General features: G+C 39.6%; 2 protein-coding genes across 2 annotated transcripts; one reads left to right on the top strand and one right to left on the bottom strand.

The window, feature by feature from the left end:
• Positions 1 to 38,402: 38,402 nt before the first annotated feature.
• Positions 38,403 to 49,445, bottom strand: LOC142163805 (uncharacterized). Its single transcript, XM_075220950.1, has 6 exons — positions 49,442 to 49,445; positions 41,086 to 41,784; positions 40,823 to 40,945; positions 39,754 to 39,826; positions 38,883 to 38,966; positions 38,403 to 38,472 (listed from the first exon to the last, which is right to left on the bottom strand). Exons 1-6 carry the CDS (start codon positions 49,443 to 49,445, stop codon positions 38,403 to 38,405), a joined length of 1,053 nt encoding a protein of 350 aa, XP_075077051.1.
• Positions 49,446 to 55,615: 6,170 nt separating this feature from the next.
• On the top strand, positions 55,616 to 56,029 carry LOC142163804 (uncharacterized). Its single transcript, XM_075220949.1, has one exon. The coding sequence runs from the start codon at positions 55,616 to 55,618 to the stop codon at positions 56,027 to 56,029; it is 414 nt and encodes a 137-aa protein (XP_075077050.1).
• Positions 56,030 to 72,089: the final 16,060 nt, after the last annotated feature.

Below are 72,089 nucleotides of genomic sequence, written 5' to 3'. Positions count from 1 at the left end.
CCCATTTCCACTCAGGCATCTCTAACCTCTGAAGTAAACCACCAGGTATCTGATGCTCATACTTTACTTGCTAGCAATTTAGGCACCGAGCTACATATGCAGCTATGTATTTCTTCATCCTCCTCCACCAATAATGCTGCCGCAAGTCCTGATACATCTTGGCGGCGCCCGAATGAATAGAATACCGGGAACTGTGGGCCTCCTCAATAATCAACTCACGAAGTCCAGCCATATTAGGCACACAAATACGACCCTGCATCCTCAAAACTCCGTCATCTCCAACACTAACCTGCTTGGCACCACCGTGCCACACTATGTCTCTAAGGACAAGAAAATGAGGATCATCATACTGTCGATCTCTGATGCACTCAAACAAAGAAGACCGAGCAACTATACAAGCTAGAACACGGCTGGGCTCAGAAACATCCAACCTTACAAACTGGTTTGCCAGGGCCTGAACATCCAATGCAAGCGGTCTCTCTCCAACTAAAATATAAGCAAGGCTACCCATACTAGCTGACTTTCTACTCAAAGCATCAGCCACCACATTGGCCTTCCCGGGATGATACAATATGGTGATATCATATTCTTTCAACAGCTCCAACCACCTCCTCTGCCTCAAATTGAGTTCCTTCTGCTTGAACAAATACTGCAAGCTCTGATGATCCGTGAATACCTCACATGGCATACCGTAAAGATAATGCCTCCAAATTTTCAACGCGTGAACAATGGATGCCAACTCTAGATCATGAACATGGTAATTTTTCTCGTGAACCTTCAGCTGCTGCGAAGCATATGCAATAAACTTGCTACCCTGCATCAATACCACACCCAGACCAATACGAGATGCGTCACAATATACTGTATAAGATCCTGAACCTGTAGGTAACACCAATACCGGTGCCGTATTCAAAGCTGTCTTGAGCTTTTGGAAGCTAACCTCACACTCGTCTGACCACCTGAACGGGGCACCTTTCTGGGTCAACCTGGTCAACGAGGCTACTATGGATGAAAACCCCTCCACAAAACGACGGTAATAACATGCTAATCCCAAGAAACTATGGATCTCTATAGCTGACGTGGGTCTAGGCCAGTTCTGAACTGCCTCAATCTTTTTAGGATCCACTTGAATACACTCTGTTGATACAACTTGACCCAAGAAAGCAACTGAACTCAACCGAAACTCACATTTTGATAACTTAGCATATAACTGGCTGTCTCTCAGAGTTTGAAGAACGATCCGAAAGTGCTGCTCATGCTCCTCTCAGCTGTGGGAGTAGATCAAGATATCATCAATAAACACAATCACAAAGGAATCCAAGTAGGGCTTGAACACCCGATTCATCAAATCCATGAATGTTGCTGGGGTATTTGTCAGCCCAAATGATACCACTAGAAACTCATAATGCCCATACCGAGTCCGAAAACTATCTTAGGGACATCGGATGCCCTAATCATCAACTGATGGTCTCAAATCAATCTTTGAACACATCTTGGCACCCTGAAGCTGATCAAATAAATCATCAATCCTCGGTAATGGATACTTGTTCTTGATGGTGACTTTGTTAAACTGCCGATAATCTATACACATCCTCATCGATCCATCTTTCTTCTTCACAAATAACACAGGTGCACCCCAGGGGGAGACACTAGGTCTAATGAAGCCCTTATCAAGAAAATCTTGTAACTGTTCTTTCAATTCTTTCAACTCTGGCGGGGCCATGCGGTATGGCGAAATGGAAATGGGCTAAGTGCTCGGAGCCAAATCAATGCAGAAATCAATATCCCTGTCGGGTAGCATCCCTGGCAGGTATGCAGGAAACACCTATAGAAACTCATGAACGACCGGCACTTAATCCATGGAAGAAACCTCCGCACTAGAATCTCAGACATAAGCCAAGTAAGCTAGACACCCCTTCTCGACCATATACCGAGCCTTCACATAAGAGATAACCTTCTCCACTCTAATTGAGGCAACCCATTCAAGGCTAAGGTCACCGTCTTGGCGTGACAATCTAATCTAGCATGATAAGGTGACGGCCAATCCATACCCAGTATGACATCAAAATCAACCATATCGAGAAGTAGAAGATCTACACGAGTCTCAAGACTCCCGATGGTGACCGCACACGAACGATAAACACGATCTACAAAATAGCATCTCCCACTGGTATGGACACATACACAGGAGCACTCAAAGAATCACGGGGCATAACCAAATATGAAGCAAAATAGGATGACACATAGGAGTAAGTAGATCCCGGATCAAATAGAACTGAAGCATCTCTACTGAAAACTGAAACAGTACCTGTGATAACAGCGTCAGATGACTCCGCTTCAGGCTAGGCTGGGAAAGCATAACACCGGGGCTGGGCCCCACCACTCTGAACTACGTCCCTGGGACGGCCTTTAATTGGCTGGTCTCCACCTTTAACGACTTGACATCCACCTCTATCAGTCTGGCCTCTACCTCTGGCTGCCTGACCTTTGCCTCTAGCTGCCTGACCCTTGCCTCTGGCTGGCTGAGCAGGTGGTGCAACAACTAGTGCCAGAACCATGGCACGAGAATCCTGATGTTGTGAGCTGTCTGATGTCCGAGGGAAAAATCTAGCAATGTGCCTCGAATCACCACAAGTATAACATAACCTCGGCTGCTATGCCTGCTGACCCTAAAAATGACCCTGTCGACCTGAGTAACCACCCTGGTAACTATGGAGTGGAGATGCACTAATAGGACCTGGTTGTGCACTGTAAGCTAGCTGGTCGGAATAAGGCATATGAGGACCACGACCACCTGAGGCACCGTGGGATGCCTGGAGTGATAAATGAAATGGCCTGGGAGGATGGCCCTTACCAAAAGTACCCCTGCCTCTAGATGAGGCACCACTGAACTCACCAGAATGACAGTGTCTCTTGTCAGACCCCTAACCTCCCTGAGCAAGAACCATCTCGACTCGTCTGGCTACATTAGCAGCCGCCTGAAAAGAAATCTCACTCCTAGTCTCCTTAGCCATCTGCAATCTGATAGGCTGAGTAAGTCCATCAATAAACCTCCTCAACCTCTCTCTCTCGGTGGGAAGCAGAAGAATAGCATGATGGGCCAAATTCACAAAATGAGTCTCATACTGAGTAACAGTGATACTGCCCTGCTGGAGTCGCTCAAACTGACGGCGACACTCCTCTCTCAATGTGATAGGCAGAAACTTCTCTATGAAGAGCTGAGAGAACTGGTCCCAAGTAAGAGGAGGCGACCCAGCTGGGCTGGTCAACAAATAATCTCTCCACCATTTCTTGGCGGAACCAGTTATCTAAAATACAGCAAAATCGACCCCATTGGTTTCCACTATACCCATGTTTTGTAGAACCTCGTGACAGCTCTCGAGATACTCCTAGGGATCCTCTGAAGGAGCACCACTGAAATGAACTGGGAAGAGCTTGGTAAACCTGTCCAATCTCCATAAAGCCTCAGAAGACATAACTGACCCATCACCGGTCTGCGCCGCAATAGCCGGTTGAACTACTCCGACTGGCTGAGCTGCTGGAGCCTGATACTGGGGAGCTATCTGCTCTGGAGCGGGAGTAGTGGGAGTCTGGGCTCCTCATCTAGCCTGAGAGACAGTTGGTGCCATGGGGAATGCGCCCGTCTGGGCCACGCTCTCCATAAGGCCCACCAAACGGACCAAAGCGTCCTGAAGTACTGGGGTGGCAATGAACCCCTCCGGAACCTGAGTTGGCCCGACAGGAACAGTCTGGCCTGGAACCTCCTCGTCAAGCTCTATGTGAGGCTCCACTTCTGGGGCTGCTGCTCGAGCTCTGGGCTGATCCCTGCCCCTGCCTCGGCCCCTGGCACGTCCTCGACCTCGACCTCTGCCCCTCGTAGGAGCTGCCACTGGAGGCTTTGGCTGTTGCTCAGCTGAGAAAGCGGTACGTGTCCTCGCCATCTGCCATAGAATAAGAGTAGAAGAGTTCAATCAGTATTGAGAAAACAAAATCGCACGACAGAGAACAATAGAAGTGAAATTTGTTCCTAAACTTCATAGCCTCTAGAAGAATCACATGCGTCTCCGTACCAATCCTCCATACTCTACTAAGCTTGATCGTGAATCGTGAGACCTAAGCAACCTAGTGCTCTGATACCAATTTGTCACGACCCGGAATTCCCACCACCGGGACCGTGATAGAGCCTAACATGTCACTTGCTAGACAAGCCAACGTTAGAAAATCATTAAACCAAATCCTTAATTCCATTCAGTAAATAACAATACTTAGCTAAGATGAAATATAATAAGTGCGGAATAATATAAAAACTATATTAATTACTACCACCCGGATCTGGAGTCACAATTCACGAGCATTCTAGAATTTACTACAAGTAATAGTCTGAAAGAAATACAACTATTTAAATGAAAGAAACAGTAAAACAGAAGGATAGACGGGGACTTCAAGGTCTGTAAATGCTGACAGATCTACCTTGAGTTTCCGTATAGCGGGTCCAACAGCTAAAATCTTGATCAACCAGAGCCGGTATCAAAATCTGCACAGAAAGTGCAGAGTGCAGTATCAGTGCAACCGATCTCATGTACTGGTAAGTGTCGAGCCTAACCTCGACGAAGTAGTGACGAGGCTAAGGCAAGGCACCTACAAATCAACCTGTACAATTTAACAGTGTATATACAAATAAAATAAATGAGAGCTAGATAAGAATTATCGGGAGGGGGAAATATGTTGGGGGAAATACGGAATAAAGAGCTACAACAGAATGATAACTGGAACAACCAATATACTATGAATCAACAGGAACAACGAATACAGTAAAGGAAAAATGCACGACATCACCCTTCGTGCTTTTACTCTCAATCTCACCATAAAATCAATAGAAATGACACGGCATCACCCTTCGTGCATTAACTCTCATATCATGGCACGACATCACCCTTCGTGCTTTTACACTCACAATATGGAACGACATCACCCTTCGTGCATTAACACTCACAATATGGCACGACATCACCCTTCGTTCATTAACACTCACAATACGGCACAACATCACTCTTCGTGCATTAACACTCTCCCTTACCATAATGTAATGCATAAATAACAACAGGGAGATAGAATAACAAGTACAAGCCTTACTTCAACATTTGGTTCCACAATAATAATCTCACCTTTGAAATAAATACTTAATTATCATCAGAGAATCCGTAAACATGATAAGAACGATCAATTTAACAACAATAGTCTAAACACGTAACAATTAGGCATAGGAAAGAGACAATGCAAGAAAAATGAGAGAAAACAGGTAAAACAGGTCAAACAGGTAAATTGGCGATGCATAAGTACTCGTCACCTCACATATAAGCCGCTCATATGCATTTCACATTGCAAATAATCTGAGGTTCCTAATTCCCTCAAGTCAGGGTTAGACACAATACTTACCTCTCTCCGAAGGCTACTTAATACTCAATCATAGCTTTTCCTCTAGAATTCACCTCCAAACCACTCGTATCTATTCAAAAACGACTCAAAATATCAAACATTGCTAAAGGAATTAATTACATTTCATAAATTTAGATTTCCCAAATTTTCCTCCAAAAAGTTAAAAATCGACCCCGGGCCCGTTTGATCACAACCCAAGGTTCGGACCAAAATCCACTTGCCCATTTACCCCCGAGCCCGGATATATAATTAGTTTTGGGATCCGACCTCAAATTGAGGTCTAAATCCCCATTTTCTTTGTTCAGCAATGCCTTCACACGATCAAAATATTCATGCCCATGTTCGAGATGCATAATAGACTCTTTGGTTGCAGAAACTTTCCACTAAGAACAATAGGCGATATAGTGGAAGATGTTTCTCATAGAATTTCATTTGTTTGCAACACCATAGCTGATTATGGTGGTGACCCAAACATGCAAACCATTGTGCCGCCGATTTGTATTTAGAGATTAATTGAATAACAATGTCCATATCACTATCTAGGATAAGAATGGTTGAGATTATTTTCAATGTTAGAATGTATATCACACTTCATCATTCTTATTTATGGATTGGGGGAGGAGGGGGAATAGTTCTTATGGACTCAGATCTAAGGCGGAAAAATATGAAATAGAAATACTGGTCTACTGGACAATCAATGACTACATATTTTCTTATATTTATCTAGGATTTATCTTTAGGGCCAACCTACTGGTACACATATCTCTTCATGTGCTCTTACGACGCACGCAATTAAAGAATCTACAGGAGAAAGTGTTTCTTGGACTACCTCCCAAATAAAAGATTATTTTGATTTATCCGGGCGGGTAAGCGACCAATTTCGTAGCTTTGTTATCTATTTTTTGATTCGGATATGAGTTGGATTCGACATGATTGAAATCAGATAAAAGGAATTGAAGCATTCTTTTTCTTTTCCTTGCACTAAACTTTGCTGCTTTCGTTATACCATATTGGTATACCATTTTTTTCCCCGCACCATTCTTTTGCTGCAAATACTCAACAAAGAATTGTTTGCATTTTATGTGCTATTTTCCGTCAGTTGGTGTGCTCTTTTTATTTGTTCATTTTTTTAATTTCTTGCTAATTGATGTCATATTGTTTGACTTGACAGGTACAATTTTCCCGACTTGATTGATCATTTCAATAATAGAGGTCTGTAAGGTTTGTTGTAGTTGTAGTAGTAGTAGTTGTTGTTGTTGTTGCAGCAATTATTGTGTATATTAATTTTTTGTGATGACCCAAAAGGTCATCTTATGTTTTAGAACTCGAATCCGTTCTCTTAAGCCTTAAAAATCTTATTTTTACCCTCTTCGATTTGCGTGCAGAATCCGGGCAGGTTTTCGGAAAGCTTTTTATGTTGAAAACTAATGAAAATAAGATGTTTTCCTTAAAAAATGATTTTACTTGACTTCGGTCAATATTTTTGGGAAACATACCTGGATCCGTGTTTTGACGGTCCCGGTAGGTCCGTATCGAATTATGGGACCTGGGCGTATGCCCAGAATTGAATTCGGAGGTCCCTAGCTTGAGTTATGAATTTTTGATGAAAATTAAAAGTCTGAAAATTATTTATTTATAAGGATTTATTGATATTTGGCATTGTTAGTATCGGGTCCGTATTTTGGTTTCGGAGCCCGGTACAGGTTCATTATGATATTTAAGACTTGTCTGTGAAATTTGGTGAGAGACAGAGTTGATTTGACGTGATTCAGACGTCCAGTTGAGAAAATAGAAATTTTAAAGCGTTCTTGAGAATTTTATTTGATTTGGTACTAAATTCATAGTTGTAGGTGTTATTTTGGCGATTTGATCGCGCGAGCAAGTTCGTATGATATTTTTAGAGTTGTGTGTATGTTTGGTTTGGAGCCCCGAGGGCTCGGGGTGAGTTTTGGATAGGCTACAGAGTGAGTTGGACTTAGAAAAAGTAGCTGGTGTATCGCAATTGCGAACTTTCTTCGCATTTGCGAAGGGAATCTGGGAGGGGTATGGATCGCAAATGCGATATTTTGTCCGCATTTGCGAGGTCAGTGATTGCAATTGCGACACTTTCCTCGCATTTGCGAAGGGCAGCAGGATTGTGAAGGCTTAGCAATTGTGATAGCCCCTTCGCAATTGCGAGCTTCGCATTTGCGAAGCTCAGGTCGCAAATGTGACGTCTGCAGCTGAACAAAATGACTTTTGAACGGGAATTTTCATTCATTTCCCAAATTTTCAAGACCTAAAACACAAGAGGCGATTTTCCAAAGACCATCTCTTCCCCAAATCATAGGTAAGTGATTCTAAACTGGTTTCTTTCAATCTTTCACTACACTTTACAAGATTTTAACCAAAAATCTAAGGTTTTCATGGTAGAATTAGGGGTTTTGGGTAGAAACTAGGGATTTCGGAAATTTGGGGATTTAAACCTCAATTTGAGGTCGGATTCCAAAACCAATTATATATTCAGGCGCTGGGGGTGAATGGGTAAATGGAATTTGGTCCAAACCTCGGATTTTGACCAAGCGGGCCCGAGGTCGATTTTTGACTTTTTGGAGAAAAAATTAGGAAATCTAAATTTATGCAATGTAATTGATTCCTTTAGCAAAATTTGATATTATTGAGTCATTTTTGAATAGATACGAGTGGTTTGGAGGTGAATTCCAAAGAAAAAGCTGTGATTGAGAATTAAGTGGCCTTCGGAGCAAGGTAAGTGTTGTGTCTAACCCTGACATAAGGGAATTAGGAACCTTAGATTACTTGCTAAGTGGAATTCATGTGAGCGGTGTTTATGTGAGGTGACGAGTACTTAAGCGCCACCAATTTACCTATTTTCTATGTTTCTCAGTTTTTCTTATATTGTCTCAATCCTATGCCTAATTGTGATGTGTTATACTAGTGTTGTTCAATTTATCATTTTTATCATGTTTACGGATTTTAGGTGATAATCGAATTTTTATTTCAAAGTTAAGATTGATGTTATGGAACCAAATGTTGAGGTAAGGTTTGTACTTGCCATTCTATCTCCCTGTTGATATTTATGCATTGCATTATGGTAAGGGAGAGTGTTAATATACGAAGGGTGATGCCGTGCCATATTGTGAGTATTAATGTACGAAGGGTGATGTTGTGCCATATTGTGAGTTTTAATGCACGAAGGGTGATGCCGTGCCATATTGTGAGTGTTTGTCGGGCGATATTGTGAGAGTTAATGCACGAAGGGTGATGCCGTGCCATATTGTGAGAGTTAATGCATGAAGGGTGATGCCGTGCCGTTTCTATTGATTTTTATGGTGAGATTGAGAGTAAAAGCACGAAGGGTGATGCCGTGCATTTGTTTCCTTACTGTATCCACTATTCCTGTTGATTCATGATATATTGACTGCTCCGGTGATCATTCTGTTGTAGTTCTTTATCTTGTATTCCCCTCAGTATGTTCCCATCCCGACATTTCCTGTTTAGTTCTTCATTTCTGTTATTTGTATATACACTGTTAAATTGTACAGGTTACTTTGTAGGTGCCTTGCCTTAGCCTCGTCACTAATTCGTCGAGGTTAGGCTCGACGCTTACCAGTACATGGGGTCGGTTGTACTGATACTGCACTCTGCACTTTCTGTGCAGATTTTGATACCGGCTCGGATTGATCGAGATTCTGCTATTGGTCCGCTGTCCGGAGACTCAAGGTAGATCTGTCGGTGTTCATAGACCTTGAAGTCTCCGTCTATCTTTTCTGTTCTACGGTTTCTTTCATTCAGACAGTTGTATATCTTTCTCACGATTACTTGTAGCAAATTCTAGAATGCTCGTGAATTGTGACTCCAGATCCGGGTGGTAGTAGTTAATATAAATTTATGATATTCCGTACTTATTATATTTCATCTTAGTTAATTATTGTTGATTACTGAATGGAAATAAGAAATTGGTTAATGATTCTCTAACGTTGGCTTGCCTAGCAAGTGAAATGTTAGGCGCCATCACGGTCCCATCGGTGGAAAATTTTGGGTCGTGACAGTTGGTATCAGAGCACTAGGTTTCCTAGGTCTCACAATTCGCGAGCAAGCTTAGTAGAGTTTGGAGGATCGGTATGGAGACATCTGTGCTTATCTTCCAGAGGCTATGAAGTTAGGAACAAGTTCACTTCTTTTCTTCTATGTCATGCGATTTTGCTTCCTCAATACTGATTGAACTCTTCTACTCTTATTCTCTCGCAGATGGCAAGAACACGTACCGCTTCCTCAGTTGAGCAGCAACCAGAGCCTCTAGTGACAGCTCCTACACGGGGCAAAGGTCGAGGCCGTGCTAGAGGCAGAGGCATGGACAAGGCTCAGCCTAGAGCCCGAGCAACAGCCCCAGCAGTGGAGCCTCAGATAGAGCTTGACGAGGAGGTTCCAGCCAGACTGCTCCTGCCGGACCAGCTCAGGTTCCAAAGGGGTTCATTGCTACCCTAGTACTTCAGGACGCTTTGGTCCGTTTGGTGGGCTTTATGGAGAGTATGGCCCATACTAGCGCATTTCCCATGGCACCAACAATCTCTTAGGCTGGAGGAGGAGCCCAGACTCCTACCACTCCCACTCCGGAGCAGATAGCTCCCCAATATCAGGCTCCAGCAACTCAGCCAGTCGGATTAGTCAGCCGGTTATTGCGGCACAGGTCGGAAATGGGCCAGCCATATCTTCTGAGGCTTTATGGAGATTGGACAGGTTTACCAAGCTCTTTCCTGTTCACTTCAGTGGTGCTCCTTCAAAGGACCCCTAGGAGTATCTTGACAGCTGTCACGAGGTTCTACGAAACATGGGTATAGTGGAGACCAATAGAGTCGATTTTGCTGCATTTCAGATGACTGGTTCCGCTAAGAAATGGTGGAGAGATTACTTGTTGACCAGACCAGCTGGGTCGCCTGCTCTTACTTGGGACCAGTTCTCTCAGCTCTTCATAGAGAAGTTTTTGCCTATCACATTGAGAGAGGAGCGTCGCCGTCAGTTTGAGCATCTCCAGCAGGGAAGTATGACTATTACTCAGTGTGAGACCCGTTTTGTGGATTTGGCCCGTCATGCCATTCTTCTGCTTCCCACCGAGAGAGAGAGAGAGAGAGAGAGAGAGAGAGAGAGAGAGAGAGAGAGAGAGAGAGAGAGGAGGTTTATTAATGGACTTGCCCATCCTATCAGATTGCAGATGGTTAAGGAGAAAAGGAGTGAGATTTCTTTTCAGGCGGCTGCTAATGTCGCCAGACGGGTCGAAATGGTTCTTACTCAGGGAGGTCAGGGGTATGACAAGAGGTCTCGTCATTCTGGTGAGTTCAGCGGTGCCTCATCTAGAGGCAGGAGTACTTTTGGTAGAGGCCATCCTCCCAGGCCATTTCATTCAGCGCTCCAAGCATCCCACGGTGCCTCAGGTAGTCGTGGCCCTCAGATGCATTATTCCGACCAGCTAGCCTACAGTGCACCACCAACTCCTATTAGTGCACCTCCACTCCATAGTTATCAGGGTGGTTATTCAGGTCGACAGGGTCAGTTTCAGGGTCAGCAGTCACAAAAGCCGAGGTTATGTTATACTTGTGGTGATCCGAGGCACACTGCTAGATTTTGCCCTCAGGCAACGGGCAACTCACAACATCAGATTTCTCGTGCCATGGTTCCGGCACCGGTCGCTGCACCACCTGCTCAGCCAGCTAGAAGCAGGGGTCAGGCAGCCAGAGTTAGGGGCCAGACCGTTAGAGGTGGAGGTCAGGCTGTTAGAGGTGGAGACCAGCCAGCTAGAGGCCGTTCTAGGGACGTAGTTTAGGATGGTGGGGCCCAGCCCCGGTGTTATGCTTTCCCAGCCAGGCCTGAGGCTGAATCATCTGACGCTGTTTTCACAGGTACTGTTTCAGTTTGCAGTAGAGATGCTTCAGTTCTATTTGATCCGGGATCTACTTACTCCTATATGTCATCCTATTTTGCTTCCTATTTGGTTGTGCACCGTGTTTCTTTGAGTGCTCCTGTGTATGTGTCCACCAGTGGGAGATGCTATTGTTGTAGATCGTGTTTATCGTTCGTGTATGGTCACCATTGGGAGTCTTGAGACTCGTGTAGATCTTCTACTTCTTGACATGGTTGATTTTGATGTCATACTGGGTATGGATTGGCTGTCACCTTATCATGCTATATTAGATTGTCACGCCAAGACGGTGACCTTAGCCATTTTGCCAGCAGGGTTATCTCCTATGTGAAGGCTCGACATATGGCCGAGAAGGGGTTTCTAGCTTATTTGGCTTATGTTTGCAATTCTAGTGCGGAGGTTCCTTCCGTAGATTCAGTGCCGGTTGTTTGTGAGTTTCCAGAGGTTTTTCCTGCAGACTTGCCGGGGATGCCACCCGACAAGGATATTTATTTCTGCATTGATTTGGCTCCGAGCACTCAGCCTATTTCCATTCCGCCATATCGCATGGCCCTGCCAGAGTTGAAAGAATTGAAGGAGCAGTTGCAAGATTTTCTTGATAAGGGCTTCATTAGACCTAGTGTCTCGCCCTAGGGTGCACCGATGTTGTTTGTGAAGAAGACAGATGGATCGATGAGGATGTGTATAGATTATCGGTAGTTGAACAAAGTCACCATCAAGAACAAATATCCATTGCAGAGGATTGATGATTTATTTGATCAGCGTCAGGGTGCCAAGGTGTTTTCAAAGATTGATTTGAGATCTGGCTACCATCAGTTGAGGATTAGGGCATCCGATGTTCCTAAGACAGCTTTTCAGACTCGGTATGGGTATTATGAGTTTCTAGTTATGTCATTTGGGCTGACAAATACTCCAGCAGCATTCATGGATTTGATGAACCAGGTGTTCAAACCCTACTTGGATTTCTTTGTGATTGTGTTTATTGATGATATCTTGATCTACTCCCGCAGTCGAGAGGATCATGAGCAGCACCTTTGGATCGTTCTTCAGACTCTGAAAGATAGCCAGTTATATGCTAAATTCTCAAAATGCGAGTTTTGGTTGAGCTCAGTTGCTTTCTTGGGTCATGTTGTATCAGCAGAGGGTATTCAGGTGGATCCTAAGAATATTGAGGCAGTCCAGAACTGGCCTAGACCCACATCAGCTACAGAGATCCATAGTTTCCTGGGTTTGGCGGGCTATTACCGTCGATTTGTGGAGAGGTTTTCATCCATAGCAACCCCGTTGACCAGATTGACCTAGAATGGTTCCCCATTCAGGTGGTCAGGTGAGTGTGAAGCGAGCTTTCAGAAGCTCAAGATAGCTTTGACTACGACACCGGTATTAGTGTTACCCACATGTTCAGGATCTTTTACAGTATATTGTGACGCATCTCGTATTGGTCTAAGTACGGTGTTGATGCAGGGTGGCAAGGGAATTGCATATGTTTCTTGGAAGCTGAAGGTTCACGAAAAGAATTACCATGTTCATGATCTAGAGCTAGCAGCCATTGTTCACGCGCTGAAAATTTGGAGGCACTATCTTTACGGCGTGTCATGTGAGGTATTCACTGATCATCGGAGTTTGAAGTATTTTTTCAAGCAGAAGGAACTCAATTTGAGGCAGAGGAGGTGGCTGGAGCTATTGAAAGACTATGATATCACCATATTGTATCATCCCGGGAAGGCCAATGTGGTGGCCGATGCTTTGAGTAGAAAGTTAGTCAGTATGGGTAGCCTTGCATATATTCCAGTTGGTGAGAGACCTCTTGCATTAGATGTTCAGGCCTTGGCCAACCAGTTCGTGAGGTTAGATGTTTCTGAGCCCAGCCGTGTTCTAGCTTGTACAGTTGCTCGGTCTTATTTATTTGAGCGCATCAGAGATTGGCAGGATGACGATCCTCATTTACTTGTCCTTAGAGACACAGTGCGGCACGGTGGTGCCAAACAGGTTACCGTTGGAGATGATGGAGGTTTGAGGATGAAGGGTCGTATTTGTGTGCCAAATGTGGATGGGTTTCGTGAGTTTATCCTTGTGGAGGGTTCACAGTTCTCGGTATTCTATTCACCGGGGCGCTGCCAAGATGTACCAGGACCTGCGGCAGTATTATTGGTGGAGGAGGATGAAGAAAGATATAGTTTCTTACGTAGCTCGGTGCCTAAATTGTCAGCAGGTAAAATATGAGCATCAGAGACTCGGTGGTTTGCTTCATCAGATGGAGATTCCTGAGTGGAAATGGGAGCGTATCACTATGGACTTTGTTGTTGGAATCCCACGGACTCAGAGGAAGTTCGACGCCGTATGGGTTATTGTGGACAGGCTGACTATGTCAGCGCATTTCATTCCAGTGGCAGTTACCTATTCCTCGGAGCGGTTGGCAAAGATTTATATTCGTGAGATCGTCCGTCTTCACGGTGTGCCCGTGTCTATCATTTCTGATCGAGGTACGCAGTTTACCTCGCACTTTTGGAGGGCAGTTCATCGTGAGTTGGGTATGCGTGTTGAGTTGAGTACAACATTTCATCCTCAGACAGATGAGCAGTCCGAGCGTACTATTCAGATCTTGGAGGATATGCTCCGCGCCTGTGTTATTGACTTCGGAGTTTCTTGAGATCAGTTTTTGCCGTTAGCGGAGTTTGCCTACAATAATAGCTACCAGTCAAGCATTCAGATAGCTCCCTATGAGGCATTATATGGTAGACGATGTAGGTCGCCAGTTGGGTGGTTTGAGCCGGGGGAGGCTCGGTTATTGGGTACAGATTTAATACAGGATGCCTTGGATAAGGTCAAGATTATTCAGGATCGACTTCGCACAACTCAATCCAGGCAGAAGAGTTATGCCGACCGTAGAGTTTGTGATGTTGCACTCATGGTCAGAGAGAGAGTGTTACTTCGGGTATCACCCATGAATGGTGTAATGAGATTCGAAAAGAAGGGCAAGTTGAGCCCTAGGTATATCAGACCTTTTGAGATTTTGGAGAGAGTGGGATATGTGGCTTATAGGCTTGCGTTACTACCTAGTTTAGTAGTTGTTCATCCGGTATTCCATGTGTCCATGCTTCGAAAGTATTACGGTGTTTCGTCCCATGTGTTAGATTTCAGCTCTGTCCAGTTGGACAAGGATTTGACTTACGAGGAGGAGCCGATGGCAATTCTAGCCCGGCAAGTTCGTCAGTTAAGATCAAAGAGTTACCCTTCAGTTCGAGTGCAGTGGAGAGGTCAGCCTATTGAGGCAGCTACTTGGGAGTCTGAATCCGATATGCGGAGTAGATATCCCCACCTTTTCACCAGCCCAGGTACTTTTCTATATCCATTCGAGGACGAACGGTTGTTTTAGAGATGGAAATTGTGATGATCCAAAAGGTCATCTTATGTTTTAGAACTCAAATCTGTGCTCTTAAGCCTTAAAATCTCATTTTTACCCTCCTCGATTTGCGTGCACAGTCCAGGCAGGTTTCCGAAAAGCTTTTATGTTGAAAACTAATGAAAATAAGAATTTTTGCCTTAAAAGTTAATTTTAGTTGACTTCGGTCAACATTTTTGGTAAACGGGCCCGGATCTATGTTTTGATGATCCCGGTAGGTCCGTATCAAATTATGGGACCTGGGCATATGCCCGGAATTGAATTTGGAGGTTCCTAGCTTGAGTTATGAATTTTTGATGAAAATTAAAAGTTTGAAAATTATTTATTTTTAAGAATTTATTGATATTTGGCATTGTTAGTATCGGGTCCGTATTTTGGTTCCGGAGCACGGTATAGGTTCATTATGATATTTAAGACTTGTCTGTGAAATTTGGTGAGAAACGGAGTTGATTTGACGTGATTCGGACGTCCAGTTGAGAAAATAGAAATTTTAAAGTGTTCTTGAGAATTTTATTTGATTTGGTACTAAATTCGTAGTTCTAGGTGTTATTTTGGCGATTTGATCGCGCGAGCAAGTCCGTATGATGTTTTTATACTTGTGTGCATGTTTGGTTTGGAGCCCCGAGGGCTCGGGGTGAGTTTTGGATAGGCTACTGAGTGATTTGGACTTAGAAAAAATAGCTGGTGTGCTTCAGCTGTGTTGCAGGCCTCAGACCTCGCAAATGCGAAGTCATGGTTGGCATTTGCAATCATTGTTGAGGTCATATTTGCGAACTTCTCATCGCAAATGCGAAGAGAAGCTGGGCCAGCCTATGTTCGCAATTGCGAACTTTCTTCGCATTTGCGAAGGGAGTCTGGGAGGGGTATGGATCGCAAAAGCGATCTTTTGTCCGCATTTGCGAGGTCAGTGATCGCAATTGCGACACTTTCCTCGCATTTGAGAAAGGCAGCAGGATTGTGAAGGCTTCGCAATTGCGATAGCCCTTTCGCAATTGCGAACTTCGCATTTGCGAAGCTCAGGTCGCAAATGCGACGTCTGCAGCTTAACAAAATGACTTTTGGACGGCAATTTTCATTCATTTCCCAAATTTTCAAGACCTAAAACACTAGAGGCTCTTTTTCAAAGACCATCTCTTCCCCAAATCATAGGTAAGTGATTCTAAACTGTTTTCTTTCAATCTTTCACTACTTTTTACAAGATTTCAACCAAAAATCTAAGGTTTTCATGGTAGAATTAGGGGTTTTGGGTAGAAAGTAGGGATTTCGAAAATTTGGGAATTTAGACCTCAATTTGAGGTCGGATTCCAAAACCAATTATATATTCGGGCTCGAGGGTGAATGGGTAAATAGAATTTGGTCCGAACCTCTGGTTTTGACCAAGCGGGCCCGGGGTCGATTTTTGACTTTTTGGAGAAAAATTTAGGAAATCTAAATTTATGCAATGTAATTGATTCCTTTAGCAAAATTTGATATTATTGAGTTATTTGTGAAAAGATACGAGTGGTTTGGAGGTGAATTCCAAAGGAAAAGCTGTGATTGAGAATTAAGTGGCCTTCGGAGTAAGGTAAGTGTTGTGTCTAACCCTGACTTAAGGAAATTAGGAACCTTAGATTACTTGCTAAGTGGAATTCATGTGAGCGGTATTTATGTGAGGTGACGAGTACTTAAGCGCCGCCAATTTACCTATTTTCTATGTTTCTCAGTTTTTCTTATATTGTCTCAATCCTATGCCTAATTGTGATGTGTTATACTAGCATTTGTTCAATTTATCGTTCTTATCATGTTTACAGATTTTTGGTGATAATCGAGTTTTTATTTCAAAGTTGAGATTGATGTTATGGAACCAAATGTTGATGTAAGGTTTGTACTTTCCATTCTATCTCCCTGTTGATATTTATGCATTGCATTATGGTAAGGGAGAGTGTTAATGCATAAAGGGTGATGCCGTACCATATTGTGAGTGTTAATGCACGAAGGGTGATGCCGTGCCATATTATGAGTGTTAATGCACGGAGGGTGATGTTGTGCCATATTGTGAGAGTTAATACACGAAGGGTGATGCCGTACCGTCTCTATTGATTTTTATGGTGAGATTGAGAGTAAAAGCATGAAGGGTGATGCCGTGCATTTGTTTCCTTACTGTATCCATTATTTCTGTTGATTCATGGTATATTGATTGCTCCGGTGATCATTCTGTTGTAGTTCTTTATCTTGTATTCCCCTCAGTATGTTCCCCTCCCGACATTTCCTGTTTAGTTTTTCATTTATGTTATTTGTATATACATTGTTAAATTGTACAGGTTCATTTGTAGGTGCCTTGCCTTAGCCTCGTCACTACTTCGTCGAGGTTAGGCTCGACACTTACCAGTACATGGGGTCGGTTGTATTGATACTGCACTCTGCACTTTCTATGCAGATTTTGATACCGACTCGGGTTGATCGAGATTCTGCTATTGGTCCGCTGTCCGGAGACTCAAGGTAAATCTGTCGGCGTTCACAGACCTTGAAGTCCCCGTCTATCTTTTATGTTCTACTGTTTCTTTCATTCAGACAGTTGTATTTCTTTCTGACTATTACTTGTAGTAAATTCTAGAATGCTCGTGAATTGTGACTCCAGATCCAGGTGGTAGTAGTTAATACAAATTTATGATATTCCGCACTTATTATATTTCATCTTAGTTAATTATTGTTGATTACTGCATGAAAATAAGGAATTGGTTAATGATTCTCTAACGTTGGCTTGCCTAGGAAGTGAAATGTTAGGCGCCATCACGGTCCCGTCGGTGGAAAATTTCGGGTCGTGACATTGCTTTTACCTATTATCTGATTCCTACATTAGTAACACTTAGCAGATGCTTCATCGTTTTTATTGTACACACTACATGGTGTAGCGGCTGAATATCTTTTGATCTTTATCTTGTCAAGAATTGTATTGGAAAATTTTAAAATTGCAAAGGTCACACGGGCTACATTCGTCTAGTAATTAAATATAAGAAACAAACAGATTCTTAAGATGTAGAGGATGTTGCCTTAAAACACCTTCTTTCACCTTTCAAGCAGGTTGCGATCTACATAATCTTGTTCCAAATAGAACTCATATGAAGCATGACTTATTTCACTGGAGTCTTATTATGGTCTTTATTCTGCATGTAGTATTTTTGTCCTTCCTTTGTGTCAAGAATTATAGGTTGTTCGTTTTGTAGTTAGTACATAACTTAATCAAACATAGTTTTCTAGCATTAAATTCTTCAAACTAACTGGAAAGTTAGCTTTTCAATATGCAGATTCTCAAACTTCTATGGTATGTCCTCTTGGAAGTGGGAGAAAGAAAGCCTTGACATAATGATATTCTGTCACACTTGTGTCCTTTTTGCTTAATTTTCATCTCTTTCCTGTCTGGATCATATGGCTAATCTTGTCCAGCAAGGAGAACATCCTTGCATAAGCGAGCACAATGTCAAGAAGTGGCTTTTTTCTTGCGACCCCACGATCTATAGCCACCTTACCAATATCGCCAAGCGCCTTCCTATTTCTCCCTTTTGCTGCCACATTCTTTTTCTGCTTTGCTGCCCCAGGGACTGCCTCACCTGAACAATATAAAAGTCTATCTATATTAGGAGTATCAAATAAAATACCATTAACATTCAATACATAGTATAATATTTATAGAGTTGATTATTAGCATCATATACTGAACAATCTATCATCAACATTTTAAGAGGTTCACCCAATAACAATGGACGGTGCACAAAGTCTATCTACTTAGTATCAAACAAAATACCACAAATATTCAATAATATATAGAGAGTGATTATATGTAACATCATTTAACATGATAGATGGTTCACCCTATAAGAAATGTTTATGTCCCTGAAAATTTACTGAGAGACCTATTCAAAAATAATAGGCCACCGCTTCTTTCACCAGTTTAATTTTAACACAACCATTCCATTTTTTTTGTTAAAAGGTAAAGAAAAAACATATAATGATTGAATGTGCATCATTTACTGAAAAACTATATCACAAATAGCCAAATAGGTCGATTGGTTCACATAGGTATCCAACAAACAGAGAAAATATGGAAGGAAATCAAATACCTAAGACTGTAAGAGCTAAAATAAATAAGTAAACATATCATAATTTATGTAGTCCTTGAAGTATTTAAAACCTGTGTCAAGGCTATTCTTGTTCACTGATTGATCATGATCAACAACTGATTATGATCATGTTATGGATTTTAGAAAAAATATGCAAGCAGCAAGAAGGTTGAAAATATGATTGGAAAACTGTCTCTAAAATTTTATTAATCATAGGGCTTTAAATAGACAAATAAATAAAGTAGTAGACTCTTCCTACAACTAAATTACTAAACTCTTACTATAATTAAAATTCTGAATCTTCTAGTAGACTCCTCCTAAAACTAAACAACTAATTATTCTAGAAAACAGTAGCAGTAACAGATGCAAAATCCAACACTCCTCCTTGCTTCTGTTGCTGCAGTCTAAAGAAGGTCATCCTCAATTCCTTCTTCTGCTATTAGTACTTGTGCATGAGCATCTTTGAACTCGCACACTTTTGTAACATGACCTTTTTGTTTGCAATTTTCACATAATGCATCAGGTCTCCACCAACAAAATTATTCTAAGTGTGTTTTCTTTTTGCAATATTTGCAATAAGGATAATCGACTTTTTCTTTTTGGTGTTTCGCATAAAAAATATCCTCAGTAACTTTGTCTTGTCTGAAGGCCCTTTTTTCTGTTGTGCTTGTAGAGTACTTATTAATTATGCAACAGAGATGGTAGAAAGATCTTTAGACTCTTCCAGAGAGGAAATTTTGGATTCAAATCTCTCGGGAATTGTCACAAGAATTTTTTTCAACTATCCTGTCATCTTTGAAATCCTCGCCAAGTAACCTGATTTTATTGACAATTAAAGAAATTCGGTCAGAATACTTAGCGATGGTCTCATCATCTTGCATTCTAAGAGATTCAAAATCTCTTTTCAAATTTAAAATCTGATTTTGTCTGCCTCGTTCACTTCCTTGATACTCATGTTTGAGTGTTTCCCAAGATTCTTTTGCTGTCTCACATGCAATGATTTTAGAGAAGATTGAATCTGCAACTGAATTTTGAATTATAGTTTTGGCTTTGTATTTTTTGGTTTTCTCATCTGAATGAGCTTTGATTTGGGCAAAGGTAGGATTTGCAGGAAGTGGTTGTATAAGTTTGTCTTCCATTACAACTTCTCATAGATCATAAGCTTCAAGATAAGATTTCATCTTCACTGACCAAATCTGATAGTTTTCACCAGTGAAAGTTTGTGGGGTATTCAAAGATATACCGCTTGTCACGACCCAAAAATCCTAACCTGTCGTGATGGCACCTATCTCAGTACTAGGCAAGCCGACAACATCAATAACCCACGATTTCCTATAAATTTAAAAATGTAACGTTTAATACAATACCAAAAATCTAGCAATTTCCGATACAACACTCCCAAAACCTAGTGTGACTGAGTACATGGGCATCTAATATGAATACAAGTCTAAAAAGTATAGTCTGAGACTAAATACAGTGAACAAAGAGATAGAGAAGGAGAGACAAGGTCTGCGGAACACTGCAGCTACCTCAAAATCTCCTGAAAATCAACCGCGTGAAAGGATCAACACCCGCTATGTCCGGAAATACCTGAATCTACACACGAAGTGCAGGGTGTAGTATGAGTACAACCAACTCAGCAAGTAACAATAACAAATAAGGAACCGGAGATAGTAACGAGCTACACAGTTATGGTTTATTTCCAGTAATTCCAGTAAAAGAATAGACATGCGATCAAATCTGGCAGTTTAATGTCAAATCAATTTTTATACAGTTCTTGTTCATGTAATTCGTATATCAACAATCTTTCAGAGATTTCACAACAATGACAGATAGCAACTAAGTGCAACAATAAATGGAAATCAAGTACAACCTCTTAGGACAACAATCACTCACTGGGCTCCCAACCCCCATCACTCCCTGGGCTCCCAGCCCTCATCACTCACTGGGCTCCCATCCCTCATCACTCTCTGGGCTTCCAGCCCTCATCACTCACTCTCAATCGGTACCCGCGCTCATTGGGGGTGTACAGACTCATGAGGGGCTCCTACAGCCCAAGCGCTATAAGCACAGACAACTCACGTGCTGCACGGATAACTCACGTGCTATAATATAAATGTATGGATCCGCCCGGCCAACTCACGTACTGCACGGCCAACTCACGTGCAATAATAATATAAGGATCCGCACGGCCAACTCACGTGTAATAATAAGCCAATAAGGTCTGCTGCAGGCGGGCAACCCCGATCCATAAAATATCCTCACAATCAGGCCCTCGGCCTCCCTCAGTCATAAATCTCTCCAGTCTCTCGGGCTCTCAATAATCATGAAATCAGCCCAAACAACAATGATATGATGTATCAATAATAATAACAGAGACTGAGATAAAATGTACAAGTAAAAATTGAGACTGAATAAATATAGCATTTAGCAGGCAATTCAACATGTACACAACCTCTGTGGGTCCCAACAGTACCATCACATAGCCTAAGCATGATTTCTAACATGATTTACAGTTAAATTTTATCAACACATAGAGGGCATATACCTAACAACAAATTATTCAACTTTACAATTTTCCGGGATGGAACAAGTCACAATCCCCTCGGTGCACGCCCACACGCTCGTCACCTAGCATGTGTGTCACCTCCAAAATAATCACATGATACCAAAATTCGGGGTTTAATACCCTCAGGACCAGATTTAAAACTGTTACTTACCTCAAACCGTGTAATTCCTTATTCCGCTATGCCATTTCCACGAGAATTGGTCTCTGAAAGCCTCGTATCTAGCCACAATTAATTCGATTAAGTCAATACCCATTATTGTAATTAATTCCATAAGGAGATACTAAGTTTTCCAATAAAATCCGAAATTAACTCAAAAATTTTCCGTGGACCCCACGTATTGGAACCCGATAAAAGTTACAGAATATGAACGCTTATCCAACCACGAGTCCAACCATACAAATTTTACCAAAATCCGACACCAACTCGACCCTCAAATCTTCAATTAAAGTTTATGAAGATTTCTACCATTTTCAACCCAATCCTTACCCATTTGAACTTAACAATCTTTCCACAACCTTATTGGTATGTATATATGATACTCTACACCCAAGAATCATACTATTAATCACCCATCTTTACTTCAAATCCGAAATTGCAGAATTAGGGAAAGAAATTCTTACCTCTTTGAAGCCCTAGCAAGATCCCTGTAAAATCTTCAAACCTTGAACAAGAATTGATGGATAAATCACTAAGTTTTCACTTTTTCTCTCTAAAATGCTCTCACCTCTATCTAAAATATCAGATTTTTGGCTCAAAAATGAGCTTCAAGGGCTATAAATCGAATTTGGGTCGAGTCAAAAATTAGAAAGAATGGAAGCTCCGACGCAGTTATGCGGTCGCATATGCGATCGCATAATAGGTATGCGGTTCGCATACCGGCCGCATAATTTGGTCTCCAAACCTGGGTGTTACAGACATATTTTGCGGTCATTATGCGGTCCGCATACTTATTCTGCGGTCGCATAATGCACCGCAAAACAGGTCTGCGGTCGCATAGTGCGCCGCAGAGTTTTCTCAAATCTTGCCCTCCTCCTGTTCTACTTTGTGACCATTATGCGGTCCGCAGAGTGATTCTGCGATCGCATAGTGGTCGCAGAAATGATAATTTTTCGATAAAAGTTTCCTTTACACTTTGGTGCATTGTTCAACCCAAAAAGTCCGAGCCACAGCTCGCAAGCTCGCCGCGAGAAATTTCTATAATCTTTGTACTAACTGATTTACCTCGGCACCACCAAACCTTAATTTTCTTAGCAAAATTTCTGCAGGGTCGTTACACATAAGTCAACATCTGGTGAACCTTTTCAACTTAAACTTCCATCATGAAATTTATTCTTCCAAGATAACTCCGAAATACCTTAAAACCAAAACCGACAATTCACACAAGTCATAATACTTCGTAGAAAGTTATTCAAGACTTCAAATAGTTGAAAGGAGCGTAAATGCTCAAAACGACCGGTCGGGTCGTTACACCGCTGCTTGCCATTGTTAAAAAATTGATTAAAAATCGGTATGGGTAAAAATGCGTATGGTTTAAAAGGGGTTGAAATTGGTTGTTTTTCAGCGAATTCAGAAATCCGTCAAGATTAATGGAGGCTCTGATACCACTGTTAAGTATTTTAGAAAATATATGCGAGCAGCAAGAAGGTTGAAAATATGACTGAAAAACTGTCTCTAAAATTTTATTAATCATAGGGTTTTAAATAGCCAAATAAATAAAGTAGTAGACTCCTCCTACAACTAAATTACTAAACTCTTACTATAATTAAAATTCTTAATCTTCTAGCAGACTCCTCCTAAAACTAAACAACTAATTATTCTAGAAAACAGTAGCAGTAACAGATGCAAAATCCAAGAGATCGTTCCCATTCAAGGCTTTGCCATATAATGATACATTCTTCAAAGCACCATTTTGCTTTTCATGCATTGTGAATGACTTACCATTGCTAAAAAATTGGTGTAAAAAAAGACTGTAATACTTTTTAAGCTATCATGGTGCAAACGTCTTATGCTGTAAATGACTTACCATTGCTACAAATGGATTGTCTTATCTATATGAATAGGAAAACTGTAATAACAGAAAGAACCATGAAAAGCTTCAAATATCTTGTCCATAAGTATTGAAATTTGCAAACTAAGTAAAACGGAAAAGTTAAATAGTAGAAAAAACTTGAAATGATATTGTTCATAACTAATAAGACAACTAATAAGACTACTAAAGTAACTAATCAGATAGTTCTTGGTTTCTCTAAGTGTTACGTTTGCAAACGCCTTATATATATGTTATTTTCTTCTTCTTAAATACTCTCTTGATTTTATTTTCTGACAATTGTGCATTCGGATCTTCTTCAACCACTATTTCGTCATTAGTTATACCAATCTTGGCAGGTGTATTTGCAATATCGATTAACTCGTTATCTTCAGTGGACTCCTGCATATAAAAAGCACAAAAAATTGAGAAAACCAGTAGTGAACTTTTAGTTCAGGTAACTTTATTAATTTATACCCTGCAAATACTTTAATTAAAAGAATCAATTACCTAAAAAAAATGTTGATAGGGAGTTCGTAGCATCCTATAGAATAAACAAAATGAACATTCAAAACTTTTAAAGTTATAAAAAAACCTCCAGATCGGAAAATTTATTCAGAAAGATACCCTTCCAGATATATAAGTATCTTTAATGTTAAAGGACAAATTAAAAGTCATCGATGTATTTACCTCACATTTCTTTTCTCCATCTAAGCCTTGATTAGTATTGAAGTCAGGGTCCTACCAAACATTAATAAATAAATGAGTTTGAAATTATACTACAAAATCTGCAATTTAACAGAAATTCTCAATTTAAATGCGTTATGAAGTTTGTGAGCGAAGATCACATACAGTGAAGGCATGTGAATGTGGAACATAATCATACTTTTTTTTTAGCAGTTGCTCCTCATCTGTAAGCTTCACAACACTTTAAACTTCAGCTTGCAACTGAATGTTCGAGCTCTTGACAATAACCTTAAACATGAATTTTCTTTGAAGAATATTGTTCAACTCTACCGGATAGGAATACTCATCAACATCGCCAGTATTCTAGAATTAAATTTTGCTTTAGAATTTTTCAAATACCAAATGTGAATTTAATTACTTGATATACCTCAATTAATCCTTCTTTCAATTCATTTGCAGACTTGCCTATGAGAAACATGGCTTCGCGGTCCAGAGCAACAGGGAAACATATCCAGTAGTATCCAGTACCCTAACCTGAAGCTTGTACCTAAAGCACGTTTTATTTGAGATATAAATGTACATTTTGATGGATTAAGGAAATAGAGCTTCTGTTATTACCTATTCACCGTTGAGTAATCTTTTTTTTTACATTTTGGGTTAGGGTAAAGATAAATGCTTCTCACTTTATCCACCTTCTTTTGACACTTCTTACCGCTTACATATGACTACCCTTTTTCAAGTTCAAAATTTTCAATACTTGCTACAATCCGACAGGGGACCTTCCTGTTGAATAAAATGATAAACAGTAGATAGTGAAGTTGAGAGAGAGCATATATGTGCAAATCATGAATGATATAAGTTAGGCATACTTTATATTAGAAATATGACGGTTGTCATCCATTAGTAACCAAAATGCCATCCAAGATGTGAACATATGAAGCATGATTCGTGGTAAAACATATGTTTACATATAACTTCCTTATTACAGAGATTAAAGATAGGTTAATTTTGCATGACTATAAGATTTGGTGTTTAAAGATAGTGTTGCCGTACTAAATTACTAACTGGCTCAAAATCAAGAGGAACTTATGTAAAAAAAGTGTTAAGTGTGCAGTAGAATATTGATATGATTGGAGTTTTTCTTATATTTTCCTTTTGTGCATTCTACTGAGCATAAAAAAGGCATTAGCCCCCAAAGATTTCACTTGCTAAACAGAGCTGTCATCTTTTCCATACCAAATTATATTAGTCAAACTAAAGATTTATATGCAAATTGAGTCAATGTAATATAAAAACTTATCATATGCTAAATGCTGAACCACTTTTAAAATCAGGCGAACAAACAGTAAACTTGAGACCTCAATTTTAAGGCACTTTATATCACCGAAAATTGCATCACTATTTATTTAAGCCTACACCTATCTATGTGACGCAGTTTACATGGTAAAGCTACTTCCTATAGAATATGACTGAACAGCAGAAAATTTAAAAACAAAAGTGTGTTACATACATATAAGAGTCATTGTGATAGTTTTTATCAACTTAATAATCAAACATGCGAAACACCAATAAGCTGCAAAATCACTTTTAAAGGATAACTTTCTTGGTGACAATTGTATATTCATTGTAAAAGATGGTCTTTCAGAATATCAACGTAAGAAGATTAACATTACACTGTAATGTTTATAGCTTCTTTATTCAATTTTGTCACACAGCTACTTACACTATACATTGTAAAAGTTGTGCATAGAACAACTATTAACATTAAAGACCGTTTGAACTAATACTACACAAGATAGTTTACTCACTTGCATGGACTCCACTAATTGGCCAATTGTTTTAACTTGAACAATGCCCTTCTCTAACTCATCCGAAACAAAGTAACTTTGTTGAGAGATAGCCTCTCAGTGTAATTATCCCGAACATAAAATAATCTGTATTTATGAATGAGTAAGACAGTTAGATGTATACTTGAAAAATATATTTGAGGATAGATGCAATGAAAAAAACCATATATTGCATCGTATTTTAAACTCTTCAGATTGAGAAAAATTTGGATTAATCCACAGCTTTGATGCATTCCAAGTATTGGCACAGAATATGAATCCAAAATAACATACGTTTAAGATATAATGAATAACTTTCACAAAAAATGTGAAATTGAATAACTGCATTTTACCTTGAAATTTATGGGATTTTATGAGTTGCAGAACAACAATAACATGCTGGTTGTTAGAACTTAGCAGGTGAGGTACAATTTCATCAACAAATTCGCCCCATAATGTAGCAGACAACTTCTTCATCCTGCCAAATAGAAATAGATATGCAATTTTAAGCATATGTAATCATCAAATCCATCCTTAATCAGTAGATGACTGTTTATTCTTACTCATCATCTTCTAGTTGGATATCCATAAACTTCCTAGAAATTCCACCCCGTTTGTGCATTTTTACCTCACTAAAACTAACGATTTCTCCGATCACATCTAAATAAAAATATGTTAAAAGAAATAGGAGAAAAGTTCATAATTAAAAATTTAAGGTAAAAATTATTTTTACCGAATATAAAGAAATTTTTGTCAGGGAGTGTAGAGCTGTAAAAAGCCAAATGAAAGAAATTCATAACTAAGTTCAAAAGAATATCCGTATAAATTTAGAAAGAATATGGACTTGAACTTTGTATATATTATAGCTCCATAAGTCATCTTTCCAACGGCACAAGCGGATCGTGGTTTCAGCGTGCCTGTAGAGAGATATAATTTTTTTATTCAGAACGCGCAAAGCTGTGAAAAGCAGAATACCTGAAATATTAACTGAATTCAAAAGCATATCTGTACAATATACGAAATACTTGACCTAATTTTTGTTTATAATGTAGTTTCAGAAGTCCTCTTTCTAACGGCACAAGCATATCATGATTTTGATGTGCCTATATAGAGATAAAATACTTTTAGTCAGGGCGTGCAAAGCTGTAAAAAATCTATCACGACTCGAAATTCCCACCTGTCACGACTCGAAATTCCCACCTTCAGACCGTGATGGCGCCTAACATTTCACTTGCTAGGAAAGCCAATGTTAGAATAATATTATTCATTTTTAAAATAATTTTTTTGAATTTATTAATAACAAAGAATAAATGTGGAAGTAAAGTCTGAAATGTAGTGAATAATCCTTAAAAACAACGGTGTCTAAATACCATCCCAGAATTGGTGTCACAAGTGCACGAGTTTCTAGAATAATATAAATAAAGGCCTGAATAAAATAAAGCTGCCTGGAAACAAACACACAGCTAGAGTAAAGTATACGGGACTTCAGAACTGCGAACGCCGTGCAGTTATACCTCAAGTCTCCTCTTAGTAGCTAAAATCCGAGCAAGTCTATGGTACGCCGCTGGGACCAACTCCGAAATCTGCACAAGAAGTGTAGAGTGTAGTATCAGTACAACCGACCCCATGTACTGGTAAGTGCTGAGCCTAACCTCGATGAAGTAGTGACGAGGCTAAGGCGGTTCACTTACATTAACCTGTACGCAATATTAGTAACAACAACAATATAATAGAAATAAATCAGGTAACTCATTTATAATAATTGAAGCCAATTCAGCAGTCATAACTAATTATCATTTCCATAAATTATGTTGCAGCGTGCAACCCGCTCTCACAATATATTCACATTCAATTCTGTTGCAGCGTGCAACCCGCTCTCCCAATATATTCCTTTTAATCAAGTCCGTCATATATTTATTTCAATCAAGTATATATAGACTTTTAAATAAGTCTGTTGCGGCGTGCAATCTGATCCCCCAATATTGACTTTTAAATAAGTCTATTGTGGCGTGCAATCCGATCCCCCAATATTGACTTTTAAATAAGTCTATTGCGGCGTGCAATCCGATCCCCCAATATTAATATATAAGGCTGTTGCGGTGTGCAATTCGATCCCCCAAATATTGACTTTTAATAAGTCTGTTGCGGCGTGCAACCCGATCCTCCAATATGGACTTTTAATAAGTCTGTTGCAGCATGCAACTCGATCCTCCAATATGGACTTTTTTAATAAGTATGTTGCGGCGTGCAACCCGATCCTCCAATATGGACGTTATAATAAGTTTATTGCGGCGTACAACCCGATCCTCCAATATGGACTTTTCAATAAGTCTGTTGCAGCGTGCAACCCGATCCTCCAATATATTCATTTACCAATTCTTATAGAAGAAATTTTCTCAATAAATACAATAATTAATATAAAACTATAAGACAACAAGCATACAATAATTATGATTTAATTATGAAACAAATAATGACAAATAACAAGTTATTATGGACATCCGAGAGAAAATAGGCAGTTTAATATTTAATATGCTAAATGTCAAATAACAATTAAGACACATAATTCAAATAGCATGTAACAATTAATGCAAGAATTCAAGGATTAATATTTGACGAAGAATAGGAGAGAAATAATTATTATAATAATTAATTCATGATTTAAAATAATTTATGATTTTTTAAGTAATTAGGCAAACAATTAATTTGACGACGTATAGACACTCGTCACCTCGCCTATACGTCGTTCACATGCATTTCACATAACAAATAATTTAAGGGTTCTATTCCCTCAAGTCAAGGTTAACCACGACACTTACCTCGCTTTGCAGTTTCCAATTTCCAATTTCCAATCAATTACTCGACCACAGTTTTTTCTTTTAAATTTATCTCCAAAAGCTTCAAATCTATTCACAAACAATTCGATATACTCAATACGAATCATAGGAATTAATTCCATATGAATTTACTAATTTTCCGGAAAAAACCAAAATTCATTTAAATATTCGACAGTGGGACGCACGTCTCAAATCCCAAAAAAACTCGCGAAATCCGAATATCCGTTCCGCTACGAGTTCAACCATACAAAAATTATCCAATTCCGATATCAAATGGACCTTCAAATCTTAAATTTTCGTTTTTGAAAGATTTTATAAAAATCTGATTTTTCTTCCCTAAATTCACGGATTCATGATGTAAATGAGTATGAAATTATGAAATATAATCAATATAAGATAAGGAACACTTACCCCAAGAATCATACTCTTAATCACCCATCATTACCCAAACTCGAAATTGAAGATTAGGGGTTAGAACCTTACCTCTTTGATGAAGAACTTGAGGGATTTCTTGTTGGATTTCAAGGCTTGGAAAAGAATTTGATTAACAAGATACTTTATCTACTTCCTCTCTCTAGAACACTTTCACTTCTCTCTAAAATTATCAGATAATTTCCCCAAAATATGCCCCAAAATCTATTTATCAAAATAGGGTCGGGTTATAAAAATAGAAAAATTACCCCTCCGAAAACAGGTATGCAATCGCACAATGCACCGCCAAATAGGTATACGGGTCGCACAATGGATTGCAAAACTGATGCCCAGAAGTGGTATGCGCTGGGCAGATCGGCGACCATTTTGCGGGTAGCAAACCTGTTTTGCGGCTTGCATAATTGATTTGCGGTCGCACAATTTGCCGCATAATCATATTTTTTTCAGCTTTTGGTAATTTGGTCATAACTTCTTGTAGGAATGTCCAAATGACGAACGGTTTGAAACGTTAGAAACTAGACTCAAAGAATTAGATAGGTAATATACCATATAAAACTTCGTATCATGAGAGTTATGCTCATTTGAAGTTAGGTCTTATGCGAACTCACTTGAAACTTTAGTCTTCTGAAATTTCAAACCTCTACATTCGATGCCGAAACCTATCGAATCAAGTCCGGTTGACCTCAAATTTTACACACAAGTCATAAATGATATAACAGAGCTATAAAAATTTTCGGAACTGAATTACGACTCCGATATCAAAAAGTCAACCCCGTGGTCAAACTTGAAAATCTTTAGCATTAAAATTACTAGTTTCCGTTAAATGGTCATAACTTGAGCTAGGGACCTCCAAATTAAATTCCGGGCATACACCCAAGTCCCAAATTATGATATGGACCTAACGAAACTTTCAAAATATTGATCCGGGTCTGTTTGCTCAAAATATTGACCAAAGTCAACTTAGTTGAGTTTTAAGATTTTAGTTCACATTTTAATCCATTTTTCACATAAAAACATTCTGAAAAATTTTACGGACTTCTCACGCAAATTGAGGAGTGACAAATAGTGCTTTTCAAGGTCTTAGAATACATAATTAATTATTAGATTTAAAGATCATATTTTGGGTCATCACACCACATTCGGTACCGTGATGGCGCCTAACATTTCACTTGCTAGGCAAGCCAACGTTAGAATAATTTAAACTATTTTTTTTAAAAAAATTTAGATTTATTAATAACAAAGAAACAAGTGCGGAAATAAAGTTTGAAATAAAGTGAATAATTCATAATAATAGCGATGTCTAAATACCATCCCAGAACTGGAGTCACAAGTGCACGAGTTTCTAGAATAATACAAACAGGGGTATGAATAAAAAAACTGTTTGAAAGAAAGCATACAGCTAAAATAAAGTAGAAGGGGACTTCAGCACTGCGGACGCTGTGCAGTTATACCTCAAGTCTCCTCTGGGTAGCTGAAATCCGAGCAAATCTATGGTACGCCGCTGGGACCAACTCCAAAACCTGCACAAGAAGTGCAGAGTGTAGTATGAGTACAACCCACCCCATGTACTCTATAAGTGCCGAGCCTAACCTCTACGAAGTAGTGACGAGGCTAAGGCAGGTCACTTACATTAACCTGTACGCAATAATAATAATAACAACAATAATAGAAATAAAACATGTAACTCATTTCAACAGTTAAAACCAACTCGACAGTCATAACCAATTATAATTTCAATCACTTTCCGTTGCGGCGTGCAACCCGCTCCAATAATATAATTCTTCAATAAATTTTTGCTGCGTCGTACAACCCGCTCCAACAATATAAACTTAAAATATAATCCGTTGCGGCGTGCAACCCGATTCCCCAATATATTCCTTTTCATTTTCGTTGCGACGTGCAACCCGCTCCAACAATAAAATTTAACAACTCTTAAATATAATAAAAATAATCCCATAAACACCACATTCAGTAAGAAAGTATTTGGCAACAATGCACACATTATTTATAAATTATTTAGGAAACAAGTAATGAAAAGTAGCAATTAATTGTGGAAATGAGATAGTAAATAGGCAATTTCATATTTAATATGCTAAATGTCAAGTAGCAATTAAGACACGTAAATTAAATAAGCATGTAACAATTATTGCACGAATTCAAGAATTAATATTTGACAAGGAGTATGAGAGGAACAATTATTATAACAATTAATTCGTGTCTTAAAACAATTTTTGATGTTTAAATAATTATGCAAACAGTTAATTTGACGACGTATAGACACTCGTCACCTCGCCTATACGTCGTTCACATGAATTTCATATAACAAACCATTCAAGGATTCTATTCCCTCAAGTCAAGGTTAACTACGACACTTACCTCGCTTTGCAACCAAATTCAAGATTCCAATAAACCTTTGCCTCGCGAATTCGTGTCCAAAATCCTCAAATCTAGTTATAAACAATTCAATATACTCAATAAAAATTATAGGAATTAATCCCATATGAATTTACTAATTTTTCGGATTAAAATTCGAAATTCATTTTAATAATTAACTGTGGGACCCACGTTTTGAATCCAGGAAAAACTCAATAAATATGAACACCCGTTCCGATACGAGTTCAACCATATAAAAATTATCGAATTCCAACATCGGATTGACCTTCAAATCTTCATTTTACATTTTTTGAAGATTTTCTAAAAATCTGATTTTTCTTCCATAAATTCACGGATTCATGGTGTAAATGAGTATGGAATCATGAAATATAATAAATATAGGATAAGGAACACTTACCCCAACGTTTTTCCATAAAAATCGCCCAAAATTCGTCTTACTCGAGCTCAAAATCGAAAATGGTAGAAAATGGGGCGAAATCCCATTTATAGAATTTAAGTTATGTTTGCCCAGGTTTTTACCCTATGCGATCGCGGACAATGCTTCGCGATCCCGAAGCACATTTTTAGGTTGCCCAGTTTTTGCTCTACGCGAGCACGGCAGTGCTCTCACGAACACGAAGCACATCTTCTCAGCCTTCCGCGATCGTAGACTACCTTGTGCGATCGCGTAGCACAAATTTTGTGCTTCACCTTCTGCCTCATTCCTTCTTCGCGAACGCAGCTTGGCCCTCACGTTCGTGGTGACTTAGTTGCTTCAACTATGCGATTGCAGACCTCACTATGCGAAAGCATAGTACAAATTTCATCCTTGACCATTAAGTCTTCACGATCGCGGACACAGTCAAGCGATCGCATAGAAGGAAACCCGTAGCAGCAGGTTCAACAGTTTCATGGTTCCGAAATGCGCCGATCATGATCCGAATTACACCCGGGCCCTCGGGGTTCCAAACCATATATGCACACTAGTCCAAAAACTTAATACAAACTCGCTCGCGCAATTAAAACACCAAAATAATGCCTAGAGCTACGAATCAGATACCAAATCAAATGAAATTTTTAAGAAAACTTTAGAATTTTTATTTTAACAACCGGTGGTCCGAATCACGTCAAACCAACTCTGTTTCTTATCACATTTGGCAGACAAGTCATAAATATAGTAATGGAGCTATACCGGGTTCCGAAACTAAAATACGAACCCGGTATCAACAAAGTCAAACATTGGTCAACTCTTTAAAGTCATTCAGCCTTTAAACTTCTAAATTTCGACAACATGCGATAACTCGATCTAGGGACCTCCGAATTCGATTCCGGGAATACGTCCAAGTCCCAAATCATGATACGGACGTACAATAACTGTCAAAATACTGATTGGAGCCCGTTTGCTCAAAATATTGACCAAAGTCAACCCAATTGAGTTTTAAAGCTCTATTTCACATTTTAATCAATTTTTCACCTAAAAACTTTTCGGAAAAATTTACGAATTGCACACGCAAGTCGAGAAAAGTTGAATGGTGCTATTTTAGGTCTTAGAATATAGAAATAGTTATTAAATTGAAAGATGACCTTTTGGGTCATCACATTCTCCACCTCTAAAACAAACATTCGTCCTCGAAAGGAATTAGAAAAGTACCTGAGCTGGTGAAAAGGTGTGGATATTTACTCCGTATGTCCGAATCGGACTCCCAGGTAGATGCTTTTACCGGCTGACCTCTCCATTGCACCCGAACTGAAGGATAACTCTTAGACCTCAACTGTTGGACCTGCTGAGCTAGAATAGCTACCGGTTCCTCTTCATAAGTCAAATCTCCGTCCAATTGGACTGAGCTGAAATCTAATACATGGGACAAATCACCATGATATTTCCGGAGCATAAGACACATAGAACACCAGATGAACTGCTGATAAATTAGGTGGTAGTGCAAGCCTGTAGGCTACTTCACCCACACTTTCAAGAATTTCAAAGGGTCCAATATACTTAGGTCTCAACTTGCCCTTCTTTCCAAATCTCATTACACCTTTCATAGGTGAAACCCGGAGCAATACTCTTTCTCCAACCATGAATGCAATGTCACGAACTTTACGGTCGTCATAACTCTTTTGCCTAGACTGAGCTATGCGAAGTCGATCCTGAATAATCTTGACCTTATCCAAGGCATCCTGTACCAAATCGGTACCCAAAAACCGAGCCTCTCCCAGTTCAAATCAGCCAACTGGCGAACGACACTGTCTCCCGTATAATGCTTCATATGGAGCCATTTGAATGCTCGCCTGGTAGCTATTATTATATGCAAACTCCGCAAGTGGCAAGAACTGATCCCAAGAACCTTCAAAGTCCATAACACAAGCGCGGAACATATCTTCCAATATTTGAATAGTGCGCTCTGACTGTCCGTCTGTCTGAGGATGAAATGTTATACTCAACTCAACCCGTATGTCTAACTCACATTGTACAACCCTCTAAAAGTGTGAAGTGAATTGCGTACCTTGATCTGAAATAATAGACACGGGCATACCGTGAAGGCGGACAATCTCACGAATGTAAATTTCAGCTAACCGCTCTGAAGAATAGGTAGCTGCCACTAGAATGAAATGTGCTAACTTGGTCAACCTTGTCCACAATGACACAAACTGCGTCATATTTTCTTTGAGTCCGTGGGAGCCCAACAACAAAATTCATAGTGATACGCTCCCACTTCTACTCAGGAATTTCTAACTTTTGAAGCAAACCACTTGACTTGTTGACAATTTAGACACCGAGATACATATGCCACTATATCCTTTTTCATTATCCTCCACCAATAATGTTGCCGCAAATCTTGATATATTTTTTCTGCGCCTGGATGAATAGAATACCTGGAACTGTGTGCCTCTTCAAGAATTAATTCACGAAGCCCATCACCATTAGGCAAACAAATATGATCCTGCATCCGTAGAACTCCATCTTCCCCCACAGATACATGTTTGGCATCACCGTTCCGCACCATGTCCTTAAGGACAAGTAAATCAAGATCATCATACTGCCGCTCTCTGATACGCTCAGATAAAGAAGACTGAGTGACTGTGCAAGCTAGAACCCGACTGGGTTCTGAAACATCTAACCTCACGAACTGATTAGCCAAAGTCTGGACATCTGCAACTAACGGTCTCTCACCAACCGGAATATAAGCAAGACTGCCCATACTCATCAGCTTTCTACTTAAAGCATCAGCCACCACATTGGCCTTTCCGGAGTGATACAAAATGGTGATATCATAATCTTTCAAAAACTCCAACTATCTTCTCTACCTCAAATTGAAATCTTTTTGTTTGAACAAATACTGTAGGCTACAATGATCAGTAAATACCTCACATGAGACACCGTAATTGTAATGCCTCCAAATCTTCAGTGCATGAACAATGCCTGCCAATTCTAAGTCATGAACATGATAATTCTTCTCGTGAACTTTCAACCGCCGTGATGCATATGCAATCACCCTGCCATTTTGCATCAATACTGCACCGAGCCCAATGCGAAATGCATCACAATATACCGTATAAGATCTTGAACCTCTAGGTAATACCAACACTGACGTCACAGTCAAAGCAGTATTGAGCTTCTGAAAGCTCAACTCATACTCATGTGACCATCCGAATGGAACACCTTTCTGGGTCATCCTGGTCAACGGGCTTGCTATAGATGAAAACCCTTCCACGAACTGGCGATAATAACCCGCCAAACCCAGAAAACACTGTTTCTCCGTAAGTGAAGTAGGTCTAGGCTAATTCTGAACTGCCTCAATCTTCTCAGGATCCACTTTTATGCCTTCAGCCGATATTATATGCCTCAGAAAGGCAACTCAGTTTAACCAAAACTCATATTTTGAAAATTTGGCATATAAGTGATTATTCTTCAAAGTCTAAAGCACAATCCGAATATGTTGCTCATGCTCCTCTCGACTGCTGGAGTAAATCAATACAGAAGTCAATATCTCTGTCGGGTGGCATCCCCAACAGCTCTGCAGGAAATACTTCTGAAAATTCACGAACAACTGGTACTGAGTCCATAGAAGGAACATCCTCTCTGGGATCGCGAATATAAGCCAAATAGGCTAGACACCCCTTCTCGACCATATGCCGAGCCTTCATATAAGAAATAACCCTGCGGGTAGAATGAATAGGAGTTCCTTTCCACTCTAATCGAGGTAACCACGCCATGTCTAGGGTCACCGTCTTGGAATGACAATCCAATATAGCATGATAAGGTGACAACCAATCCATACCCAAGATGACATCAAAATCTACCATATCAAGAAGTAGAAGATCCACACTAGTCTCAAGACTCCCAATAGTAATCACACACGAACGATAGACATGATCTACCATGATAGAATCTCCCACTGGTGTAGATACACACACAAAAGCACTCAGAGAATCATGAGGTACAACCAGATATGTAGAAAAATAGGAAGACACATAGGAATAAGTTGATCCTGGATCAAATAGAACTAAAGCATCTCTATGGCAAACTGGAACAATACCTGTGCTCACATCATTGGATGACTCGGCCTCAGGCCTAGTTGGAAAAGCATAAAATCGAGACTGAGCCCCACCACTCTTAACCGCGTCCCTGGGATGGCCTCTAACTGGCTGACCTCCATCTCTAACGGCCTGGCCTCCACCTCTAATGGCCTGACCTCCACCTCTAGCTGCCTGACCCCTATCTTTAGCTGGCTGAGCAGGCGGTGAAGCAATCGGTGCCGGTATGATGGCACGAGAATCCTGCCGAGATCTGTTACTCAACAACCTAGGGCAATACCTCCTGATATGACCAATGTTCCCACACTCATAACACCCATCCTGTTGCCGTGGCTGCTAAAGCTGACCCAAACGGGACGGATAACCGTTGTAGTGACTCTAGAGTGGTGGTGCACTGATAGGAGCTGAATGTAAACTAAATGATGGCTGCCCAGAGTAAGGCATAATAGAGTCGTGACTCCCTGAAGCATCGTGAGATGCCTGAAGTGCTAAATGAAATGATCTGGGAGGATGACCCCTACCAAAATTACCCCTACCTCTAGACGAGGCACCACTCAACCCACCGAATTGACGATGCCTCTTATTAGACCCCTGGCCTCTCTTTTGTGCAAGAACTATCTCGATCCTGCTCGTAACATTAGCAGTCACCTGAAAGGAAATCTCACTTCCGATCTCCTTGGCCATCTGAATCCTGATAAGGTGAGTAAGTCCCTTAATAAACTTTCTCACTCTCTCTCCCTCAGTAGGAAGTAAACGGAGAGTATGACGGGCTAGATCCACAAAATGGGTCTCGTACTAAGTAACAATCATACTGCATTGCTGGAGACGCTCAAAGTGCCTGTGGTAATCCTCTCTCAATGTGATTGGGAGTAAATTCTCTAGAAATAGCCGTGAGAATTGTTCCCTCGTGAGTGTAGGCGACCCAGCTGGTCTGGTCAACATAAAATCTCTTCACCACCTCTTGGAGGAACCCGTCATCTGAAATACAGCAAAATCAACTCCTTTGGTGTCAACTATAACCATGTTCCATAACACTTCATGGCATCGGTCAAGATAATCTTGTGGGTCCTCAAAATTTGTACCACTAAACGGAAAAGTGGCAAAATTGCCCCTAATCCTGTGGGTACTCAGAACGGAAAAGGGGCAAAATTGTCCCTAAACTATTGAAAATAGAACAATTATACCCTCCGTTTGTTATTGTGCACAAAAATACCTTTACCGTTAGTCAAGTGGAGCATATATACCCCTCTCCACTAATAGACTCCACATCAACTATAAATTCACTTTCAAAAGATTTTTTTTGCTGAGTTGGAGTTCCACATCAGATTTGGCTGTTTGTTTTTCATCAAAGAAATTTAATGAAATCTAAATTACCCATGTCTTTTTCCATTTTCAACAATCAACAAATAAAAATGCCTTAATCAACAAATCCTATCAAAGAATCAATTATTCTCCTCATTGTTCTCATATTTATTTATTCATCATTAACCCTTCAAACATCTATAAACACTGTCGAAATAGCCATTCCAGAGTTCAGCTTCATCGTATTACAACATGTACCACCTGGAGATATTAACATAGAAAAAGAAAGATTTATTGGTGTTAGAGACTTAATTCGATTCTATTTTTACATTTATTTTGTTTAATCCTTCTGCAATTTTCTCCATTTTTTAATTTTCAAGCCTCTATATCATCTCTCTTTCCATTTTAAACCGTTTGCAGGGGATCAACTCTGGACTTGTGTTTTTCTATACAATTTTTTAGGATTTTTCTATACAGATTTCTGAAAGAAAAAAAAATATGTAAGGAAAAAATGGACTATTGGAGGAGTTTCTGTTGAAGTCTGATGGGGCTCGCTGGTTGGATTTTTTGGGATAAAAGTCTGCTACATAAGATAAGGAGTGGTGATGATTGATGAAGAAGTGAGAAAAGTGGCGAGGGAGGTGTCGGCGAGATGTCCTTGATATTGGAGAATTAAGAAATTATATGGAGGGTATTGTTTTCCAAGCGAGAGCTCCAAATCAGCAAAGAAAATACTTTTGAAAGTGAATCTATAGCTAATGTGGAGTCTGTTAGTGGAGAGGGGTATATGTGCTCCACTTGACTAACTGTGAGGGTATTTTTGTGCCCCATAGCAAACAGAGGGAATAATTGCTCTATTTCCAATAGTTTAGGGACAACGTTGACCCTTCTCCCTGGTAAGAATTAAATGGAACAGTGACGTTCTTACATTCCGAATGCCATTAATTGTTCCCAGCTATAAGATCAAATTATAGTAGGATTACCAAATAGAGAAGGCTTCATCAATGGAACCATGGTATTAATCATACCTTTACTGCCAAAGTTACAAAAAGAACAATCAGAACACGAAGTATCAGAAAATATCGTACCTGATATCGCAGTATACATATTTTTCTTTTCTCTAGTTGGACAATATTTTAATTAATGCAAAATTCACATTATTCAGTTGATGAAATACCACATTAAAACCTCTTTTCTAGATGACATCCAGTATTTTTTCATCAACATGAGTCTCTTGCGATGTAAGAATTACTGTTACGCCAAGTTATAGCAAAATGTATTTGCACCAGTTCATGATATATAACTCTATAACAATTTCAAAGAAAAACAGATTACATTTTTTCCCCAAAAGTAAAACATACCTATTAAATGTTTCAGGAATCATCGCAACAACTCTTTTCCCAATTGGCTTATCAAACTTTGCAAGAAAAGTAGTACATATACCTCAAAAACACACTTTTGTATTTGGATCCTACAAATGTTTCTGGAATCACCTCAGTAACTCTTTTCCCATTTGGTTCATCAATCCTAGCAACAAAAGTAGTAAATTCAAAAGAAGATGTATTTATTTATGGAATTGCTGAATCATCAACAGTAAGTTAAACAGTTCATGGAGGGATCAACCAGTGGCGGACCCAGAATTTTGTACAAGCAGGTTCAATCTTAGAAGTACATAACTTTAGTTGTAAAATAGTAGTTGTCAAGTGGGTTCAAATAAAGTATTTATACAAAATTTATACAACTTTAATCCTAATTTATACATATATACTGTATTATTTTTTGGTGAAGCGGGTTCAGTTGAACCCGCTAACCACCACGTGGGTCCGCCACTGCGGATTATAGGATACATCACAAGTTGTAGGTGTCTTTGTTTGATCCATAGATGATAGAAATTCAGCATTGAGTTTAAAAGAATATAATATTTGTTGAAATTTAGAAAGAATCTACACCATATTTTTGTATGTATTGTAGTTCCAGAAGTTCTCTTTCCAACGGCACAAGTAGAAAGTGACTTCAACGTGAATACATACAATATTGCTTCCAAGTCTAACTGTGAAAAACAGAATACAAGAATTTATAATTGAATTTAAAAGTATATCTGTATAAATCAATAAAGAATCTTGGTCTAATTTTTTAATATATTGTAGTTCCAGAAGTCCTCTTTCCAACGGCACAAGCAGATCGCAATTTCGACATGCCATTGGAGAGATAATCTTTTTTTAGTCAGAGCGTGCAAAGCTATAAAAATCAAAATTGCAGAAATTTATAACTGCGTTGAAAAGAAAATCTGTATAAATATGCAAAGAATTTGGACCTGATTTTTGTAGATATAGCAGCTTCAGCAGTGTTCTTTCTAACGGCATAAGCAGAACGTGGTTTTGACGTGTCTGCAGAGAGATATGAATTTTTTAGTCAGGACGCACAAAGCTGTAAAAACATTAATACATATTATTCAAAACTTAATTCCAAAGCATATGTGTATAAATCTATAAAGAATGCTAACCTTATTTTTGTACATACTATAGCTCAAGAAGTTCTCTTTCCAACACCACAAGCGGATCGTGGTCTCTTTCAACATGCTAAATGAAACAATGTATACAAAAGACATTATCATAAAAAACAAATCTTAGTAATTAAATAGATTAAAAGTAAACAGAGAAGCCTACCTCCTCAACAATTGTCAGAATAAATTTCGAAAATCTTCTTTAAATACTACATTTGTAGCTTCAGTAGTTATTTGTCCATCATCATCATAAACCTGAATTTCTAATCCCTTTCTAGCTGTCACCCTGGAAATAGCAACGCATAGCTATCCGTGTGTAAACACACGTTTCTTCAAAAATAATCCCACGTGAGACAATGATTGTCTTTGGCTTTTATTGATTGTCATGGAAAAAGATATAGTGATTGGAAATTATTTTCGCTGGAACTTAAATGGAATTCTAGCATCAGATGGAGTCAATGTCATTCTTGGGATAAACACTTTTTGTCTAGCCATATGTCCTGATAAAACCTTGGCTTCAATAACTTGATTTTCAAGTTTAGTTATGATCAACTTTGTTGCATTACATAATCCTGCTGATTGGTCAATTTTTTTAATAACATCACCGGAACACCTACCTTTAGAGTAAGAGCATGATTTGGAACTCTAGAACATTTAATAGTGTTCAAAATTTCTGGTGTGTGTACATGTTCCAATGCTGAATAAGTTTGATCAGAGTTGCAAATTGTATCGGAACTCAAATATGATTTTTCAGGACTATGATTGAGTGAAATCATATATTCGTTGATTGATTCTACCATATCAAGAATTGGAGCAAGAATGGCTCTTTGTTGGAGGTATCCTATATCGTTGCAACGATTGATAAAATCAGGATATGTACTTTCCAAAATTGCAGATATTGGATCAACAGAATCTTTTATCAGAAGATCATATGGTATTTCAACTTTTTCATTGCCATCAACTGAATTATCAATCGTACCATCACCAATTGCAAAAATCCAATCTGAAAAATATTCAACTCTTGCATCTGGGACCCTATTTCATTACTTTGCAATCTCATATTCTTTGTTAGCCTTAAGAATTGACAATGAGATCATAAATAAGAAGAATTGAGAGAAGCATTAACAATATCTTGCCTAGTACCTTTTAGAATGGCATGTAATATTTGTCTGAAGTCACCACCAAGAACAACTGTTTTACCTCCAAATGGCCGTTCTAAGTTGGATGCATCTTTGAATATAAGAATGTCTCTTAGAGTTCTATCAAGAGATTCAAAACAATAACTATGCATTATAGGTGCCTCATCCCAAATAATCAACTTTGCCTTGGCAATCAAGTTTGCTAACAGAGTACCTTGATTGATATTACATGTTGAATCTTCAGTAAGATTGAGTGAAATTATAAATATTGAATGAGCTGTTCGACCACCTGGTAACAAAAGAGATGCAATCCCGCTAGATGCAACAGTTAACACAATATCTCCTTTAGATCTTATGGCAGAAGAAAGAGTCCTCCAAATAAAAGTCTTGCATGTTCCTCCAAAATCATATAAAAAGAAAAATTCACCTTTGTTTTCATTCACAACTGTTATTATTTTCTCATAACTACAATTTTGCTCACCTGTCAAATTCTTTACTAACTCTTCATGTTCCTCTGCCAAAGCGCGTCTATTATAACACAATTCATCTCGAATTAATTTGTTACTGGTGTCAACTTCTTCCTCTTTATAAGTAGGCGTTGGCATTATTGGAAAATCCCCAAAACTTCTTCCACAACCTTTTAAGAAGTTTTCCAACTTTTGCAAATAATAATTTTTCAACTCATTATCTGTTAGGTCAAATTCTGAAAAAAAAAAACAAAAAAAAAATTAAATATAATTTCAATTAATCTTACTGGTTAGTGTAGCTACATGAAATGAATAATAAGATTAATGGATCGGTAAAATGTAAAATGGTGATTTAGATAAATATGAAGGCCATTTTAATTATCAGCGAATTTGAAGCAATAAGATACCAAACCATCTAGTTCATTTTATTGAGAAAAAGTACAAATCTTGAAGTGAAGATGCATTTTCTTCTACCTAATATTACCAGAAAGCCAGTTTTATTGGGGTATTTAGAAAATATTATGGTATATACCAACTTGTCACGACCCGAAATCTCACCCATCGTGATGACGCCTATCTCAATACTAGGCAAGTCGACAACATCAATTACCCACAATTTCTTTTAAATACGAAAAAACATAATAATTAAGTTTAAGAGAAAATCCCACAAATACTGGATACAAATACACTCCCAAAATCCGGTGTCACTGAGTACATGAGTATCTACACATTACAGGTCTGGAAAACACGATATATAATAATCTGAGACCAAAAATAATAAACAAAAGGATAGGGAAGGAGAGACAAGGTCTGCGAAACATGGCAGCTACCTCTGAATCTCCGAAAAATTAACTGTGTGAAAGAATCAAAACTCATTGTGTCTGGATCACCTGGATCTGCACACGAAGTGCAGGGTGTAGTATGAGCATAACCAACTCAGCAAGTAACAATAATAAATAAAGAACTGAAAGTAGTGACGATCTTCACAGCTAAGTCCAAATACAGTACTTTTCAACATAAAAAGGTAGACATGCTTTCAAGTTCAACATTTAAAACTCCACAGTAATTTCATATCAAATTTTGATTGAATCAGAAATAATATCTTTTAGAGTTTTCCAAAACACTGATATATGACAGCTGAAATGCAGCAATAATTGAATCAATGCATCCTCTCAGAGTAACGGTCATTTAGTCCTCCCATTCACTCCAACCTCACATTCACTCTTTTCTCTTAGTCACTCAATCCTCTCAATCACTTAGCACTTGGCTGTAATGACTCGGCCGGTCGTTTTGAGTGTATTAGTCGCGATCCCCTATTTACTATTTTCTCCGTATCTGTTTTTGCTTATGTGACTAGCCGGGAGGTCTTATTTTTGGTTTCGGAGTATTTTGGGATACTTAGTCCCTAAAACGGAAGCTTAAGTCTCAGGATTTTGACCATAGTCAAAATTATGTGAAGACAACTCCAAAATGGAGTTCCATCGATTCTGTTAGCTCCGTTGGGTGATTATTGACTTAGGAGCGTGTCCAGACTGTGAATTTGAGGTCTGTAGCTAATTTGGGCTTGAAATGGCGAAAGTTAAATTTTTGGAAAGTTTGACCGGGGGATTGACTTTTAATATCGGGGTTGGATTCTAATTCCGGAAGTTGTAATAGGTTCGTAATATTGATTATGACTTGTGTACAAAATTTGAGGTCAATCGGAAGTGGTTTGGTAGGTTTCGGTGTCATTTGCGGAATTCGAAAGTTTAGAAGTTCTTTAGGCTTCAATCCGGGTGCAATCGATGTTTTGATGTTGTCTTGAGTGATTCGAAAGTTTGACTAAGTTCATATTGGGTTATATGACTTGTTGGCAACTTTGGTTGAGGTCCCGGGGGCGTCAGGTGGAATTCGGGAGGTTTCAGACTTGGTTTTGGATTTGAAAGGTAGCTGAAGTGTTGCTGTTGCTGGTGTAATTGCACCTGCGGAGTGGGAACCGCAGGTGCGAGCTCGCAGAAGCGGGGATGGGACCATAGAAGTGGCCAAGGATGAGATGAGCAGAAGCCGCAGGTGAGAAAAGTTTCCCACACCTGCGATGGTCGCAAAAGCAGGCAGCTGGGCGCAGGTGCGAGTTTTAGCCGTAAGTACGATGGGTTTCTGCAGATGCGATCTTCTAGGCGTAGGAACGGAAGCTAGGATTTTAAGTGGAATCCACACCTGCGATGGATTTTCCACAGGTGCGGCGTCGCAGATGCGATAGTGGGTCCGCAGATGCGAAAAATCTGGGCGGAAGGTTTAAAAGCAAGGGTTCGCGATTTTAGTCTTAATTCACCATTTGAGACTCGAACTTAGGCGATTTTGGTGAAGATTTTTGAGGGGATTTTTGAGGTAAGCTTCTTGTACTTATTTTTTATCATAAATCTTGATTTCCCACTAATTTTCCCCACCTAATTAGCGTGATTTTGAAATGAAATTTGGGGGTTTAGGGCTTGAGAATTGGAGAGTGGATTTTGGGGATTTGGAGGACCAAATGATGTCGGTTTTTGATGAATTTAGTATGGTTAGACTCGTGAGTGAATGGATTTTCGGGTTTTGTGACTTTTATCGGATTTTGAGACGTGGGCTCGGGGTCCGGGTTTGAGCTTATTTCGGATTTTGACTTATAGTTTTGTGTTTTTCTTGTGAAATTGATTCTTTTAGCCTATATTAATTATATTGTACTGCTTGTGGCTAGATTCAGGGCGTTTGGAGATTGATTCGAGGGGAAAAGGCATTGCGGAGTAGGATTTTACGCGGGTTGAGGTAAGTAACAATTTTAAATCTGGTCCTGAGGGTATGAAACTCCGAATTTTGGTATGATGTGACTATTTTGGAGGTGACGGACATGCTAGGTTACAGGCATGTGGGCGTGCACCGTGGGGGATTGTGACTTGGTGCGTCCAGTGAGACTGTAAAGTCGAATAACCTATTCTTAATTACCTGTTCTCTCTATCTTCTAGAAATTTGAGTGTCATTAATGTTAGAAACCATGCTTAGGCCATATGGTATTACTGTTGGGACCCTCAGCGGTCGGGTTCTTGTTGAATTAGCCGCTATTTACTGTTTTGTACTCAGTCACAGTTTTACTTGCGTATCATATCTCTGTTTCCTCTTGTTTCCTTGTTGATACTGCTATTGTCTCTTTTGGCTGATTTGTATGATTTCTAAAAGCCCGAGAGGGCTGGAGAGGTTAGTGACTGAGATAGGGCCTGAGTGCCAAGCTGCGAGCTATGTGAGGAATATGGATCGGGTTGCACACCGCAACGAGACTTATGGCTATTTATGGACTGTGGAACGGGTTGCATGCCGCAACGATCCTTATGTCTACTTATTTGATTGGGTCGAGCTGCACGCCGCAGCGATATAACGCTTGGGCTGAAAGGAGCCCCTCCGTAGTCTACTCACCCACAGTGAGCGTAGGTACCTATTGAGTGTGAGTACTGAGGGATGAGAGTTGAGTGATTGAGCTGCAGTGACGAGTTGAGTGACTGTTGCCTTGAGAGGCTGTACTTGCTTTTTTATTTGTTGATGCACTTAGTTTCTATCTGTCATTGTCATGAAATTTATGAAAGATTCTATATCCGAATTTACCCGCACTTTAATTGTATAAAATTGATTTGATTTGAACTGCCGAATTTGAAAGCATGTCTATTCATTACTGGAATTATTGAAATGAACTGTATTGTATAGCTCATTACTTCCTTCTCAGTTCCTTCTCAGTTCCTTATTTATTTCTGTTACTTGCTGAGTTAGTTGTACCTATGCTATACCCTGTACGTCATGTGCAGATCCAGGTGTGTTTGAGCACGGAGGTCGTTGAGTTCGTGTGTGATCGAGTATAGGAGACTACGAGGTAGCTGTCGGCGTACGCAGACCTTGTATCTCCTTCTATGTTTTCTTTCTTTTATGTATTGATACTTAGACACTATTTGTATTAGACTAGATATCTAGATGCTCATGACTCAGTGACACCCCGATGTTGGGTTATTTTCTTTTCGCACTTATGTTATTTTGGATTTTACCCCCATTTTTATGAAAACCTCTGGTTATTTTAAATGTCTTAATTCATTTCTGTTAAATTTTGTAAGTGTTTTGAAAATGTCAGCTTGCCTAGTATCACGGTAGGCGCCATCACGACGGGTTAGGTTTTGGGTCGTGACATCGACACTCACACTTAGTTGGTACCTGCGCTCACTGGGGATGCGTACAGACTCCGGAGGGGCTCCTTCAGCTCAACCGCTATATGTCACGATCCAAAATCTTATCCATCATGATGGCGCCTATCTCGATACTAGGCAAGCCGACAACATCACTAACCCACAATTCCTTTTAAATACTAAAAACATAATAATTAAGTTTAAGAATAAATCCCACAAGCATTAGAAATAAACACACTCCCAAAACCCAATGTCACTGACTACATGAGAATCTATACATTACAAGTATAGGAAACTCGATCTATAATAATCTGAGACCAAATACAATAAACAAAAGGGTAGGGAAAGAGAGACAAGGTCTGCGAAATATAGCAACTACCTCTGAATCTCCAAAAAATCAATTGTGTGAAATAATCAACACCCACTGTGTCCGGGATCACCTGGATCTACACACGAAGTGCAGGGTGTAGTATGAGTACAACCAACTCAGCAAGTAATAATAACAAATAAGGAGTTGAAAGTAGTGACGAGCTTCTCAGCTAAGTCCAAATACAGTACTTTCCAACATAAAAGGGTAGGCATGCTCTCAAGTTCAATATTTAAGATTTCACTGAAATTTCATAACAAGTTTGACCGAAACAGAAAATAATACTTTTCCAAAATTTTCAAAATAATTATATATGACAGCTGAAATGCAGCAAATAATGAAATCAATATATCCTCTCAGAGTAGCAGTCACTCAGTCCTCCCATTCACTCTTTCGTCACAGTCACTCATCACTCGGCACTCGCACTCGCACTCAGTAGGTACCTGCGCTCACTTGGGATGTGTACAGACTCCGGAGGGGCTCCTTCAGCCCAAGCGTTATATCAAGCCAATCATGGCATAAATAAATAAAATATGATGCGGCGTGCAGCCCGATCCATAAATATCCTCATAATTAGGCCATCGGCCTCACTCAGTCATCAACCTCTCCAGTCTCTTGGGCTCTCAGAAATCATGATAATCAGCCCAAAATTGATAATATGATATTTTAATAAATAGCAACAGAGACTGAGATATGATATGAAATGAATAAACATGATTGAATGTGAAATTTCAATTTGAACATATAATTCAACCATATAAATGACCCGAGTGGGTACCAATAATAACAACATATGTCTAAGCATGATTTTTAATACGAGTCTCAACTCAATTTTCCTTAACACGTAGAGAATGTACGGATATCAACAGATAATTCAACTACACAGTTCCATGGAATTTGACCAAGTCACAATCCCTACGGTGCACACCCACATATCCGTCACCTAGCATGCGCGTCACCTCAAAACCAATCACATAACATATGATCTGGGGTTTCATACACTAAGGACCAAATTTAAAACTATTACTTACCTCAAACAGTGTAATTTCTTATTCCGCTATGCTTTTGCCTTATGAATTGGCCTCCAAATGCCTCGAATCTAGCCACAAATAATTCGATTCAGTCAATAAAAAGTGTAGAAATTAATTCCATATGAAAATATAATTGTTTCCATAAAAATCCAAAATTTCATCCAAAATTCGCATGTGGGGCCCACGTATCGGAACCCTACAAAAGTTATAAAATATGAACCCTCATCCAACCACGAGTCCAACCATATAAATTTTACCAAATTCCGACATCAACTATAACCTCAAATCTTCAATTAAAGTCTTCAACAAACCCAATTTACCCATATATATTAGGCTCACTGTTTTACGAATATCTCTTAGAGTTACATGAACACCCATTCCCTAAACTAAGTGTTTTCATAACTTAAACTCTTTTCACAAGTTTTATAAATGTAAACCACTTACATACATATTTCAAAATTCTTTCAATCATATTCACCAACACATGTCTAGACTCTTTTAAAAATTCACACCCTTTAAAGATCGCGCGCTTTTTTTTTAATCATACTATCACTTATACATACAGTAAGCCGTAATCTTTAACACTAATTAAGATATAGTAAAATAATTGATCCCAAACTTAGTCTACGTCCTATGGAGCTACCTTAGGTAGATTTTAAGGGGTGCCTAACACCTTCCCCTTAGAAGAACAAAATTTCTTACCCATAATCTTACTAATTAGTAGACTACTAATGAATATGACTTAGTAATTAAATAGGTGCATTAGTATACCTTTAAATATTAGGTAGCGGCTCTCTTTTATCAACAAAAGAGAAACCACAAATTGAATCTTGTTTTGAGTAGTGCAAAATTGGGTGCAACAAAATGGCGAATCTGCTGGGGATCAACACTTAGGTTCTGACCTTAGCAAACTTACACTAATTTGACATCTAGATTTATTTGTACATTGCTTTAATTGTAGATAAATTGCAATTACGTGCTTACCTGCTTTATTTGCTATTTATGCTTATTATCATGCTTCGTGTTGCCACGCCCTTGTCTGCTACTGCTTTATATACATTGTAATCACATTTCTTCCTATCGAGTCTTGGCCGTACACTATCACACACAATGGCACACGAGGGTTGTCTTTTACACCCCTCTAAACCTTCCTTTCAAAACTCTATAACTTTAGAGAATGGCTTTGTCAGGTCAACTGACATAACTTCTCGCAGCCTTCAGTCCAACTCAAAAGTAGGAGACACTCTACTCTAGTAAAATAGGTCATGCTGTATAAACCTTAGGTGAGTCAGTCTTTGGCACTGACGCACAATTAAGAAGCAAACACTTACCAAATATCTTTCTTTTACCCACTACGGAAAAATGGAAATCAACCAAAACATCCTTGATATTAGCATGGTAATGGGAGGACCACATAAATTGAAATAGTGGTGGAATAATATTCATTGGGAACACGGAGATGAGGTTCAGACACATCTGGGGAAATTAACCGCTTTGCTGAATATTCGAGCAGACATGGTGCTCACTCGCCTGTTGATAGAATTTTGGGATCTGGCTAAGGTGGTGTTCAAATTTGCCGACTGTGAGTTAGTACTGACATTGGAAGAATTCACAAGTTTCACGGAGCTGTCGTTCAACGGAAGGAAGCCAATATTGCCAGTTACTATGCCCGGTTACCGATTCTTAGATGCCTTAGGCCTGGCCAACAGTAGGAGTCTCAGAAGTATTGAGGACGGATGGGTCAGCCTTGACTAGCTTTTCGACAGATTTGGGCACCGTGAAAGCTACAAGTGGTATTCAGGGGAATTTCAATGTGACCAAGTGACTTGGGAGAGTCTTAGGCCTATCACTTTCTCAATGGCACTATTGAGACTATTGCTCTTCCTGTAGTGAAGGGGTCGGATCAATATCAACCTATTACATGTGGTTCTGGCGATCTTCTATGGCAATCTTTAAGCTACTTTGGTGCTGATGGTATTAGCTGAGATGCCGAGGTCTTTGTCCGCATGTTCAGGAGGGTATGATTTCTTTAAAGGTTGTAACTTGCTACTCTATATTTAAGCTACTGAACATTTCTTCCAGCAAGAGGCAACCATCGATTACTTTGTGGGCGTCAATAACATGATCCACAGCCATAACAAAAGAATGAGACATTGGGTCTCCCTACATGGGCAAGAAGAGTGGAGGGAAATGCTGACCAACCTGAGTGGAGAATGGATCAACTGGAAACTGTCCTAGTTAGATGGAAGAGAAATCTTGAGGACTCCTCAGAAATACTTCATTGAGCTAATCGGACTCAAAGATATTCAACCATACTCACCCATGTGGGTCCTCAGACAATACGGGATGATCCAAGATGTGCCTCTGTGGACAAAGACAACACTATACGAGGATTCGTACAACAAACATATTCAAATCCTCGAGATAAGAAGGCTCTAAGAAGAGTGGAACAGCCTGGTCACAATGCCTATGGGTCAAAACACATGGTGTACAACAGAGTATTATGTCTGGATCAACGGGAAAGAAGAGTTGGCTCAGCCAAGCAGAGAGGGTAAAGACTGGTTAGAGGACGCAATGGCTGCTTTTCAAATTTACCATGAGATCCTGCCACATTACGTTGTGACCACTTTAATGCACCATCAGGTGGTCCCAGGATCCATTGACCACATGTTGCCACCTGCCGTAGACGATGACTATGTAGTGGTGTGCATCCAAATAGAGTCTAGCATAGAGCCAGAAGAAGATCCGGAGGAGGATTCGGAAGAAGAGACAGAAGAAGATGAGGATATGGGAAACGACTCAGGGGATGGTTATTAGAGTAGGTTGATTTGCCCCTTTTTCCCACTTTGTACCCTTATCCCTAGTTTTCTCTTTTACTTTCCAAAAGGGCAAGTTGTCCAAGCCTAAAAAGTTCTATGAAACAGTGATGCAATCTTTGTTCTCACTTGTATCAGTCCAAATTATCAATGAAAATAAATTATTTCGGATCTAAATGTGTCAAGTCTAAAGTCTAAATGTCTGCCAAACACTGAGATTTAGGCCTACCTCCGGCAATGAAAGGTCCCTGTGAATTCTAGGAAACGCGATAGCCTTAATGAACGAATTAATTACTCTGTGTGATTTCATGCTTGTATAAATGAACAAACTGACTCCTGTTTCTTTTATTTTTTCTTTCTTCTCATTTTTATTTTGCTTTATTTTTATCCCCCATAAAGAAAAAAGAAAGTTGGTTTGTGTCGACCGAAACTGGCGGAACCACCATACAATCTAAGGTCAACGGGAAAGATGTCAGCTGTAGAAAACCCAACTGAACATGCTCTGGTCATAGCCGACAGCCCGGGGCGATCGGAGGAAAATGATGACACTAGGAATGATGAACATTTGGCCAGGATGGCCCAGGAAATGGAGTCTCTAAGGGAGGAGGTACAACATATCATGGAGGTAGCGTGCCTGGCCGTGACAACGCTTCCTTAACCACTCGATTCCCTTCTTTGGATTCACTCTCACACCATTTTCCTTTCACATCACGTCAAAACAATAACACTCCAACTACAGTGCCTACCACTCAAGTTATACCCCCAGTAACCCCTACAAATCCACCAAATCCCCCTATCCACACTACCTACGTACCACAGTACATTCATACACCACAAAACCCGCATATTACCACCAATGCAACTCACACCCTTCCACATGTTGGGGTCACTTTTACTATCAACCAGCACATACCTGTGGCACATACTGCCACCCATGAGCGGTACGTTCCCCCTGTATATGCCATTTCTGAACCTACCTTTACAACACCTGTCATGGTTAGGGTGCCTTATGAGATTGACCAATACGTCGAGATGGAAAGAGAAGCCAGGCGTAAGGAAGAAGAGTCAGTATCTGAGCAGTTATAAATCTTGAGGAAATAGATGAAGAGCCTCTAAGTTGCCTGAGGAAGTGAAAATTTGGATTGCCAAGATCTGTGTATTCATCTGAATATGGATATGCCAGCAAGGTATAAACCCCTAAAGTTTGATATCTTCAATGGGACGGGTGATCCCTACACACATTTGAGGGCATATTGGGACAAGTTAGTCGGAGTGGGAGGAATGAGAAGCTAAGGATGGAGTTATTTATAAGAAGTTTGACGGGAGAAACACTCACCTAGTATACTCGACAGGATCCGAGAAATTAGAGAACTTGACAAGCTATAGTGGAGGACTTCATGAATCATTTTCGATTCAACACTGAGATAACTCCCGATCGGTTCGCACTGGTGAACTTGCAGAAAAAACCATCTGAGTCATTCCAAGAATATGCACGTCAGTGGAGGTAAGAGGCCGCCAGGGCGCAACCTCCGCTGGATGACAATGAATTAACCAAGTATTTCATCAGAGCCCAAGACGGGATATACTTTGAAAAGATGATGGGACAAAAATTTCCCGAGCTGGTCAAGATGGGAGATTTCTTAGAAGAAGGTATAAAATTTGGTAAAGTACAATCCATGGAAGCACAACAAGCGGCCATCAAGGCCATCCAATCAAGGTCGATCGATGGAGGAAAGAAGAAGAAAGGGGAGGTCTCAGCAGTCGTCCCTTATTATTAACGCAACCCACATCACGTAAACACTTCATATTCCCCAAACAATCATTCATCACCATCCACTTACGCTCCAGTCTATATCCCCCAACCATATTACCACCCTTAACCATAATACAACCCTCCTCGAGCCAATAACACCCAAAAACCACAATGACTATATGCTCATGTCCAAATCACTAGTCACCAAAACCAACCTGCTTATGCACCACACCCTCGTCCCAACTTTAAAGAGAGGGGTCCTTGAAATTACACCATGATTGTCGACCCTCTGGTCCAATTGTTCGAGAGATTGAGAAGGTAATGATTGATACACCCAGTTGAAGGAAGGGTTCATGAAAATCCCTCCAAGTATTTTGACGCAACTAAAAGATGCGTGTATCACTCCAACATACCTGGGCATGATACTGAAGATTATTTTAAGCTGAAAAATATGATTTAAACATTGATCAAGAGCAGATCTATTCAGTGCACTCTGGCACCGCCTAGTGTGAATCGCAATCCGCTGCCAAATCACCTAAACTAGGGAGTTAACAAGATCACATTGGATGTAGAGTATGACCTAAAGGGAACGATTGTTACTATAGGAAACGCAGAAGCCACCAAGATCCCTCCTCAAAGGCGCCAATGAATACAGTACAAGTGAGACCCACAGTGATTGTTCAGACCTATCGGCGACAACCTGTCATTGCTACAAGAGACAAAGAAGTCTGGAATACAAAACTGTCGTGTGGACGTACCAGCAAAAAGGGATAGCCAAAATGACAGACTCTTCCGCAGCCCATGGTATGACTATTTTTGGGAGATGTTACGCTCCTGAAGATGTCAATCGAGGGAACTTAGGAAGAGAGAAAATTCAAATAAGGAACATAATAGACCCAGAAGTCGCTGAGTTTTGGAAAAGAATGTCGACCAAACAATACTCTGTGGAGGAGTAGCTGAAGAAAACTCCAGCACAGATATCAATCATGGATCTCTTAATGAGTTCTGACAGTCATAAGGATACCCTATTGAAAGTACTAAGTGGGGTAAGTGTACCGAGTAACACCACCAGTGAGGCACTGGCCGCGGCAATTGGGAAAATTATCGAAGCAAACATGATCACTTTCAGAAGAGACAAACTTCCTGTCGAAGGCGCAAGTCACAACAAGGCTATTCATATCACTGTCAAATGTGTGGACAAAGTGGTGTCCCGGGTGTTGGTCGATGGAGGGTCAGGAATCAACATTTGTCCGCTCTCTACCCTAAAGGAGTTAGGAATTCATTTGAGGGGAGTCAAGGAAAGTCACGTGAGGGTGAGGGCCTTTGATGGTTCGCAAAAGGATGTTATTGGAGAAATTTATTTGGCCTTGCAGATCGGGTCGGTCGAATTTCCCATATTGTTTCAAGTAATGGACATCTCATCTTCCTACAACTTGTTGATGGGAAGGCCCTGGATACATATGGCATGGGCTATCCCATCCACTTTACACCAATACATGAAATTTGAGTGGGAATCTCAGGAGATCGTGGTTCATTGGGAGTGGGGTCACTCCACTTATTTGGAGTATGTTGTTCCATTCATTGAAGGGCTAGACGGCATTGATTTCCATGCAGTGGAAATCATGCAGACTACCGAAATGGAAAAGATTTAATAGAAACGAGGAATGCAGTCATTGTATAGATCCAAGATGTCTTTGAGGGAGATGATGAAATATGGATACAAGCCAGGAACAGGGCTGGGAGCCAGGTCGGACTGAATCACCGAGTGAATTGAACATAACGGGCAGAAAGGAAGGGATGGCATAGGATATCAGCCCCCGGAAGAGAAAACTCCTACCGTTAGCTCCGGGAAAATGGTTTTTGTGCCAGAGCATATTTCAAGTCCTGGTCAAAGTTCAGTACCAGAAATTTATATCATCGATGGGATGGAAAAGTTGTTCGTAAATATGATTGAAGAATGTTGCGAAGGGACTGACATCAAGACACCAACTATCAGGAATGTTGAACCAGGGGAAGATCCGCGGAATTGGACCACCAGTCCGTCTTTGGTTTACCAAGAGTCTTGGTAGTATGGAACTGTAAAAGTTTTCTTTTGAAAAGTGCACGGTCAATTGAGGCACGAAAAATGTTTGTACCTTTTTTTCATTTGTCTATTTTGAATGCTTAAGACGTTCCTTTTTTGATGAAATAAAAAGAATCATTTTTCAAATATTGCAACTTATTTACCGCTTTGTTTATACTTAGCTTTTATTTTCAGTAATCAAAAAGCTAAAAACCCGCATTCTGCGATTATGACATGTAACGAAACCGTCGAGCGCAACGACCCTGATTACGAAGAGTATGACGAGAGTATGATGCCAGAAAATTTCCCGCAGGATATCGAACAACTAGAGAATCAGAAAAATTCCAACTTCGAAGAAACGAAAGTTATCAACATCGAAAGTGAAGAAGACATAAAAGAGACCAGATTCAGCAATCACCTAGAAGCCGAGCAGAAGAAAAAACTGATTGAGCTCCTCCGACAGTACATCGATGTATTCGCATGGTCATATGATGACATGCCGGGAATAAGCACTGATATTGTCTTGCATAGACTGCACACTTATCCTACCAAATCGCCAGTCAAGTAGAAACCCAGAAAATTCAAACCTAATTTAATTCTAAGGATAAAGGAAGAAGTGACCAAGCAGAAAGAAGCGAATGTAGTAAGGGTCACCAACTATCCAAGCTGGTTGTAAAATTTTGTACTAGTACCCAAGAAACACGGGAAGATCAAGATATGTGTGGACTACCGAGATCTCAACAAAGCTAGTCCAAAGGACGATTTCCCTCTCCCAAATATCCACATTCTCATCGACAATTGCGGGAAGCATAAACTGTAGTCGTTTATGGATTATTTTGCTGGATATCACCAAATATTAATGCACGAGGAAGATGCAGAGAAGACAACCTTCACTACACCTTAGGGAGTTTACTGCTATAGAGTCATGTCATTCGGTATCAAGAATGTCGATGTCACCTCCATGAGGGCCATGACGACCCTTTTTCACGACATAATTCATAAGGAGATTGAAGTGTTTGTGAATGATGTCATCATAAACTCTCAAAAGATTTTAGAGCACTTGGACAATTAGAAGAAATTTTTTGAACACCTGCAAAGGTACAATTTGAAGTTGAAGCAGGCAAAGTGAGTATTCGGAGTCCCCGTCGGAAAGTTGTTGGGATTCATTGTAAGATCCCAACAAAGAACAAGAAAGATGTAATGAGTTTCATGGGTAGATTGAATTACATCAGCCGCTTCATAGCCCATTCCACGGTAATCTGCGAACCCATTTTCAAGTTGTTGATGAAGGATGCTTCCAAAAGATGGACAGAAGACTGCAAGAAAGCCTTCGAGGGAATCAAGGATTATCTGTCAAATCCACCAGTGTTGGTTCCTCCCGAATCAGGGAATCCATTGTTAATATATGTGTCAGTCTTGGATAACGCCTCTGGCTGTGTGTTCGCACTAAATGATGAAACTGGGAAAAATGAGCAGGCCATCTACTACTTAAGTAAGAATTTCATGCCATGCGAGGCCAAATGTTCTCTGATAGAATGCATTTGTTGTGCTCTAACTTGGATTGCCCAGAATCTAAGGCATTACATGTCAGTATACACTACACATATGATATCACAGCTTGACCCACTCAATTACATCTTCCAGAAACCGATGCCTACCAGAATGCTAGCGAAATGGAAAATTCTCCTCAGCGAATTTGACATTGTGTACATAACTCAGAAGGCTATCTAAGGACAAACGTGAGCCGACCACCTCGTAGAGAATCCGGTGGATGGGGATTATGAGCCACTTACTACATATTTTCCCGATGATGAAGTATTATTTGCTGGAGAGACTATTGAAGATTCATACCCTGGATAGAGGATGTTTTTCGATGGAGCGGTAAACTTCAAAGGAGTCGGAATTGGGGCAGTCCTGATTTCAGAATCTGGACAGCATTATCCAGCATCGGCAAAGATAAGATTCCTTTGTACCAATAATATGGATGAATACGAAGACTGCATCCTTAGGATCAGAAAGGCAATCAGCATGAATGTCAAAGAACTTTTGGTCATAGGGGATTCTGATCCATTGATACACCAAGTCCAAGGGGAATGGTCCAACAAGAATGCCAAGATACTTCTATACCTGCACTTCATGAAGGATCTATGCAAGCAGTTCACAAAGATTGAGTTCAGGCACGTCCCCAGGATTCAGAACGAGTTCTCCGACGCCCTTGCAACCCTATCATTTATGATTCAGCATCCAGACAAGAATTACATCAACCTATCAAGATAGAGATCAGTGACCAACATGCCTATTGCTTCTATGTAGATGAAGAACCAGATGGTAAACCATGGTATCACGACATCAAGGAATTTCTTTCTACCAGAGAGTACTTGAAGAATTCTACTAGTGGTAAAAAAATGAGCCCTCATGAGGCAGGCAAACCACTGTTTCCTCAACGCAAAAATCATGTACAGGAGTACTCCTGACTTAGGTTTGTTGAGATGTGTAGATGCTGCCGAGGCAACCAAATTATTGGAGGAAATATATCCAGGACTTCACATGAATGGGTTCACATTAGCGAAGAAGATCTTGAGACATGGATACCTTTAGACAACTATGGAAAGCGATAGTATTCGCTAGGTGCAGAAGTGTCACCAATGCTAGATTCACAGGGATTTCATCCGGGTTCCACCGAATGAGTTAAACATAATGGGTTCCCCTTGGACGTTCGCCGCATGGGGCATGGATGTGATTGGACCTATAGAACCTACCGCATTGAATGGACATCCCTTCATCTTGGTAGCTATCGACTATTTCACCAAATGGGTCGAGGCATCTACTTACAAGGACGTCACAAAGAAGGTACTGGCAGATTTTGTCTGGAACAACAATGTCTGTAGATTTGGAATACCGAAGTCTCTCATCACTGACAATGCAGCTAACCTCAACAGCGACCTCATGAGAGAAATCTGCAAGAAGTTAAGAATCGTCAACCACAATTCTATAGCCTACATACTGAATAGGGCAGTTGAGACAGACAACAAGAATATCAAGAGAATTCAACGAAAAATAGTGGACAATCACAGGTAATGGCATGAGAAACTAACTTTCGCTTTACTGGGTTATCAGACCACCATGAGAACATCCACTGGGGCAACGTCGTACATGTTAGTATACGATACTGAAATTGTGATACCCGCAGAGGTTGAAATTCCATCCTTAAGGGTCATTCAAGAAGCAAAATTGGACGACGCAGAATGGATACGGTCAGACAGGAGCAACTCATGCTCATTAACGAGAAAACAATGGATGCACTATGCTACGGTTAGCTATATAAGAACATGATGGCTAGTGCATTTAACAAGAGAGTGAAGCCTCGTCATTTTGCACCGAAATAGTTGGTCTTGAAGAAAATCTTTCCCCGCCAAGAGAAGCGAAAGGAAAGTTCACACCAAACTGGCAATGTCCTTACGTGGTTCACCGAGCACTATCAGGTGGAGATCTAATATTGACAGAAATGGATGGAAGAATCAACACGGAGCCCATCAACTCAGACGCAACCAAGAGATACTATGTTTGAAGACAAATAGAGTTAGGTTTTTGCTGTAACAAAACTACATTCAACTTGACATCCCATGGAGGGATACGTAATCAACCAATGTAAGGTTTGGTTTCTCACCCCTTCTCTTGTAATAGAATAACCAAATATCACTTTTGTATGTTGTTCAGGAACTATGCTGACTTGATTTCCTCAGAAAGGAAAACATAGGAATCCTCATCGAATTCAGTCATCTTTTGTAATTGAACTACGTTACGGCCTGATTTCATTTAGATATGTAGGATGTCTGAATTAGACTCAGCCAATTTCATTCTTAATCTCATTATTTTGTATCTTTTGTAATCGAACTTCGCTTGACCTGATTCCATTTCGATACATAGGGTGCCTGAGTCAGGATCGGTTATCTTTATCATATCATATCATAATCCACGAACTACGTTCAGAACTAATTTCGCTTGGATACGTAGGCAACCCGAAAGGGTTCGGTCATAAACTTTAGAAAGCCTTGTAATGCATTAGTTCGAATTAGGACGTAGTCGTGACAGCAAGCAACTGCGTTATTAGAAGCATCATGGAAGGTCGACATCAACAGAGACACCATGGAAGATGGACATCAACGGGAAGAAGTTCTCAAAGGGATACGATTCACGTGTAGAAAACCTTTTGTAACATGTCATAATCCGGAACGACGACATTTGCCTTAAAATAAACAAGTATTTTCAAATATATTTTCTAAAATATATACAAAGTAATATATTCCATCTACCAAACTTTGTGGCACAATCATGTCGAAGGCTGGGGGAAATCAATACCATGGTCGACGCAAACCAACTTTTCCCCTCCCCTACTAAGATGTTTTCTTTGAGCGCAGGGTCAACAGGGAGTAAAGGAATTGCTGGGACCACACTGGGACAAATGAAAGACCCGCCACTTGCCTAAGATTATCTATCTTCCTTCTTTACTTGAATTTTTCTGGTACAGCTAAAAGCTAACCTTTGAATCCTTTGCAGGTACCTCGAAATCAGACAATTGATAAGGAAAAACCTGTACATAGAAAATCACATGTTCAACTAATCGGAGCATCCTGTAAAAGATGGACTGTCGGCTTCACTAATTAAAGCCTTGTATATAGCAAATTGCCTACTCAACTAATCGGATCACCCTATACAAACAAGCCACCGACTTCACCAATTGAAGTCATGAATATAGAAAATTGGAGCGACATGCACAAATTGAACGCCAGCTTCGCCAATCGGAGCCTTGTATATAGCAAACTGCAAACTTCGCTAACAAATCAATTCGCATCGCTACTCCGTCGCAACGGATGCCAGAATAGACAGTCGCAAACTTCGTCATCAACTTTCTGCCAATTGATGGCCGCAACTTAGCTTTGCAGTCAAGAGTATCTCTTGGGTGTGCTTTTATTTCCTTTGCTATTACTTTCAATGTTTTAACGTTTTGCTCGTGCAGCTTCAGGCATGATTACTATTTTAGTCAATCACTCCCAAACGGAGATTACTTTATATTTCAATACAAAGCTCTCCCAACAAGCGGAGACGCACTCTACAAATCAAGCTCTCCCAACAAGCGGAGATGCACTCTACAAATTAAAATCTCCCAACAAGCGGAGGCGACTTTCAAATGCTTCGACAACTACAGAACGGTACACAACCTGGCTAAAAATCAAGTCCAGATCAAGTATCCCATCATATCGATCCCAAATAACCGCTCGGCGGCAGCCAGGCATCATCGTTCCTGCATCATTTACATTGCATCTTAATATATTTTGCAATACAATATATTGGTATGCATGTATTTCATTTGTTTTGCAGGAACAAACACCGCAGCATGGAACGTTTTCTAAGTTGCAGACCAAACTACAATGCTATGAGGGACAACCAACCTATTAACGGGCCAAGGATCCAAGATCAAGACGACCAGTGAGACTCAAGATTTTCAAATCTTTCAAATCAAGCTGCAAAACTCGAGCTATCATGAGTGCCCAATCCTCCGCCCTGCTATAACGTCACAATAAAATACTGGGGAAGTTCCTGCAAGTGCCGCTTTCTTAAAATCTTCACTCCAGAACTACATGAGGACTAATCCTCATTATGCTCGAGGTATGTAAGCAATTCAAAGCCAGAATTTGACCCCAATATCTCCAAAAGTCTTCCCAAAATCTTCCCAAATTCTTCCTTAACTCAATCGTGCAACTCATAATCTTCATTCCACTCCTGCAATACATGCCTAAAGTTGAGAGAAAATTGTCTTTAGTTCAATTTCTTTACCTGAAAATAGTGAATCTAAGCGGGTTGTTCCTCAAAACAACGGCTCACAATTGCTCTCCGTTTTCTCTTTAATTTAAACACCCCCAGAGGTCTAATTGCAACCACCCGATCAAAGTAATCCAATGGCCACCAATTTTTCCCATTTAAATCATTTCTAAATTTCCAATTACCAAAATGATCGGAGTCGTTGATCAACAGATCCATCGGCTCTCGTTCCATCTCCCAACTTTAATTCAGATGCCAACCCCTATACCCCCCAAACCTTAATCATCCACTCCAAATACCAACCGCCTTTCCTTTAGATTTCCTCTTGCTTTTCTCTCATCTCCATTAACCATTAATCTCCCAAAACCCTGCACAAATTTGTGCAAGGTCACTTGAAACCACTATAAATCACCCCTTCTGTCCCTGCTACACCATGAGTCTTGCTGATAATTTCCAGTTTCATCTCACAAATTCAAGACCCCTAATCCGAAACCCTAAGCTCGAAAAGGAAATCCTTCAAATCACCTGATTTTCTCTTATGAGTCAAAGGTCAAGCCTAAAACCACCCTTTGACTTCTGAAATCCGTGAATCCAGCCGGCTATTTCCTATATCATCACTCTAAATTCAAAATACCTAAATCTGAAACCCTAGACTAAAAAATGCAACATCAAATCTCCAAATTTCTTTTGTGTTCTGTCAAATCGGAGCATGCATGGAGTACTTCTCAGAGTTCATCATGAGGATTCAATGTCCAGAGGTAAAACTTAATAACTTCTAGACATTAGGGTTTAACTGTTGGTCCAAAGCTTCAACGGTCGATGCTCAGGTAAGCTCGACCCTGTTTCCCACTCTGATTTCACTCAATCTTGCTATCATCATCAATCTTCCGTCACTCTCCACTATTATTTTGAATCTATAAAACCCTAAGAGACTTAATGGCACTATAAATAGAGCCTTTAATGTTTTCTTCAAATAGAACCTAGAATCACCAACTACACGAACAACCTAATAGAGAAAATGACCAAAACCTATCTAAGAGTAATTATGAGAATTCAAAAACCTAGGATTTCTTACTGATTTTTGTTATTTTATTTTTTGAGTGATTTCACTGCTTCGAGCTTGAAATCTTGGGTCTTAAGCAATTACGAAGGATCCATGTTTGGTCTGTTGCCCTCGAAAAAGGTCAGTGCATCCCTAACTTCTATCTTTTGATCATCTTATTTGAACATTATGAATACGGCAGTTGTCTTCTGTGAACTATAGTCGTTAATGATGCTTGTAACTAGTATAGAAATGTTATTTTTTGTTTATAATAACATGTTGTCTAGTTGTGATCACTTGTCATGCTTCTGAGTCTTTAATCAATATTGATCAAGTTGTTATGTGACCTCAAATGACTTTCGTTTATGAGTCTAAATAGTCCACATGATTAATTTCCCTTAATATGCCTTGAATGACTGCACATGTTTACCTAAGCTTCATAGTCTTTCATTGATGATTTTGTTGTGATCTCTACCTCTACATATTGTTTCCCTACATTCTATTTGTCTTGTGGTCGAGTTTATTATTTGATAATCCTAACTGAGATAGACCAGAAAGTTCGTAAGTTCATATCACCAACCATCTAACTGAAGCATGAAAAATCTAAGTATTTAGATGCCTCCTTCTCTATGCTTGTATCTACCAATTCAGAGCGCAACTTCTAGGTTATCACTATGACATTCGCATGAGTATATCTACTTGTTGGTTGCATCTGTATGAAACAGTATTGTTGAGTTGAACTTTCTTTTTTTCATTAATATCAATAACTTTGTTGTATATATTCTGCTAAGATTAAGTCATCCCTTTTCATAAAAACTAAGTCATAATCATGTTTGTTATAGTTAACTAGTGATTGTTGTTAAGATGAACACACTGCCTCATGTTTATATAAAGTCTTCAGTTACATGTTAAGTCAAAACCTATTGGGTATAGTACTATCTTGTCTTTATTCTCTTTTATGACAATGTTGACTTTGTGAAACTTACATCCATCTCCATCCCTTCATGGCATTGCTGATTTGATTCTATAATAGGTGAAGCCCACCCTGTCTTTGTATGGCCACTAAAGTATCTGTGCATAGTTAATTTTAAAATAGTACTCAGTCCTCTCTTTTCTGCTATTCTGAAACTAAATCTGATCTTCAAACCTATGAGAAGTTCTTTATTGATATTGATTGAACATAGTGGTTTGTTTAACATTAGTACTATTATGAGAACAATTCTGTTAAAGCATCTTTAGGAACTCCGTGTTTAATCTATAACATACAATCTTACTAAGAACCTTGATCATGTTCTGATACTTCTGATAACACCTAAGAAGTTGTTTGGCGCAATTGTTTGTTTAAATCCATATTGAAGTTTCCTAAGAAATCCAAGTAGTTTGGTCAGTCTATGCATGTGCTAGTGGCAGGAAAATGTCACGACCCAATTTCCCCTCCGTGTGATGTCGTGAAGACACCGCGTCTCTATACATCAGAGTCTATCAAAAGAAAATAAAGAAGATAATGGACATGGAGAAGAGTAGAAGGGGACTTCGAGGTCTGCGGATGCGGCAAATATACCTTGAAGTCTCCAAAGCTGTCCCAGCTCACTGATAGTGCGGCTGATAAGGAGTACCTGGATCTGCACACGAAAAACATGTGCAGAGAGTAGCATGAGTACACCACAATTGGTACCTAGTAAGTGCCAAGCATAACCTCGGTCGAGTAGTGACGAGGTCAGGTCAGGACCCTACTGGTAAATATATAATAAAACAAGATAGAGTGTAATACTGTAATAAAATAAAGGCTGAAATCTAACAACAATGAAATCATAGAAGGTAACAGCTCAGTACACAGAAACACAACAGGGGATCTCCCAAAGATACCATCTCGTAGTCCCAAACGTAAATGTGCAGTACATGGGGATCTCCTAGAATATCGTTCTGTAGTACCAAAGTAAATATGCAGTGCAGGAGGATCTCCCGGAATACCATTCTGTAGTCCCAAAGTAAATATGCAGTCTAGGGGGATCTCTCGGAATACCATTCTGTAGTCCCAAAGTAAATATGCAGTACAAGAGGATCTACCGGAATATCGTTTCGTAGTCCCAAAGTAAATATGTAGCAAAAATAATAGAATTCAATAGTTACGGCACAAGATTCTACAGTTTAACCTAAGTACCAGTCAAGGAAAGACATGTAAATTCACTAAACATGTTGCACATAGTTCAAGTAAACAGTTAAGGCAAGTAGGCATGCTATGCTAATCTAGCAAGATACTACACATGCTGATGAAACTCAAATAAGAAAGAAACCAGGTTATTACTTAGTAGAAAATCAGGTTTTTACACAATTAGCCGGTGTATGTACTCGTCACCTCACGTACACGGCGTTCATATATCAAAAATAGTACAAATCTTACGGGGAGTTCCCCCACACAAGGTTAAGCAAGCCACTTACTTCGAACCAAGCTCAGTCAATCGGTAAAAATGCCTTTCCCACGAATATCCAGCTCTGAATGGCCCAAATCTATCCAAAAGCAAAATCCGAAATTAATTAAATACAACCATAATCGACTCATCTAGTTAATTAAATCAATATTTTAACAAAAATTCTGAAATTCGCCCTAAAACGTCGACTCGGGCCCACATCTCGAAATTGGGTAAAAGTCACAAAATCCGAAAGCCCATTCACTCACAAGTCTAACCATATCAAATTTACTAAAATCCGACACCAAATGGTTCTTCAAATCCACAATTCAAACTTTCAAAATCCCTAGTCTCAAACTCCCAAATTCTACCTTAAATACACACTAACTAGGTGAAAATATAAATGGGAAAGCAAGATTATTGATCAAAATAAGCACAAGAGACTTACCTCAAGAAATATCTCGAAAATACTCTCAAAAATCGCCCTAAACCGAGTTTGCAAAGTCCAAAATAACAAAAATTGTGAAGCCCTTCGATTTTAACCACTGCCCAGGTATTTTCGCACCTGCGGAACCTGGGCTCGCACCTGCGGGTGCGCTTGTGCGGAAAATGTGCACATCTATGCAAATCACTTACCCCCTCTGCCTCCGCACCTGTGATGAAAGGGCCATACATATGCGTGCGTGCCTGCGGAAATCCCTTCCGCTTCTGTGGACCTTGCGCACCTGCGATGACCCTAACGCACGCTTCTGCGCTTGCCTCTCCGCACGTGCGATCCCTCAACTGTGGTCTCTCCACCGCAGGTGCAAGAATACCAGATGCCTGAAGACTTCAGCAGCAACACAAATCCAACTTTTTGATCCGTTAAGCACTCAAAACTCACCCGAGGCCCTCGGGACCTCAACCAAACATACCAACCAATCCTAAAACACCATACAAACTTAGTCAAGCCCTAAAATCACACCAACTAATGCTAAAAATTAAAAATCATCCTCTGATTCAAACTTAAAGAACTTGAAACTTCCAAATTCGATAACTGATGCCGAAACCAACCAAACCACGACCGATTGATCCCAAATTTTGCACACAAGTCATATTCAACATTATAGGCCTACTCCAACTTTTGGAATCGGAATCCGACCCTGATATCAAATATTCCACTACCGACCCAAAACTCCAAAAAATCGACTTTTGTCATTTCAAGCCTAAATGAGCTACGGACCTCCAAAATACAATCCGGACACGCCCCTGAACCCAAAATCACCTAACGGAGCAAACAAAAATGACAAAATTCCATTCCGGAGTTATTTTCATACATTTCTGACTATGGTCTAAATCTTAAGGCTTAAACCTCCATTTAGGGACTAAGTGTCCCAAAATACTCCGAAACCAAAAACAAAACCTCCCGACAAGTCACCTAAGCAGAAAACGGTACGTTGGAAATATTAAATAGGGGATCGGGTCTATTACTCTTAAAATAATCGGCCGGGTCGTTACACTTAAGCTAATCAACATCTAATTAGTCTGTCGGGGTAGAAGTATTCGTGTTTCTTGTGTTGCTGCATATCTGAAATATGTACTCTTTACCTTCCCTTTGAATGTGTTTTCCCTAGTGTTCAGACCTTTGGTAGTATATTATAGTATTTTCTTACCCTCTCCCACATGTGTCTGAAGTCTGACCTTTAGACTTACTTGATATGTCTGTTATTCATTTGGTATTATAGATGTAGTCATAAGGATGTTTTGTGTGTCTTTATGTTATTCTGTTAAGAGAAAAGTATACCTTTTGTGGTAGGGGATATTATAGCATTTAATTTACATTGAAAGGGACTCATTAACACTTAAACACATAGAGAAAAATAAGTGGTTAGTGCTTAGGGGTATTTGGGAGTGGAGTTTGACTCTAGGTTGGGTCCCCCCCCCGGCACAAGCATTGTCCTGGGCTTTGAGTCCCTTGGGAACTTTGAAGTGTCGGGGGGATTCGAAGGGGGCATCGACCTTGAGTATGACTCTCTCCTTAGCCCTTAATTTATTGACACTTTTTGTTCTCTAGGGGGTTTAGTGTTTAATGACAACGAAAGATTTTCAATATATATTATTTGCCATGTATAACCACCACATTAGTATAAGTTTTCTCATAGCATTATAGTATTGATAGTTTATTACATGTTTTCTTCGATCATCAACTTATATGTCTGATTCATGGTTCAATACATAGAACATGTATTTAATGACTTTCTCTTTCTCTTGGACACGTACATTTGTTTGGGCCTGCTGAGTTCCTAAGGAACTTAGGCCTAAGCCCAGTATTGCTGCATTATTCGATATCTAAAGTCATCTGCTGGCATCCCTTTACTGTTGGGACTGCCTTCTTGAGGCCCAATTACCAGAGTCCAGTCATCTTTCCCAAAACTCTTTTATAATATTGTCTACCGCTTCACTAGTTTAGCCCACTGCCTTGTTGCATTTTGTTATATCTTTGTTATTGTTCTATCTCACATGTATATAACACTCATATATTAGATCACATACTTTATTTTATGCTTTAATGTCGTATAAAATTTAGGCAAACCCTAAAGAACATAGGACTAAAGGAATTAGTTGGTAATTAATCCCCCATTTCGCTAATTATATTTGTTTATATCAATTTATGTTTTTCGCACACCTACTTTTCTTAACAAGATTTTGAAGCCCATAACTTAGCAAAAATAGAAGCCCTCATTTTCAAAGAAGAATCATATCCGGATCGCAAAGATAGCTTTTCTAAAAAAATCGACTCTTTCAAAAACACAGCTGCCCGGCAAATATTTCTAAACAACTCCTCAAGTCCAATACTAAAAATTTCATAAACTAAGGTATATCTTAGGCTCATTGTTTTACGAACATCTCTTTGAGTTACATGAAAACCCATTCCCTAAACCAAGTATTTTCATAACTTAACCTCTTTTCACAAGCTTTATAAATATAAACCACTTATATACATATTTCAAAACTCTTTCAATTATATCCACCAACACATGTCTAGACTCTTTTATAAATTCACACCCCCTTAAAGATCTGGCGCTCTTTTTTTTTACCATGCTATCACTTAGACATACAATAAGTTGTACTCTTTAACCCTAACTAACGTATAGTATAAATAATTTATCCCAAACCTATTCTAAGTCCTATGCAGCTACCTCAGGTAGATTTTAAGGGGTGTCTAATACCTTCCCCTTAGAAGAATTAGAACCCTTGCCCATAATCTCACCGTTTAGCAGACTACTAATGAATATGACTTAGTAATTAAATAGGTGCACTAGTATACCTTTAAATATTAGGTGGTGACTCTCTTTTATCAACAATAGAGAAACCACAAGTTGAATTTTATTTTGACTAGTGCAAAATAGGGTGCAACAAGTATGATGACCCCCATTTGCTTGTCCTTAAGGACATCGTGCGTTACGGTGGTTTCAAGACGGTTGCCATTGGAGATGATGGGGTTTTGTTGATGCACGGTCGTATTTGTGTGCCCAGTGTGGATGAGCTTCAGGAGTTGATTCTTAAGGAGGCCCACAGTTCCCGGTATTCCATTCATCCGGGTGCCGCCAAGATGTATCAGGACTTGCGACAGCATTATTGATGGAGGAGAATGAAGAAGGATAGAGTTTCATATGTCACTCGATGTCTGAATTGTCAGCAAGTAAAGTACGAGAATCGGAGACATGGTGGTTTGCTTCAGAGGGTGGAGATTCCTGAGTGGAAGTGGGAGCGTATTACCATAGATTTTGTTGTTGGGACCACATGGACTCAGAAGAAGTTTGACGTAGTATGGGTCATTGTGACAGGTTAACCAAGTCAGCACATTTCATTCCAGTGGTAGTTACCTATTCTTTAGAGCGATTAGCTGAGATCTATATCTACGAGATCGTCCGTCTTCACGGTGTACCTGTGTCCATCATTTCTGATCGAGGTAAAAAATTTACCTCGCACTTATGGAGGGTCGTAAAGCATGATTTAGGCACACGGTTGAGTTGAGTACATCATTTAACCCCCAGACTAACGGACAGTCCGAGCGCACCAATCAGATATTAAAGGACAAGTTTCATGCTTGCATTATGGATTTCAGGGGTTCTTGGGATTAGATCTCTCTGCTTGTGAAGCTTGCCTACAATAACAGCTATCAGTCGAGTATCCAGATGGCTCCCTATGAGGCATTTGTATGGGAGGCGATGTCATTTTCCAGTTGGTTAGTTTGAGCCGGGAGAGGCCCGGTGGTTAGTTCATGATGCCTTGGAAAAGGTCAAGATTATTCAGGATCGACTTAGCACAACTCAGTCTAGACAAAAGAGTTATGCCGATTGTAGAGATTGCGATGTTGCATTCATGGTTGGAGAGAGGGTATTGCTTCGAGTTTTACCTATGAAGGGTGTGAAGAGGTTTGAAAATAAAGGCAAGTTGATCCCTAGATATATCAGGCCTTTTGATATTCTTGAGATAGTGGGTGAGGTGGCCTATAGACAGGCACTGCCACCTAGTTTATCAGCAGTCCATCCGGTGTTCCATGTGTCCATGCTCCGAAGGTATCACAGTGATCCGTCCCATGTGTTAGATTTCAGATCAGTCCAATTGGACAAGGATTTGACTTATGAGGAGGAGTTGGTGGCCATTCTAGCCTGGCAGGTCCGGAAGTTGAGGTCCAAGAGATATCCTTCAGTTAGAGTGTAGTGGAGAGTTCAACCGATCGAGGCAGCCATGTGGGAGTCCGAGTCTGACATGCGGAGTAGATATCCACACCTTTTCACCAGTCCATGTACCTTTCTATGTCCGTTCGAGGATGTCCATTGGTGTTTTGGTCGCGCGAGCAAATTCGTATTATGTTATTAGACTTGTGTTCATGTTTGGTTTGGAGCCCTAAAGGCTCGGTTAGGATAGGCTACCGAGTGGTTTTTGGACTTAGGCAATTAGTGGTTCTGAGTTTTCAGATATCTGGTGCATCCTTCTTCGCGATCGCGAGAGTAGTGGTAGAATTTCCTCTATACGAACGCAAGGTTGAGGTTGCGAACGCGAAGCAATGGTGGGATCACCCTTCGCGAATGTAACCAAATATACTTTAACGCGATGGGTATGGGCCTGGAAGGGGGATCAATGGTGTGTTCTACAAAAACGAGATCGGAGGGTCGCAAACGTGAAGGTCAGGGGATACAGCCATCGCGAACTCGTAGGGCATATAGCAAACGTGAAGGTCAATAGGGTTGTTGTACTTCGTGATCGCGTCAGGTCCTTCACGAACACGATGAAGACCTGACGCCAGTGATTTAAAATATCCCAAAGACGGGATTTTGCTCATTTTTCACCATCTTCACATTAGAGCTCGGCCTAGAGGAGATTTTGAAGAAGAATATCATCCCTACTTCATAGGCTAGTATATTTCAACTCATTTTCTTCCATTTCCATCAATACACATTGATTTCTAACCTTAATCTAGCTCTTTCATGGTAGAAATTTAGGAATGTGGGTAGAATTGGGGGGTTGTAAAATTGAGATTTAGACCTCAAATTGAGATCGGATTTTGAAACTAATCACATAATCGGACTCGGGGGTGAATAGGTAATTGGGTTTTGGGCCGAATCTTGGGATTTGAAGCATTCCTAGGGTTGACTTTTGTTGACTTTTTGGAAAAAGTATAAAGATCTTTGCTTTATCTATTGTAATTGATTTCCCTAGCATTGTTTGATGATATTAAGTCGCTTTTGGTTAGATTCAATTGGTTTGGAGGAGGATTCTAGAGGAATGACCCCGATTAAGCTTTGATTTGATTGCGGAGCAAGGTAAGTGTTGGGTCTACCTTTTATCTGAGGGAATTAGGAACCTTTGTACTATATGTTATGTGAATTACATGTCTAACAGTGTATATTCGATGTGATGAGTGTATATACGCCGTCAAAAAATTGTTTCCATGTCTTAACTATTACATGCTTTAATTGCTTTCTATGTCGTAACTTGTTACTTGTCATTAATTATTCTTGTATTGAAAAGTTTGTTCCTTCCATGATTCCATGAATTAATTGCTACTTGCCTTAATTGTCTTACTTGTATACTTTAATTGTCATATATTTGGCTTGTCTTGTTGATTTTGTATTAATTGTAGCATTCCTCGATTTGTTACGGGGTTACTGTATTGCTTTGCTTTCACATTCTTTAATCATAGAGATTCTTGTGAATCGGTTGGATTGATTATATTTATTGAATTTGTTTATGGATCGGGTTGCATGCCGCAACAGTTGTGATATAGTGGAATAAGGGAGGATTTTGATATTGATATGGTGGGATCGGTTTGTACGCCGCAACAGTTGTATACATAATACATGATATTGATAAATTGTGACATGGTGAAATAAGGGAAGATTATGATAAGGATTTTGATATTGATACGGTGGGATCGGGTTGTGCACCGCAACAGATTTTATATGTGATTTTGATATTGATATGGTGAAATAAGGGAGTATTATGTGTGTACGGTGGGATCGGGATGCACGCCGCAACGGATTGTGTGTGTTGTATTCATTGTTGTTATTGTGTTCAGTTCCAATGTTGTTATATGAAATTATACAACAACAACCCGGTAAAGTCCCACAAGTGGGTCTGGGGAGGGTAGAGTATACCCAGACCTTATCCCTACCCCGAGGGAGTAGAGAGGTTATTTTCGGAAGACCCTCGGCTATCCGTGACACCAGTTCTGGGATTTTTATTTGGTTATCATTGTATATCAGATTTATCTACTTTATTTCAGTTTATTTAGCTTATTGGTTTTTATTTGGTTTGAATTATTAAAAATGGTTAATAGTTATATCTAACGTTGGCTTGCCTAGTAAGTGAAATGTTAGGCGCTATCATGACTCCGATGGTAGGAATTCCGGGTCGTGACATTTTGTCACTAATTTCGGCATTGCCTCTTGATATTGTTCGGATCTTGCCCCATCTTGACTTTGGATTTACATTTCATCTTACTATGGACCTTTGTCCATTTAAGTATGAATGGGAAAGCCACTTTCAAAGTTATTCTTGATTATTGGGCTTCGATCCTACTTGATTTAGAGCCACAGTCCTTCTTGTTAATTAATCATGCTTGATGTGATTGCATGACATATATGTTGGGCGAAATTAACTAATTGATGCACTTGATGAAATAACTTTGTGAAGCTTTCTTGGCCTTGGGATATGAATGTTAGTTTCTTGGACTACTTCTTGGTTTGATATTTATCCTCTCAAATTTTGTATCCTCGTTATGAACTTGATAAAGATTTGACGATCATTTATGTATGGATTCTTTCTTGTATTCTTGTTGATACATGACTAATTGTTAACATGAAGACATAGCTAGATTATATTTTTTTTAGTTGCATATGATCTATTTGTGTTCGAGTTGGAACTTGGAGAATTTAATAGCTCAAAGCTAAAGTTTTTGTGCCACTAAGTGTTATGCTTAGCGATAATTTATTTCTATCGTAGGTGATGCTATGGATGAGGTATGACAATGGGATTTGAAGTAGACTCTTTGGATCATAGATGAAGATCACTCTTGCATGATTGTTTTAGACTTTTTGGGGACTTGTACATGATCCATATGAAGCACTTAGATATGTACTTTTGAATGTATGTTGGGTCATGATGCTACTATTTTGGTGAATAATTTGACTATTTGGAGGTATTGCCCATGCCCAAGTCTTGTAAGATATAAAATTTAGTACTTGAATTGAACTTGAAAAATTTATTGAAGACTTAAGTAGCTTGTATTTGAATAAGAGTTGAACTTTATGCTTAGTTTGAGTCTTGAATGGTGAATGAAAAAGATATTCCTCTACTAAGTATTTGGTAAATTCTAAATATTGATTTAATTCAATTAGGTGTTGTCACTCTCTTTTTATAGTTGTTTCTTGCTCCTTTAAAGCATTTTTTTATGAGATTTGTTTAGAGTTGAGATGTCGTATGTTGAACTTTGTAGATGTGCCTATTTTTACTAATAAATTATAAATACAATTTACTAAACTAGACCTGAACTCTTTTCTAAATCTCATGGAAGCATCGGAAAATTGTTTTATTTATTTATTTTTTCTTTCTTTTCTTTTCTTTTTGTTAGTTTAGTTTACAAAAATAGTTTTAAAAAAAGTGAATGTTTAACTTTATAAGTATTATTTGGAGTTTATAAGTGGCATCATCCTAGAGGGTTGCTACATGTATAAGGCCTCGTAAGGAGCCATCTAGATTCTCGAATGATAGCTATTATTGTAGGCGAACTCTACTAGCAGTAGAAGTTGATCTCATGAACCCCCGAAATCAGTAACACAAACACGTAACATGTCCTCCAAGATCTGAATAGTGCGCTCGGACTGTCCATCCGTCTGGGGTTGAAATGACGTACTCAGATCAACTTGTGTGCCTAACTCACGTTGCACAACTCTCCAAAAATGCAATGTGAATTGCGTGCCTGGATTCGAGATAATAGACACCGACACACCATGAATGTGAATAATCTCCCGAATAAATCTGAGACAGTTGCTCCAAAGAATAGGTAGTCATGACTGGAATGAAGTGTGCAAACTTGGTTAGTCTGTACACAATGACCTACACTGCATCGAATCTCCTTAAGGTATGTGAAAGTCAAACTATAAAATCCATAGTGATACGCTCTCACTTCCACTCTAGAATATCAAGCCACTAAAGCAAGCCACCCGGTTTATGATGCTTGTACTTCATTTGTTGTCAGTTCAAACACCAACTAACATACTAAACAATATCCTTCTTCATTCTCCTCCATCAATAGGGTTACCTCAAGTCCAGGTACATCTTCGCGGCACCCATTTGAATGGAATACCGCATACTATGGTCCTCCTCAAGAATCATCTCATGCGACCAATCCACATTCGGAACACATATCCAACCCTGCAGCCTCACCTTCTTAGCATCACCATGCTACACCGTGTCCTTAAGAACAAGCAAGTGGGGATCATCAAATTGATGCGCCTTGATGCTCTCAAACAAAGAAGACCGTAAAATCACGCAAAAAGGAACCTGACTAGGCTCCAAA

This window comes from Nicotiana tabacum, chromosome 9 (assembly GCF_000715075.1).
Source record: "Nicotiana tabacum cultivar K326 chromosome 9, ASM71507v2, whole genome shotgun sequence".
In the NCBI taxonomy this organism is placed as follows: domain Eukaryota; kingdom Viridiplantae; phylum Streptophyta; class Magnoliopsida; order Solanales; family Solanaceae; genus Nicotiana; species Nicotiana tabacum.
The sequence above is the reverse complement of the archived record's forward strand: the minus strand, read 5'-3'. Positions and strand labels throughout refer to the sequence as shown.

Bases quoted from the DNA above. Each gene is read 5' to 3' on its own strand.
- LOC142163805 (XM_075220950.1), bottom strand. The intron at 40,946-41,085 runs GTACTAGGCAAG...AATATTTTTCAG, and splicing joins ATTACATGCCATTCTAAAAG to ATTGGATTTTTGCAATTGGT. The intron at 38,967-39,753 runs GTCCAAATTCTT...TTTTGTTGCTAG, and splicing joins GCTATATCTACAAAAATCAG to GATTGATGAACCAAATGGGA.
- LOC142163804 (XM_075220949.1), top strand. From the start codon at position 55,616: ATGTTTTTCGATGGAGCGGTAAACTTCAAAGGAGTCGGAATTGGGGCA.